At 40.7% G+C, this 60948-nt stretch overlaps 9 protein-coding genes across 13 annotated transcripts; 4 read left to right on the forward strand and 5 right to left on the reverse strand.

Moving 5' to 3' along the window:
* Nucleotides 1-5655: 5655 nt before the first annotated feature.
* On the reverse strand, nucleotides 5656-11761 carry LOC142944771 (immunoglobulin lambda-1 light chain-like). 4 transcript variants are annotated; one of them, XM_076085884.1, is made up of 4 exons: nucleotides 11707-11761; nucleotides 9669-9995; nucleotides 6996-7025; nucleotides 5656-6184 (listed from the first exon to the last, which is right to left on the reverse strand). In XM_076085884.1, exons 1-4 carry the CDS (start codon nucleotides 11744-11746, stop codon nucleotides 5856-5858), a joined length of 726 nt encoding a protein of 241 aa, XP_075941999.1. In that variant the 5' UTR covers nucleotides 11747-11761; the 3' UTR covers nucleotides 5656-5855. The 4 variants fall into 4 exon arrangements, with proteins under 4 accessions (XP_075941999.1, XP_075941997.1, XP_075941998.1 ...); XM_076085882.1 differs by lacking the exon at nucleotides 9669-9995 and adding an exon at nucleotides 11288-11614; XM_076085883.1 differs by lacking the exon at nucleotides 11707-11761 and adding an exon at nucleotides 10087-10141.
* Nucleotides 11762-12686: 925 nt separating this feature from the next.
* Nucleotides 12687-14847, reverse strand: LOC142944772 (immunoglobulin lambda-1 light chain-like). The gene is made up of 4 exons (XM_076085885.1): nucleotides 14787-14847; nucleotides 14377-14701; nucleotides 14028-14062; nucleotides 12687-13215 (listed from the first exon to the last, which is right to left on the reverse strand). Exons 1-4 carry the CDS (start codon nucleotides 14824-14826, stop codon nucleotides 12887-12889), a joined length of 729 nt encoding a protein of 242 aa, XP_075942000.1. The 5' UTR covers nucleotides 14827-14847; the 3' UTR covers nucleotides 12687-12886.
* A 3168-nt stretch (nucleotides 14848-18015) lies between these two features.
* On the reverse strand, nucleotides 18016-20182 carry LOC142944774 (immunoglobulin lambda-1 light chain-like). The gene is made up of 4 exons (XM_076085886.1): nucleotides 20119-20182; nucleotides 19709-20033; nucleotides 19360-19394; nucleotides 18016-18544 (listed from the first exon to the last, which is right to left on the reverse strand). The coding sequence occupies exons 1-4, from the start codon at nucleotides 20156-20158 to the stop codon at nucleotides 18216-18218; spliced, it is 729 nt and encodes a 242-aa protein (XP_075942001.1). The 5' UTR covers nucleotides 20159-20182; the 3' UTR covers nucleotides 18016-18215.
* Nucleotides 20183-29264: 9082 nt separating this feature from the next.
* On the forward strand, nucleotides 29265-30478 carry tspan10 (tetraspanin 10). The gene is made up of 3 exons (XM_076085887.1): nucleotides 29265-29354; nucleotides 29494-30086; nucleotides 30172-30478. Exons 1-3 carry the CDS (start codon nucleotides 29265-29267, stop codon nucleotides 30476-30478), a joined length of 990 nt encoding a protein of 329 aa, XP_075942002.1.
* Nucleotides 30479-31163: 685 nt separating this feature from the next.
* LOC142937383 (retinal rod rhodopsin-sensitive cGMP 3',5'-cyclic phosphodiesterase subunit gamma-like) lies at nucleotides 31164-31627 on the reverse strand. The gene is made up of 3 exons (XM_076080274.1): nucleotides 31500-31627; nucleotides 31375-31409; nucleotides 31164-31278 (listed from the first exon to the last, which is right to left on the reverse strand). Exons 1-3 carry the CDS (start codon nucleotides 31625-31627, stop codon nucleotides 31202-31204), a joined length of 240 nt encoding a protein of 79 aa, XP_075936389.1. The 3' UTR covers nucleotides 31164-31201.
* Nucleotides 31628-33522: 1895 nt separating this feature from the next.
* On the forward strand, nucleotides 33523-36982 carry ccdc137 (coiled-coil domain containing 137). Its single transcript, XM_076085888.1, has 6 exons — nucleotides 33523-33688; nucleotides 34200-34345; nucleotides 34434-34659; nucleotides 34843-34925; nucleotides 36267-36346; nucleotides 36448-36982. Exons 1-6 carry the CDS (start codon nucleotides 33639-33641, stop codon nucleotides 36637-36639), a joined length of 777 nt encoding a protein of 258 aa, XP_075942003.1. The 5' UTR covers nucleotides 33523-33638; the 3' UTR covers nucleotides 36640-36982.
* Nucleotides 36983-39338: 2356 nt separating this feature from the next.
* Nucleotides 39339-41094, reverse strand: LOC142945285 (G-protein coupled receptor family C group 5 member C-like). The gene is made up of 3 exons (XM_076086702.1): nucleotides 40056-41094; nucleotides 39529-39632; nucleotides 39339-39437 (listed from the first exon to the last, which is right to left on the reverse strand). Exons 1-3 carry the CDS (start codon nucleotides 41092-41094, stop codon nucleotides 39339-39341), a joined length of 1242 nt encoding a protein of 413 aa, XP_075942817.1.
* A 4585-nt stretch (nucleotides 41095-45679) lies between these two features.
* btbd17b (BTB (POZ) domain containing 17b) lies at nucleotides 45680-48899 on the forward strand. Its single transcript, XM_076080288.1, has 3 exons — nucleotides 45680-45767; nucleotides 47183-47468; nucleotides 47825-48899. The coding sequence occupies exons 1-3, from the start codon at nucleotides 45680-45682 to the stop codon at nucleotides 48897-48899; spliced, it is 1449 nt and encodes a 482-aa protein (XP_075936403.1).
* An 829-nt stretch (nucleotides 48900-49728) lies between these two features.
* Nucleotides 49729-60031, forward strand: LOC142944777 (dual specificity mitogen-activated protein kinase kinase 6-like). Of its 2 annotated transcripts, none has more exons than XM_076085891.1 (12): nucleotides 49729-50056; nucleotides 53744-53813; nucleotides 54136-54184; nucleotides 54269-54382; nucleotides 54617-54736; nucleotides 54821-54937; nucleotides 55073-55124; nucleotides 55240-55367; nucleotides 55886-55963; nucleotides 56738-56877; nucleotides 57141-57186; nucleotides 57429-60031. In XM_076085891.1, exons 1-12 carry the CDS (start codon nucleotides 50038-50040, stop codon nucleotides 57504-57506), a joined length of 1011 nt encoding a protein of 336 aa, XP_075942006.1. In that variant the 5' UTR covers nucleotides 49729-50037; the 3' UTR covers nucleotides 57507-60031. The 2 variants fall into 2 exon arrangements, with proteins under 2 accessions (XP_075942006.1, XP_075942005.1); XM_076085890.1 differs by lacking the exon at nucleotides 49729-50056 and adding an exon at nucleotides 52171-53027.
* The last annotated feature ends 917 nt before the right edge of the window (nucleotides 60032-60948 follow it).

The following is a 60948-nucleotide window of genomic DNA, read 5'->3' on the forward strand; positions in this document are numbered from 1 at the left end:
TGTCTTAAAGAGTTCAGTGATAGTTTTTGTCTGCTCTCCAAGTAGCTCTTTAATCTGACTTCAGGTGCAATAGACTGGATTACTGCTTCAACAATCTCACCTTCATCGTAGCCTTTTTGTAGTCCATGTTCAATCTGTCTTTCAAGGCTGGTGAAATTCAGCTTGTCTTTTTGGCCCACTTCACCAATTTGACCAATAATCCTGAAATCCTTCCTGTACATGGGATGCAGATTCACGTTGTTTCTGGTTTGTTCTGAGTCTCTTACTGAGCCTGTTAAGCTGCTTGACCTCTGTGGTGACAAAGCTGGTTGCGGTGTAGTACCATCTGCCGTCGACAGGGGGCGCCCCATAACTGCCTCTGGCTGCCCACTCGTCTCCTCCACACGTGCAGATACATTCTGTCCACCAGCATCGTCAGTCTCTTTTCTCAAGTTGTCAATAAAATCGTTCGTGGCTAAAAGCACTGAAAATCCTGTATCTTCCAACCCAGTAACATCTTCACTCTCCAGGTAACCCAGGATCAGCCTTCTCAGTAACCTACATGACGATTTTATCTCCTCACTGGGCTGAAGTCCTAGCTCCTGACTTACTGCACTGAGATCAGTTACTGATAAAGTTACAAGTTTCTCCTCAATATCAGCCAGTAGCGATTCCCATTCACTCTCCATATTTGTTCAGTCTTTGAATTACTCACAGCTTGAAGAAAGCAAGAGTGCTTTTTTTTTATTTTCCTTCCACGTGTGTCTTTTCTGCTGCATCGGTGAGCTGGTAGCTGCTGCTAGCCGTCATAACAAGCTAGCTCGGCTACACTCGTTGTCCACAGAAACACACCTTTTTCCGTCAGAAAACTTGCTTAGACCGGGCGGAAACACCAAAATTATGTTGCACCCTTAAAATGAACCGTCCAACAACACGTCCATCTTCGTTTTGCAACTTTTATTTACAAACCCCACGGTTAAGCACAAGCACATCTTTTCCTTCAGCCTGCATACATCACGTTCTCTCTAAACTCTCTTAAAGCGACAGCGCTTTCTTCTAAAGGGTCAGTACACCAACTTTCTTCCCTTTACAGTTAGCAAGCATACCGTTCAGTAGTTAATAACATTACCTACTGAAGTAATACAAATATGAATGAACTTAAACACATATTTAAAGCAAATGATTTTACATAGACACCCTGACAAATGACATATTTCAGTGCGCTACACATACATGGAGGAGTGTTATCAGACATGTTTTCTCTTTAAAACTAATCATACAAAGAAAGCTGTGGTTCAATATTTGAGCTCAAAATATGTGTTTTCATTATATTATACACAATAAACAGTGTGTAATGTTTTTCTTCAGATATCTGATCTATTTTAGTGTACTGTATGTCAAACCATGTTGGGTAATTTCCACTGACAAATGTGCTGCAACTAAAATCACAACCGTCACAATATTTAAATAATATATCACGTTTTTTGGAGAGTTTGAGCTGTAACACCTTGTTAAGTTCCCTAAATTATGTTCTCCTTGTTTTCAAATTCATGTTATTTTTGGGTTTCTTGTTTTATTTTGAATCTACCTTAGCGTAATCAAGTTCACTTTATTTGTAAAACATTCACAAAATGACTCTTTTAACTGTTTTGTTTGCATCTTGTTCTGTAATCATACAAGTATTTACGTTGTTTATTTTTACATTAATTGTGACAGCTTGAAGTTCACAAAAGTGCAAACAGTGAAAATATCTAAGTCCATATATAATAAGTATAGTTGCCTCCATGATAAACAGCCCTGTTTACTATTATTTTGGTCTCTGTACACCAAGAGAAGATATCAGTAGCAACCGTTAGATTGAGATTTAATTGACTGATATCAAATTTAGAAGTTTTCCAAAATTGGGTGGCGTCCTAAATTTAATCTAAAATGAAATGATCTGATTTATATTAATGATGTCTTATCATGGAAGCTGAGTACTACCATTCTTTTGATACTAATCTATGGGTTTATGATTAATAATTTAGTTTTTAATAATTGTTAAATATTTTAAAATGAATTAAATATATATAAAATCTTCTACAAGCAATCACGCTACAGTACAAAGATATACATGGGCACCAGAGGATTTCTCTCCAGAAGGATAAATACATTTAGATCAGCAAATAACAAACTATTAGAAACTTCCTACAATTTGAAACAAGTGTGATGAGCAGAGAGACACATTCATATTTACTGTAAACAATTATTATTTTTTTAATGTCATCATCATGACTTGACTTTACGTGTGTGAACATTCTGCATGTATAATAGAAAACTAGTAAGTTTGAAGATATATGTTTAAACATATGAGGGGAAGTTACTGAAAGCATTGACTGATGGCTTCACTCTCAGTCAAGATGTGTCAGAGTCTCAAAAAGCAGAAGTATTGAGTGAAGAGGTTTTTGTCACAGTGTAAATCACTGTGATACGTACTGTTTAACAGAGCTGTCCCATGTTTGACAGTAATAGACTGCTGAGTCTCCCTCCTCCATGTTGTTTATGATCAAACGATAATCTGATGTTGACTGATGAGTAGATGTAAACTTTGGAGAGGAAAACCCAGAGCCATAGGTTGGAGAGCCGTGATAATTTTTTAAAACAAACTGAGGAACTCCTCCAGGAATCTGTTTGTACCAGCGAGCACTACTGCCAGTAACAGTCCCCAGGTTACAGTCCATGGTGGCTGTCTCTCCTCTCCTCACCGTCACAACAAGCTTCTGTGTCACCACCGTCACACCACTCACACCTGAAACAACAAGATGACATGGAGTCAAGAGAAACACACAAACCGATGAATCCAACATGAGCTCAAAGCAGCAGTAAGTCAGCCTCCTCACATGTGAGAGCAGTGATGAGAGTGCAGAGGATCCCCAGCATGGTGTCAGTGTGTGGTGTAGGCTAAACGTCCCTTACTGTCCAGCTGAGAGGTGAGCAGGGTTGGAGTGTGAGGAGAAGAGACTCTGAAGCTTATAAAGACACTGAGGAGAGGAGAAGTGGAGGAGGAGGAGCTTAAACCATGAACACAGTTATCAAATATAAAACAGGTGTGTGGTTTAATGTCTTATCACCAGATCATTTTGTACCAATAATATGATGTTTCTTGATATTTTGTTCATGACCAAATATCTTCATATTATCTTTGGGACTCTGCAGATTTCCCTTCTAGACATGGAGGAATGTTATAGGACGTGTTGTCTCTTTAAAATTAATTTAAAAAAAACATGTGGTTGCTTCAAATATGGTGGTTTCATTATGTTACACAATAAACAGTGTGTAATGTTTTTCATTTGATACCTTTTATTTCATATTCATTTTAATTTACTGTATGTCAAACCATGTTGGGTAACACATCTGCAGCAACTGAAATCATAAATCACAACTTTCACAACATTTAAATAATATATCACATTTTTGTAGAGTTTGAGCTGTAACACCTTGTTAAGTTCCATAAGATATGTTCTCTTTGTTTTCACATTCATGTCATTTTTGGGGTTTCTAGTTTTATTAGCTGAGAAGTGAAAAGAGTTGTATTGAAGAGGAGACACTGAAGCATATAAAGACACTGAGCAGAGGAGACGTGGAGGAGGAGGAGCTAAGCACAACACTGTTTTCGTTCATTTGTAAATGATTATTAATTAATTTACCGGTATGTGTTTTTGCATCATATCCAAAAATCTGTTTGTTTCACTTTTTTGTTTTGTTGTTATTCCAGTTGTCTTTGGAGGCCTGCTGTTGTCCTTTACATCAGTATTAATAACCCTGGCGGTGCAAAAAATTTGTTTTATTCTTTTTTGTTTCATTTGCAAGTCATAATATAAACATGATAAAGCTTTCTTGCATCTTTCATCTGCTAGATGAACAGTGGACCTCTTTAGGAAGTGAACATTGTGCAGTTGGATTACTGTTTGGTGCAAACCTAAATGCAAAGATATACATTTGCACCAGATGATTTCTCTCCTGAAGGATCATTTATTTAGATCAGCAAATGAGAAGGTATTGCAAACTTTATATAGTTTGAATCGAGTGTGATGAGTAGCAATAAGACACATAAATATTCACTTAAATATTGATTTTGTATTCAACGATGTAAGATCACAACTATAGTCTTTACTTGTGTGAACATTCTGCATGTATAATCGAAAACTAGTAAGTTTGAAGATATATGTTTAAACATATGAGGGGAAGTTACTGAAAGCATTGACTGATGGCTTCACTCTCAGTCAAGATGTGTCAGAGTCTCAAAAAGCAGAAGTATTGAGTGAAGAGGTTTTTGTCACAGTGTAAATCACTGTGATACGTGCTGACTAACAGAGCTGTCCCATGTGTGACAGTAATAGACTGCTGAGTCTCCCTCCTCAATGTTGTTAATGATCAAACGATAATCTGATGTTGACTGATGAGTAGATGTAAACTTTGGAGAGGAGAAACCGGAGCCATAGGTTGGAGAGCTGTAGCCGTGATAAAAATATAAAACAAACTGAGGAACTCCTCCAGGAATCTGTTTGTACCAGCGAGCTTGACTGTTAGTAACAGTCCCCAGGTTACAGTCCATGGTGGCTGTCTCTCCTCTCCTCACCGTCACAACAGGCTTCTGTGTCACCACCGTCACACCACTCACACCTGAAACAACAAGATGACATGGAGTCAAGAGAAACACACAGACTGATGAATCCAACATGAGCTCAAAGCAGCAGTAAGTCAGCCTCCTCACATGTGAGAGCAGTGATGAGAGTGCAGAGGGTCCCCAGCATGGTGTCAGTGTGTGATGAGAATGGCCTTGTGACTTGGAAAGTGAGCTTACTGCTGACAGAGTAGAGGGTTTGGAGGATGAGGAGAGGAGGTGCTGGAGGAGCAATTTATTACAACGCTGAGACTGAGAGTGACTGACAGGAGGAGGAGCTTTGATTAAATCTGCATGCTTTCTCACAGGTGTTGGTCCTTTATCTTCTGTGGCAGGAAATGTCTTTAATTCATCCATTAGTCAGTAGATGAAAACTTAAGTTAACAAAACACAATAATGTCATGATGTCAAAAAGCCTCCAGTAAGAATTCTATTTTCATTTTCAATTTCTAATGAATGGGATTCATTGATGAAAGTTTTTGTCATTTGAATCATTTTTTATCTCTGCACGCATCAGCATAATTCACAATAAGAGGTCAACTGTCTGTTGTTGACTAAATGTTACTTGCTAAATAACATTATTGTGTTTCAGTCAGAGACAGTTTCCCTCTTATTTTACAGAGAGCTGACACTTGACCTCTTCATTTACATGGAGCTATAAATAAGAAGAGGAGGCCTGCAGGTGCATCCTGGGAAGGAAGGGGGAGTACAGAGGTGATGCTTCACTGATAGAGGATGAAATCTCAGTTTCAGATCAGATTTTTATCTAATATTCTCACATCTTAAATGTTTTAATCTGTAAATCTCTCTGTTCTACTTTCATTGCAAATAAAGTACAAATAACGATGTAGCTTTCAGAATTAACATAAACATATTCAGCTAAGAATTAAACAGAAATAAGTCTGTTATGTGTGCTGGACTAAATGTAATTATCAGTGAACATTGTGAGAAAAAATATATTGAAGGAAACAACATTTAAATGATCTTCTCATGAGTAAAAATACATTCAACACTTTTTGTTCTTAAAGTTTTCTTTATTTTTTATTGATTGATTCTTGAAATATGCAGCGTTGCAAAGCTGATACAACACCTCCACCTAACTGTCACAACATGTATTACAAGCATGCAGACACATGTTCTAACATGTAAAGCTTGTGATGAACAAACAGCACAAAGAGTAAAGAAGCAGATGTTAAACGCTCATTCTGCTCCTCTACTGTTGTTCAGAGGGACAGTCGGACTTCTTGATGTGTTTCTCTGAAGTCTGGGAGCCCAAAGACACTTTACATGTGTAAACCTGATCCATGTTCCAGTCTGACGTCTGGACGGACAGATAGCTGCTGATGTGGAAAGTCTGGTCGGGTTGTTTAACAGCGGTGCTGGTAGAGATCCCACTGCTCACTGGACTCCCTCCAGACATCCAGGTCACATCTGCAAAAGGCACAGACTGACTGGACAGACAGGCCAGAGAGGCTTTGTTGGACCGGAGCTCAGCACTGGACGGAGGGAAGACAGTCAGGACGGGAGGAGTGAGGCTGGAGCCTGAAACACAAGGAGGACTTTAATTAATGAACGAGAATCAAATCATCAATACAAAGCATGTCATCACAGATTCATTTATTAGTTGTGTTGAACATATAGCAAACCTGCTGAAGAACTAAAATATTTTAAATTTGCAAAAAAACATTTAGTAATCATCACCTAAATATAAGCAGTGTTCCTTGTTAAAACATTTACAATTTATTACAAACTTTGAAATATTCTGTATGATTTTTAGGCTGGAAACTGTCATAAAGTCCCTTTCTCTGTCATATTTAAATTCTAATAAATCAATGTGACAAATTCATCTTTAATAGTCCCTTTGGTTTTGTGAAGTCTGTAACACCAAAGGACACTAATTTAATTTAAAATAGTCACAATGATATTCAGGTAAACTTACAATGAATCCTAAACTTTAGAAGATTAGTAAATCAACATTACAAGAACAGCTTGGTGTTGATGTCACACTGTAAAATAATCTTCAATAAATTATTTCACATAATGATCTACAATGTTAAAATAAATAAGAATATTTTAAATGTTGTGCGACTGTAAAAAAGATCCTCAGTCATCAATGAATGTTTGAGTATTTGTCAAATATGTTTAAAATATTATGATCGTTTGCAGATCTTTCCTTTGCCTTCAAACTCAAAGCCTGGTGTCAAAGCAGGTGTTAAAAAGTCTCAATTTAAATCACCCAACAACATGTTGAACATTTTAAATAATTACCAAAATACACATTGATTATTTCCTCTTAATATTGATCAGAAACAGATAATAGATCCAGTTTTATGATCAGATAAAAAGTACTTACTTGTCACAATCAGCTTGGTTCCTTGTCCGAATACCACAATGATTCAGTTTGTACACATGGCTGTACAAAAACCTCCTGACTCTCTAATGAGGGGAGTGGAACTGAAACATGCTGTTGAGACCAACTTTCACTGTCAACATCTCATTCACTTCATCAGTCTGATCTTATTCCTAAACACTGCTGCACTTGTTTCAAACACTCTCGTCTCTTTAGAGGAATTCATTTCATGTCCTTCAATGTTTTGTTCCAGTTTTGCTGATTTCAGTGGTTTTATTTTGCTCAGAAATGAAGAAATCTGTAGTGAGTGTCTGATGGAGGTTTTTGTCACAGTGTGAACCACTGTGGTACAGCTGCATCAGCAGAGTCATCATATGTCCCACAGTAATACTGAGCAGAGTCTCCTGCCTCTGCCTGCTTTATGATGAACTGGTATTCTATGCTTGATGAGGATTTAGAGTTGAACCGGTCTGAGGAGAATCCTGATCCAAAGTCGAGCGAACTGCCAGAATGGTAAAATCTGAGAACATACTGAGGAGCTTCACCAGGAACCTGTTTATACCAACTGACATAATTTCCATCATATCTCTGAATGTTGCAGTTGAGAACAACCTCTTGTCCTGTAGAAACTGTGCGGACAGCAGGCGTCTGAGTCAGCACTATCACTGCATCAACATCTGTCAACACACAGAGAGAAGAAATAAGGTGAAAGGTTTCTGTGTGAAAATGTGTGCTGTAAAATGAATGAGAAGAATATCTTACATGTGAGAGCAGTGATGAGAGTGCAGAGGATCCCCAGCATGGTGTCAGTGTGTGGTGTAAACGTTCCTTACTGTCCAGCTGAGAGGTGAGCAGGGTTGGAGTGTGAGGAGAAGAGACTCTGAAGCTTATAAAGACACTGAGGAGAGGAGAAGTGGAGGAGGAGGAGCCTAAACCATGAACACAGTTATCAAATATGAAACAGGTGTGTGGTTTAATGTCTTATCACCAGATCATTTTGTACCAATGATCTGATGTTTCATTAATTATTTTTTTCATGACCAAATATCTTCGTATTATCTTTGGATGTCTGCAGATCTCTCTTGCATACATGGAGGAGTGTTATCAGACATGTTTTCTCTTTAAAACTAATCATACAAAGAAAGCCGTGGTTCGATATTTGAGCTCAAAATATGGTGTTTTCATTATATTATACACAATAAACAGTGTGTAATGTTTTTCTTCAGATATCTGATCTATTTTAGTGTACTGTATGTCAAACCATGTTAGGTAATTTCCACTGACACATCTGCTGCAACTAAAATAAAAAAATCACAACCTTCGGAATATTTAAATAATATATCACGTTTCTTGGAGAGTTTGAGCTGTAACACCTTGTTAAGTTCCCTAAATTATGTTCTCCTTGTTTTCAAATTCATGTTATTTTTGGGTTTCTTGTTTTATTTTTAATCTACCTTAGCGTAATCAAGTTCACTTTATTTGTAAAACATTCACAAATTGACTCTTTTAACTGTTGTGTTTGCATCTTGTTCTGTAATCATACAAGTATTTACATTGTGTATTTTTACATTAATTGTGACAGCTTGAAGTTCACAAAATCGTGAACAGTGAAAATATCTAAGTCCATATATAATATGTGTAGTTGCCTCCATGATAAACAACCCTATTTACTATTCTTTTAGTTTGCTGCCATATAAACTGGATGATGATTGTTCTGCTGCAACTTTTATCTCAACCAGAACACAGGCTGAGACAAAGCAGCAGGTGGACAGAAGACGGGAGGATTGACTGATACTGACGGATGTCTGTGTTCTTCATTCTTTATAAACTTCACTCAGAAATGTTATTTATTTTATTGACATTTTACATTTGTTTCCAGTGAGATATTAATGACTTTGTATAGTTTATTTGCTGTCGTAAACACGACTGTTTCTGCTCTAGAAACAATATTCAGCTATAACTTAATTATGAATAACTTCTAATTCTTTTCTCAATTTATTTGTGTGTATGAAATAATAGGTCTCTCTACACTAAGAGAAGAAATCAGTACCAACTGTGAGATTGAGATTTAATTGACTAATGTAGAATTTTGAAGTTTTCCAAAATTAGGTGGCGTCCTAAATTTAATCTAAATTTAAATGATCTGATTTATATTAATGATGTCTTATCATGGAAGCTGAGTACGATCATTTTTTTGTACTAATCTATGGGTTTATGATTCATAATTGAGTTTTTAATAATAATGGTGACATATTTTGATATTAATTAAATATATATTAAATCTTCTACAAGCAATCACGCTACAGTACAAAGATATACATGGGCACCAGAGGATTTCTCTCCAGAAGGATAAATACATTTAGATCAGCAAATAAGAAACTATTAGAAACTTCCTACAATTTGAAACAAGTGTGATGAGCAGAGAGACACATTCATATTTACTGTAAACAATTATTATTTTCCAACAATGTAAAAGATCATGACTTGACTTTACTTGTGTGAACATTCTGCATGTATAATAGAAAACTAGTAAGTTTGAAGATATATGTTTAAACATATGAGGGGAAGTTACTGAAAGCATTGACTGATGGCTTCACTCTCAGTCAAGATGTGTCAGAGTCTCAAAAAGCAGAAGTATTGAGTGAAGAGGTTTTTGTCACAGTGTAAATCACTGTGATACGTACTGTTTAACAGAGTTGTCCCATATGTGACAGTAATAGACTGCTGAGTCTCCCTCCTCCATGTTGTTTATGATCAAACGATAATCTGTTGTTGACTGATGAGTAGATGTGAACTTTGGAGAGGAAAACCCAGAGCCATAGGTTGGAGAGCTGTGGCTGCTATGAAAATATAAAACAAACTGAGGAACTCCTCCAGGAATCTGTTTGTACCAGTAAACACTACTGTCAGTAACAGTCCCCAGGTTACAGTCCATGGTGGCTGTCTCTCCTCTCCGCACCGTCACAACAGGCTTCTGTGTCACCACCGTCACACCACTCACACCTGAAACAACAAGATGACATGAAGTCAAGAGAAACACACAGACTGATGAAAACAACATGAGCTCAAAGCAGCAGTAAGTCAGCCTCCTCACATGTGAGAGCAGTGATGAGAGTGCAGAGGATCCCCAGCATGGTGTCAGTGTGTGGTGTAGGCTAAACGTCCCTTACTGTCCAGCTGAGAGGTGAGCAGGGTTGGAGTGTGAGGAGAAGAGACTCTGAAGCTTATAAAGACACTGAGGAGAGGAGAAGTGGAGGAGGAGGAGCTTAAACCATGAACACAGTTATCAAATATAAAACAGGTGTGTGGTTTAATGTCTTATCACCAGATTATTTTGTACCAATAATATGATGTTTCTTGATATTTTGTTCATGACCAAATATCTTCATATTATCTTTGGGACTCTGCAGTTTTCCCTTCTATACATGGAGGAGTGTTATATGACATGTTTTCTCTTTAAAACTAATTTTAAAAATCATGAGGTTGCTCCAAATATGGTGGTTTCATTATGTTACACAATAAACAGTGTGTAATGTTTTTCATTAGATATCTTTTATTTCATATTTATTTTAATAAACTGTATGTCAAACCATGTTGAGTAACTTCCACCAACACATCTGCAGCAACTAAAATCATAAATCATAACTTTCACAACATTGAAATAATAAATCACATTTTTGGAGAGTTTTATCTGGAACACCTCGTCAAGTTCCTTAAAGTCATGTTCTCTTTGTTTTCACATTTGTTTCATTTTTTGGGTTTCCAGTTTTATTTTTTCCGTCACCTTTCTCTCTCGTTTCAGATAACTTCACTTCCTGCCCTTGTGTGTTTCCCGCCAGCGTGATTACCTTTCCCTGTCCTGATCAGCTCACCTGTTCCCAATTACCCCTCCTCCTCCCTAGAGTATTTAGTCTGTGTGCTCCCTTTTGTCTGTGCCAGTTTGTCTTAGTATCTCTGTGTCTAATGTTCCAGTAATTTCTCCCTGTGGTCTTGGTTAGCTGGTTCTTGACTCTATACAGACATCCTATCTACCAAACCTCTGCTGGTAAAAACTGAATTTTTTAACTGTCCTGGTCTTGAGTTGTGCTTTTGAGTCCTTGCCTCAGGTGTGGCTTTGGCCTTAACATGAGCAACAAAAACTATAAGATATTACAAATTAAAAAGTGTACATCTGCATGGGAAAATGTCAGAGGCATCGTTCCCCATGATAGCTTTACTCACAGCAATTTATACCAGTCTCTTAAAAAGCAGAAGTATTGAGTGAAGAGGTTTTTGTCACAGTGTAAATCACTGTGATACGTCCTGTTTAACAGAGTCGTCCCATGTGTGACAGTAATAGACTGCTGAGTCTCCCTCCTCCATGTTGTTTATGATCAAACGATAATCTGATGTTGACTGATGAGTAGATGTAAACTTTGGAGAGGAAAACCCAGAGCCATAGGTTGGAGAGCTGTCGCCGTGATAAAAAAATAAAACAAACTGAGGAACTCCTCCAGGAATCTGTTTGTACCAGCGAGCACCACTGTCAGTAACAGTCCCCAGGTTACAGTCCATGGTGGCTGTCTCTCCTCTCCTCACCGCCACAACAGGCTTCTGTGTCACCACCGTCACACCACTCACACCTGGAAACAACAAGATGACATGAAGTCAAGAGAAACACACAGACTGATGAATCCAACATGAGCTCAAAGCAGCAGTAAGTCAGCCTCCTCACATGTGAGAGCAGTGATGAGAGTGCAGAGGGTCCCCAGCATGGTGTCAGTGTGTGATGAGAATGGCCTTGTGACTTGGAAAGTGAGCTTACTGCTGACAGAGTAGAGGGTTTGGAGGATGAGGAGAGGAGGTGCTGGAGGAGCAATTTATTACAACGCTGAGACTGAGAGTGACTGACAGGAGGAGGAGCTTTGATTAAATCTGCATGTTTTCTCACAGGTGTTGGTCCTTTATCTTCTGTGGCAGGAAATGTCTTTAATTCATCCATTAATGTCAGTAGATGAAAAATTAAGTTAACAAAACACAATAATGTCATGATGTCATAAAACCTGCAGTATGAATGTAATTTTATTTCCAATTTCTAATGGATGGGATTCATTGATGAAGGTTTTTATCATTGTGAATCATTTAGCTTAAGTTTTTATAAATAAATAATATAGATATTTACTGCAGTATATAATCGTTGGCTCTGCACGCATCAGCATAATTCCCATTAAGAGGTAAACTGTCTGTTGTTGACTAAATGTTACTTGCTAAATAACACAAGTTTGTTTCCAGTCAGAGACAGTTTCCCTCTTATTTTACAGAGAGCTGACACTTGACCTCTTCATTTACATGGAGCTATTAATGAGAAGAGGAGGCCTGCAGGTGCATCCTGGGAAGGAAGGGGGAGTACAGAGGTGATGCTTCACTGATAGAGGATGAAAACTCAGTTTCAGATCAGATTTTTATCTAATATTCTCACATCTTAAATGTTTTAATCTGTAAATCTCTCTGTTCTGCTTTCATTGCAAATAAAGCACAAATAACGATGTAGCTTTCAGAATTAACATAAACATATTCAACTAAGAATTAAACAGAAATAAGTCTGTTATGTGTGCTGGACTAAATGTAATTATCAGTGAACATTGTGAGAGAAAATATATATTGAAGGAAACAACATTTAAATGATCTTCTCATGAGTAAAAACACATTCAACACTTTTTGTTCTTAAAGTTTTCTTTATTTTTTATTGATTGATTCTTGAAATATGCAGCGTTGCAAAGCTGATACAACACCTCCACCTAACTGTCACAACATGTATTACAAGCATGCAGACACATGTTCTAACATGTAAAGCTTGTGATGAACAAACAGCACAAAGAGTAAAGAAGCAGATGTTAAACGCTCATTCTGCTCCTCTACTGTTGTTCAGAGGGACAGTCGGACTTCTTGATGTGTTTCTCTGAAGTCTGGGAGCCCAAAGACACTTTACATGTGTAAACCTTATCCATGTTCCAGTCTGACGTCTGGACGGACAGATAGCTGCTGATGTGGAAAGTCTGGTCGGGTTGTTTAACAGCGGTGCTGGTAGAGATCCCACTGCTCACTGGACTCCCTCCAGACATCCAGGTCACATCTGCAAAAGGCACAGACTGACTGGACAGACAGGCCAGAGAGGCTTTGTTGGACCGGAGCTCAGCACTGGACGGAGGGAAGACAGTCAGGACGGGAGGAGTGAGGCTGGAGCCTGAAACACAAGGAGGACTTTAATTAATGAACGAGAATAGAATCATTAACACAAAGCATGACATCACAGATTAATTTATTAGTTGTGTTGAACATATAGCAAACCTGCTGAAGAACTCAAATATTTTAAATTTGCAAAAAACATTTAGTAATCATCACCTAAATATAAGTGTGTTCCTTGTTCAAACATTTACAATTTATTACAAACTTTGAAATATTCTGTATGATTTTTAGGCTGGAAACTGTCATAAAGTCCCTTTCTCTGTCATATTTAAATTCTAATAAATCAATGTGACAAATTCATCTTTAATTGTAGTCCCTTTGGTTTTGTGAAGTCTGTAACACCAAAGGACATTCATTTAATTTAAAATAGTCACAATGATATTCAGGTAAACTTACAATGAATCCTAAACGTTAGAAGATTAGTAAATCAACATTACAAGAACAGCTTGGTGTTGATGTCACACTGTAAAATAATCTTCAATAAATTATTTCACATAATGATCTACAATGTTAAAATAAATAAGAATATTTTAAATGTTGTGCGACTGCAAAAAAGATCCTCAGTCATCAATGAACGTTTGAGTATTTGTCAAATATGTTTAAAATATTATGATAGTTTGCAGATCTTTCCTTTGCCTTCAAACTCAAAGCCTGGTGTCAAAGCAGGTGTTAAAAAGTCTCAATTTAAATCACCAAACAACATGTTGAACATTTTAAATAATTACCAAAATACACATTGATTATTTCCTCTTAATATTGATCAGAAACAGATAATAGATCCAGTTTTATGATCAGATAAAAAGTACTTACTTGTCACAATCAGCTTGGTTCCTTGTCCGAATACCACAGTGATTCAGTTTGTACACATGGCTGTACAAAAACCTCCTGACTCTCTAATGAGGGGAGTGGAACTGAAACATGCTGTTGAGACCAACTTTCACTGTCAACATCTCATTCACTTCATCAGTCTGATCTTATTCCTAAACACTGCTGCACTTGTTTCAAACGCTCTCGTCTCTTTAGAGGAATTCATTTCACGTCCTTCAATGTTTTGTTCCAGTTTTGCTGATTTCAGTGGTTTTATTTCGCTCAGAAATGAAGAAATCTGTAGTGAGTGTCTGATGGAGGTTTTTGTCACAGTGTGAACCACTGTGGTACAGCTGCAGAAGCAGAGCTATCCCATGTCTGACAGTAATACTGAGCAGAGTCTCCTGCCTCTGCCTGCTTTATGATGAACTGGTATTCTATGCTTGATGAGGATTTAGAGTTGAACCGGTCTGAGGAGAATCCTGATCCAAAGGTTGGTGAACTGTGAGAATGGTAAAATCTCACAACATACTGAGGAGCTTCACCAGGAACCTGTTTATACCAACTGACATAATGTCCATCATCTCTCTGAATGTTGCAGTTGAGAACAACCTCTTGTCCTGTAGAAACTGTGTGGACAGCAGGCGTCTGAGTCAGCACTATCACTGCATCAACATCTGTCAACACACAGAGAGAAGAAATAAGGTGAAAGGTTTCTGTGTGAAAATGTGTGGTGTAAAATGAATGAGAAGAATATCTTACATGTGAGAGCAGTGATGAGAGTGCAGAGGATCCCCAGCATGGTGTCAGTGTGTGGTGTAAACGTCCCTTACTGTCCAGCTGAGAGGTGAGCAGGGTTGGAGTGTGAGGAGAAGAGACTCTGAAGCTTATAAAGACACTGAGGAGAGGAGAAGTGGAGGAGGAGGAGCCTAAACCATGAACACAGTTATCAAATATGAAACAGGTGTGTGGTTTAATGTCTTATCACCAGATCATTTTGTACCAATAATCTGATGTTTCATTAATTATTTTTTTCATGACCAAATATCTTCGTATTATCTTTGGATGTCTGCAGATCTCTCTTGCATACATGGAGGAGTGTTATATGACATGTTTTCTCTTTAAAACTAATCATACAAAGAAAGCCGTGGTTCAATATTTGAGTTCAAAATATATGTTTTCATTATATTATACACAATAAACAGTGTTTAATGTTTTTCTTCAGATATCTTATTTTCACTATATTGAAATAATAAATCACGTTTTTGGAGAGTTTGAGCTGTAACACCTTGTCAAGTTCCTTAAGTTATGTTCTCCTTGTTTTCACATTCATGTTATTTTTGGGTTTCCTGTTTTATTTTTCATTTTTAATCTACCTTAGCGTAATCAAATTCACTTTATTTGTAAAACATTCACAAATTGATTCTTTTAACTGTTTTGTTTGCATCTTGTTCTGTAATCATACAAGTATTTACATTGTTTATTTTTACATTAATTGTGACAGCTTGAAGTTCACAAAAGTGCAAACAGTGAAAATATCTAAGTCCATATATAATAAGTATAGTTGCCTCCATGATAAACAACCCTGTTTACTATTCTTTTAGTTTGCTGCCATATAAACTGGATGATGATTGTTCTGCTGCAACTTTTATCTCAACCAGAACACAGACTGAGACAAAGCAGCAGGTGGACAGAAGACGGGAGGATTGACTGATACTGACGGATGTCTGTGTTCTTTATTCTTTATAAACTTCACTCAGAAATGTTATTTATTTTATTGACATTTTACATTTGTTTCCAGTGAGATATTAATGACTTTGTATAGTTTATTTGCTGTCGTAAACACGACTGTTTCTGCTCTAGAAACAATATTCAGCTATAACTTAATTATGAATAACTTCTAATTCTGTTCTGAATTTATTTGTGTGTGTATGAAATAATAGGTCTCTCTACACTAAGAGAAGAAATCAGTAGCAACTGTGAGATTGAGATTTAATTGATTTATATAGAATTTTGAAGTTTTCCAAAACTAGGTGGCGTCCTAAATGTAATCTAAATTTAAATGATCTGATTTATATTAATGATGTCTTATCATGGAAGCTGAGTACGATCATTTTTTTGTACTAATCTATGGGTTTATGATTCATATTTGAGTTTTTAATTATAATGGTGACATATTTTGATATTAATTAAATATATATTAAATCTTCTACAAGCAATCACGCTACAGTACAAAGATATACATGGGCACCAGAGGATTTCTCTCCAGAAGGATAAATACATTTAGATCAGCAAATAAGAAACTATTAGAAACTTCCTACAATTTGAAACAAGTGTGATGAGCAGAGAGACACATTCATATTTACTGTAAACAATTATTGTTTTTTTAATGTCATCATCATGACTTGACTTTACTTGTGTGAACATTCTGCATGTATAATAGAAAACTAGTAAGTTTGAAGATATATGTTTAAACATATGAGGGGAAGTTACTGAAAGCATTGACTGATGGCTTCACTCTCAGTCAAGATGTGTCAGAGTCTCAAAAAGCAGAAGTATTGAGTGAAGAGGTTTTTGTCACAGTGTAAATCACTGTGATACGTGCTGTTTAACAGAGTTGTCCCATGTATTACAATAATAGACTGCTGAGTCTCCCTCCTCCATGTTGTTTATGATCAAACGATAATCTGATGTTGACTGATGAGTAGATGTGAACTTTGGAGAGGAAAACCCAGAGCCATAGGTTGGAGAGCTGGAGCTGTGATGAAAATATAAAACAAACTGAGGAACTCCTCCAGGAATCTGTTTGTACCAGCGAGCACTATAGCCAGTAACAGTCCCCAGGTTACAGTCCATGGTGGCTGTCTCTCCTCTCCTCACCGTCACAACAGGCTTCTGTGTCACCACCGTCACACCACTCACACCTGAAACAACAAGATGACATGGAGTCAAGAGAAACACACAGACTGATGAATCCAACATGAGCTCAAAGCAGCAGTAAGTCAGCCTCCTCACATGTGAGAGCAGTGATGAGAGTGCAGAGGGTCCCCAGCATGGTGTCAGTGTGTGATGAGAATGGCCTTGTGACTTGGAAAGTGAGCTTACTGCTGACAGAGTAGAGGGTTTGGAGGATGAGGAGAGGAGGTGCTGGAGGAGCAATTTATTACAACGCTGAGACTGAGAGTGACTGACAGGAGGAGGAGCTTTGATTAAATCTGCATGATTTCTCACAGGTGTTGGTCCTTTATCTTCTGTGGAGGAAATGTCTTTAATTCATCCATTAATGTCAGTAGATGAAAACTTAAGTTAACAAAACACAATAATGTCATGATGTCATAAAACCTGCAGTATGAATGTAATTTTATTTTCAATTTCTAATGAATGAGATTCATTGATGAAGGTTTTTATCATTGTGAATCATTTAGCTTAAGTTTTTATAAATAAATAATATAGATATTTACTGCAGTATATAATCTTTGGCTCTGCACGCATCAGCATAATTCACAATAAGAGGTCAACTGTCTGTTGTTGACTAAATGTTACTTGCTAAATAACACAAGTTTGTTTCCAGTCAGAGACAGTTCCCTCTTATTTTACAGAGAGCTGACACTTGACCTCTTCATTTACATGGAGCTATAAATGAGAAGAGGAGGCCTGCAGCTGCATCCTGGGAAGGAAGGGGGAGTACAGAGGTGATGCTTCACTGATAGAGGATGAAAACTCAGTTTCAGATCAGATTTTTATCTAATATTCTCACATCTTAAATGTTTTAATCTGTAAATTTCTCTGTTCTACTTTTATCGCAAATAAAGCACAAATAACGAAGTAGCTTTCAGAATTAACATAAACATATTCAATTAAGAATTAAACAGAAATAAGTCTGTTGTGTGTGCTGGACTAAATGTAATTATCAGTGAACATTGTGAGAGAAAATATATTGAAGGAAACAACATTTAAATGATCTTCTCATGAGTAAAAATACATTCAACACTTTTTGTTCTTAAAGTTTTCTTTATTTTTTATTGATTGATTCTTGAAATATGCAGCGTTGCAAAGCTGATACAACACCTCCACCTAACTGTCACAACATGTATTACAAGCATGCAGACACATGTTCTAACATGTAAAGCTTGTGATGAACAAACAGCACAAAGAGTAAAGAAGCAGATGTTAAACGCTCATTCTGCTCCTCTACTGTTGTTCAGAGGGACAGTCGGACTTCTTGATGTGTTTCTCTGAAGTCTGGGAGCCCAAAGACACTTTACATGTGTAAACCTTATCCATGTTCCAGTCTGACGTCTGGACGGACAGATAGCTGCTGATGTGGAAAGTCTGGTCGGGTTGTTTAACAGCGGTGCTGGTAGAGATCCCACTGCTCACTGGACTCCCTCCAGACATCCAGGTCACATCTGCAAAAGGCACAGACTGACTGGACAGACAGGCCAGAGAGGCTTTGTTGGACCGGAGCTCAGCACTGGACGGAGGGAAGACAGTCAGGACGGGAGGAGTGAGGCTGGAGCCTGAAACACAAGGAGGACTTTAATTAATGAACGAGAATCAAATCATCAATACAAAGCATGACATCACAGATTCATTTATTAGTTGTGTTGAACATATAGCAAACCTGCTGAAGAACTAAAATATTTTAAATTTGCAAAAAAACATTTAGTAATCATCACCTAAATATAAGCAGTGTTCCTTGTTAAAACATTTACAATTTATTACAAACTTTGAAATATTCTGTATGATTTTTTTAGGCTGGAAACTGTCATAAAGTCCCTTTCTCTGTCATATTTAAATTCTAATAAATCAATGTGACAAATTCATCTTTAATAGTAGTCCCTTTGGTTTTGTGAAGTCTGTAACACCAAAGGACACTAATTTAATTTAAAATAGTCACAATGATATTCAGGTAAACTTACAATGAATCCTAAACTTTAGAAGATTAGTAAATCAACATTACAAGAACAGCTTGGTGTTGATGTCACACTGTAAAATAATCTTCAATAAATTATTTCACATAATGATCTACAATGTTAAAATAAATAAGAATATTTTAAATGTTGTGTGACTGTTAAAAGATCCTCAGTCATCAATGAACGTTTGAGTATTTGTCAAATATGTTTAAAATATTATGATAGTTTGCAGATCTTTCCTTTGCCTTCAAACTCAAAGCCTGGTGTCAAAGCAGGTGTTAAAAAGTCTCAATTTAAATCACTAAACAACATGTTGAACATTTTAAATAATTACCAAAATACACATTGATTATTTCCTCTTAATATTGATCAGAAACAGATAATAGATCCAGTTTTATGATCAGATAAAAAGTACTTACTTGTCACAGTCAGCTTGGTTCCTTGTCCGAATACCACAGTGATTCAGTTTGTACACATGGCTGTACAAAAACCTCCTGACTCTCTAATGAGGGGAGTGGAACTGAAACATGCTGTTGAGACCAACTTTCACTGTCAACATCTCATTCACTTCATCAGTCTGATCTTATTCCTAAACACTGCTGCACTTGTTTCAAACACTCTCGTCTCTTTAGAGGAATTCATTTCATGTCCTTCAATGTTTTGTTCCAGTTTTGCTGATTTCAGTGTTTTTATTTCGCTCAGAAATGTAAAAATATGTAGTGAGTGTCTGATGGAGGTTTTTGTCACAGTGTGAACCACTGTGGTACAGCTGCAGAAGCAGAGTCATCCCATGTCTGACAGTAATACTGAGCAGAGTCTCCTGCCTCTGCCTGCTTTATGATGAACTGGTATTCTATGCTTGATGAGGATTTAGAGTTGAACCGGTCTGAGGAGAATCCTGATCCAAAGTCGAGCGAACTGCCAGAATGGCGAAATCCGAGAACATACTGAGGAGCTTCACCAGGAACCTGTTTATACCAATTGACATAATTGTTATCAGATCTCTGAATGTTGCAGTTGAGAACAACCTCTTGTCCTGTAGAAACTGTGTGGACAGCAGGCGTCTGAGTCAGCACTATCACTGCATCAACATCTGTCAACACACAGAGAGAAGATATAAGGTGAAAGGTTTCTGTGTGAAAATGTGTGCTGTAAAATGAATGAGAAGAATATCTTACATGTGAGAGCAGTGATGAGAGTGCAGAGGATCCCCAGCATGGTGTCAGTGTGTGGTGTAAACGTTCCTTACTGTCCAGCTGAGAGGTGAGCAGGGTTGGAGTGTGAGGAGAAGAGACTCTGAAGCTTATAAAGACACTGAGGAGAGGAGAAGTGGAGGAGGAGGAGCCTAAACCATGAACACAGTTATCAAATATGAAACAGGTGTGTGGTTTAATGTCTTATCATCAGATCATTTTGTACCAATGATCTGTTTCATAAATTGTTTTTTTCATGACCAAATATCTTCGTATTATCTTTGGATGTCTGCAGATCTCTCTTGCATACATGGAGGAGTGTTATCAGACATGTTTTCTCTTTAAAACTAATCATACAAAGAAAGCCGTGGTTCAATATTTGAGCTCAAAATATGTGTTTTCATTATATTATACACAATAAACAGTGTTTAATGATTTTCTTCAGATATCTTATTTTCACTATATTGAAATAATAAATCACTTTTTTGTAGAGTTTGAGTTGTAACACCTTGTCAAGTTCCCTAAGTTATGTTCTCCTTGTTTTCACATTCATGTTATTTTTGAGTTTCCTGTTTTATTTTTAATCTACCTTAGCGTAATCAAATTCACTTAATTTGTAAAACATTCACAAATTGATTCTTTTAACTGTTTTGTTTGCATCTTGTTCTGTAATCATACAAGTATTTACATTGTTTATTTTGACATTAATTGTGACAGCTTGAAGTTCACAAAAATGCAAACAGTGAAAATATCTAAGTCCATATATAATAAGTATCGTTGCCTCCATGATAAACAACCCTGTTTACTATTATTTTAGTTTGCTGCCATATAAACTGGATGATGATTGTTCTGCTGCAACTTTTATCTCAACCAGAACACAGACTGAGACAAAGCAGCAGGTGGACAGAAGACGGGAGGATTGACTGATACTGACGGATGTCTGTGTTCTTCATTCTTTATAAACTTCACTCAGAAATGTTATTTATTTTATTGACATTTTACATTTGTTTCCAGTGAGATATTAATGACTTTGTATAGTTTATTTGCTGTTGTAAACACGACTGTTTCTGCTCTAGAAACAATATTCAGCTATAACTTAATTATAAATAACTTCAAATTCTGTTCTGAATTTATTTGTGTGTGTATGAAATAATAGGTCTCTCTACACTAAGAGAAGAAATCAGTACCAACTGTGAGATTGAGATTTAATTGATTTATATAGAATTTTGAAATTTTCCAAAACTAGGTGGCGTCCTAAATGTAATCTAAATTTAAATGATCTGATTTATATTAATGATGTCTTATCATGGAAGCTGAGTACGATCATTTTTTTGTACTAATCTATGGGTTTATGATTCATAATTGAGTTTTTAATAATAATGGTGACATATTTTGATATTAATTAAATATATATTAAATCTTCTACAAGCAATCACGCTACAGTACAAAGATATACATGGGCACCAGAGGATTTCTCTCCAGAAGGATAAATACATTTAGATCAGCAACTAAGAAACTATTAGAAACTTCCTACAATTTGAAACAAGTGTGATGAGCAGAGAGACACATTCATATTTACTGTAAACAGTTATTGTTTTTTTAATGTCATCATCATGACTTGACTTTACTTGTGTGAACATTCTGCATGTATAATCGAAAACTAGTAAGTTTGAAGATATATGTTTAAACATATGAGGGGAAGTTACTGAAAGCATTGACTGATGGCTTCACTCTCAGTCAAGATGTGTCAGAGTCTCAAAAAGCAGAAGTGTTGAGTGAAGAGGTTTTTGTCACAGTGTAAATCACTGTGATACGAGCTGATTAACAGAGCTGTCCCATGTATTACAGTAATAGACTGCTGAGTCTCCCTCCTCCATGTTGTTTATGATCAAACGATAATCTGATGTTGACTGATGAGTAGATGTAAACTTTGGAGAGGAAAACCCAGAGCCATAGGTTGGAGAGCTGTAGCTGTGATGAAAATATAAAACAAACTGAGGAACTCCTCCAGGAATCTGTTTGTACCAGTAAGCAACATGGCTAGTAACAGTCCCCAGGTTACAGTCCATGGTGGCTGTCTCTCCTCTCCTCACCGTCACAACAGGCTTCTGTGTCACCACCGTCACACCACTCACACCTGAAACAACAAGATGACATGAAGTCAAGAGAAACACACAGACTGATGAATCCAACATGAGCTCAAAGCAGCAGTAAGTCAGCCTCCTCACATGTGAGAGCAGTGATGAGAGTGCAGAGGGTCCCCAGCATGGTGTCAGTGTGTGATGAGAATGGCCTTGTGACTTGGAAAGTGAGCTTACTGCTGACAGAGTAGAGGGTTTGGAGGATGAGGAGAGGAGGTGCTGGAGGAGCAATTTATTACAACGCTGAGACTGAGAGTGACTGACAGGAGGAGGAGCTTTGATTAAATCTGCATGCTTTCTCACAGGTGTTGGTCCTTTATCTTCTGTGGCAGGAAATGTCTTTAATTCATCCATTAATGTCAGTAGATGAAAACTTAAGTTAACAAAACAAACACAATAATGTCATGATGTCATAAAACCTGCAGTATGATTGTAATTTTATTTTCAATTTCTAATGAATGGGATTCATTGATGAAGGTTTTTATCATTGTGAATCATTTAGCTTATAAGTTTTTATAAATAAAGAATATAGATATTTACTGCAGTATATAATCTTTGGCTCTGCACGCATCAGCATAATTCACAATAAGAGGTAAACTGTCTGTGATTGACAAAATGTTACTTGCTAAAAAACACAAGTATGTTTCCAGTCAGAGACAGTTTCCCTCTTATTTTACAGAGAGCTGACACTTGACCTCTTCATTTACATGGAGCTATTAATAAGAAGAGGAGGCCTGCAGGTGCATCCTGGGAAGGAAGGGGGAGTACAGAGGTGATGCTTCACTGATAGAGGATGAAAACTCAGTTTCATTATTATTAATGAATTATTCTAACATCCTGACTATTGCAAGCGAGTCAATCCACATTTTAAAAAAATTACTAATAACAAACATGTCACAAATATTCTCATGTATTTGTTACTTTGTCACTCTGTATTATAGGTTACCTCCTAAAATAAAACTGTCAGTGCTCATTGTATTCATAGAAATTGTAGAAATTATGAGAACTTGGAGTCCAGTGTTGATACAATATTTTCAAAACTGCTTATTTCATTTTTTTTAGTTGTGGTGAAGATGAACAAGGAAATGATGAAGGGGTGAATTGTTTTTGCTCTCCAAAATCCATAATGATGTAACAGGCTTTCTTTCAATCTTGCTTATTCTACGGTCCATTTTTAAATTGTATTATACTTTTACTATTTTTACTATAACAGGCTAATCAGGATACAGATATCGCTACTTTCATGAAGTAACTTGATATAGATGCATTGTAAGAGAATACAAAATTAAATTTGTTTTTTAAAAACTCTCCTATTTTATATCTTCCATTGAAACTGGAGGCCACTGGCAGCAGGCGGTTCGACCCCGGCTCCCTCCGTCCACATGTCACGGTGTCTTTCAATCTCCGAACAAGATATCCACAGTGGTTGGGCCAGCGTCTTGAAGCTCCGCCACCATCGGAGTGAGTGTGTGAATGAGTAGCAAAGAGAAAAGCGCTTTGTCCTACCATGGTTGAAAAATGCTAAATGTAGTCCATGTATCAAATGTAGATAAGCTCAAAACGAATCTGTTTTTAATAATCATTTGGGTAAATGACTCAAATACAAACAATGCTTATACAATGTTAATTATTGTGTGTATATACATGAAATCACAATTCAGCCATTGTGATCCCTAATGTCCAGCTATCTGTACACAGAGAGCAGCAGGATGACAGGGGAGATATGTTGATTTTAGCTGCCACCTTGTGGTTAAAAGTGACTTTTTACAAAGAGCCAAAGAAGATTTAAAACTCGTCTTTTTACACCATGCACGAGCATGCGACCTCTTCTGCCATCACACTCCTCAATAAAAGCATACAAACGAATCATCTGAAAACATAACCATATTAACTCTCGGTTGATACTTCAGCACTGATCGGTCTAAGGTCACTGTGGCCCTCTCCTCCTGGCTCTGATCAGTGGTCGCCCCTTGATAGTCCCCCTGACAGGAGCCCTCATCTGAGCTCGCAGTGGAGACCTCAGACCAATGCTGGGGGGAAGCCTCTGTACGGGCCGCTGAGGCAGAGCAAACTTGCCGTACTTGAGGTCGTCCACAAAACCCTCCACGCTGTCTAACTTTGAGTTGAGCTTCCCCAGCTCGTCTTTCAGAGTGTTAAACTGCGTGTAGAGGTCTCCCAGGGCATCTGACAGAGGCCGGATCCTGAACACATGCAGAGACATTTGGGAAAGTTCAAATGAGTCAATTATTTCATTATTTGAATGACCAGTCAAAGAGCTTTGTGTCGCGCAGTGTTGTGTTCCATAAGCTCACATAGAAACGTTTGTACTCAAAACATAACCAAGAGGAGAACTCCAATTGGCAACATGAACATGAAAGTCATGACATTCTGTTAAGCAGAAACAGCCCCATCATCTGCAGGAAACATCAGGAAAGCAGACAGAAATAACGGAAGTCCCGAAAATATGTTTGGCACGAATTTAAGAGACGACACCTGCAGGCAGCCTGCAAAGCCCCTGAAATGGTTACTGAGGAATGTTCAGTAACTAGCTGTTGTTATTGCGGTTCAGAGACTAATCTCCAAAGGAAAGGGTTTACTAACATCTGCCAGAAACACTGGCTGTGTTTTTCCCGGTTTCTGTTGGCACAGTTTCCGTAGTGAGGTCATTAAAAGCTGGCCTTGTGTGGACCAGAGCATTGGTGGATCAAGTTACCGGCTCTGACAGGTCCGTGGTCATGTGCAGAGCAAAGTTACATAATTCCTAATTTAGTCCGTTTGCATGGAACAAGAAAATGCTCGCTGACGTCACTGGCTGTTGTTATTCTCGCTCTTACTCAACATTTGGACCCCTTTTTTTTTTCTTCTCGTCCTTGCTTCTGCGTCTACAATCACTGCAATTTCCATTCAGAATCCAGTGTGACCCACCTGTTGTATTCTGGTAGGACAGAAGCGTGGTCATTGATCAGCAGGTCTTTCACTTGGGTTAGAATGGCATATTTCCAGTTGTCCAGCACCTGGGTCAGGTTGGAACAAGTCTTTCCGTTGGTGTGTTCTGCTGAAGACAGACATTTATAGTAAAGTATTCCCCCTGAACTCCAAACAAAATCTTCATTCATGTGCTTCTAAAAAACGAAACCTTTTGCTAATCATTTACAGATTGTGGAACATCGACGGCGACGACACATCGTCCCTGACCTTTAGGACCCCAACGTGAGCTTCCCTGGTTCCATTTCTGAGCTACGCATGTTAAGACCATGCATAGCAGGACCACAATCCCGTTCATCATCATCTTCCTCACCTAACAGAAACAGAAAGAGGAAATAGGTGCTGCTGAGAAGCAAGTGGAAAGCAGTGGTGGAAAGGAACTAAATACATTTGCTCAAGTACTTAAGTAAAATGTAATAATTCACAAATCAGAAATATGTATTTGACACTTATTACTAGTCACTTTTTTACATAAAAAAACACATTTTAGGTACATTATAGTATACAAAGCATTTAAAATTGGTTCCAAAGAGAATGATGCAGGACTTTTACTTGTGATGGAGTATTTTTAGATTGTGGTATTTGTAATTTGAGTACTTCTTCCACCGCATGCAAGAGATGCTAGGAAAACTTGAGAATGTATTAAGTAAGCACGCATGCTGAAGACACTTCTACTGAAAGAAAACACCTGGTGACCAAGTTAGAATTTCACTTATATTTAGCTGAACTGCAAACGATTAATTAATCTTTTGTTTCGCATAAAGCTTCTGGATGTATTTCACTCAATTCTACCTTCACTTAGATTCACTGTTCTGTGGGTTTTACTATACCTCTCTGTGAAGTGGTGCCGCGGGTCTTTCCAGGTCACAGCAGCAGAACCCGCTCTGTGGTACGATCCTTCAGCAGTGACGCACTGAGAAAACACGACCTGGTCAGCACTCTCTTATAACTGCCTCTCTCATCTCCCGGAGCCATTCCCCCACCTGCTCCCACCCACTTCAGTGATGCAGTTAAGACGCACTCTGTTCTTTTAACATGCATGCACACACACACACACACACACACACACACACACACACACACACACACACACATAGCTGCTGCTGCTGCTTCTGCTGCACACACAACATTTTACTAAAGTCAAAGCTCCCCAAACACATGCACACACACACACATGTGCTTTCCAATTCAGTCTCCGGTGAGTCTTGCAGACTTGTGCATCTTCTACATTGATAGATAACCCTGATGGGAGGTCCTGATAATCCTCCTTCTATCCCCCAGATGTCTTGTTGCTGCTGTGAGTGGTGTACGGCAACGCGGGCTCTCATCCAGAGGAGGTGTTTGATGTAGCAGTATGGCTCCAGCACAGCATTCTTACTGCCTACTGTAATACAATCTGCTCAACATCTGGGCTACAACAGACCCAGCCAGCAATGGTCCCTTTGATTATCAGGGATTGATCAAAATCCGAAGACACACATACACACTTGATGAAGCTGAAAATAAGTGTTTGGTGTTAATCATTTTTAATAAATGAATAAGACATAAACAACTTTTGAGAAAGATTCCCTCACCACTCAACACCCCTGTCTCAGTGGGATTTACTCCATTAGCTCACCAATTTGACACTAATCCACCCCTGATGAGGGTGAAAATGATTAATGTGGAAATAATCTGACTGCTGATGGAAGACAGATCAATGAATCTAGACAGCTTTGGGTAGGAAAATGCAGCTGGACTCCAATAAGCAGAAAGATATCCATCACCAAAGCACATTTTCCTTCTTTTTTTAAATACCGGGCAGCTCTGATATATGAAATACCTTTTGTCACAAAAAAATTCCAGCTCAGAGCTATTCCAATTGAAAGGCTGTTAATGCTGCATGCATCCTGCTGCTGATGTCTGCAGACAGTATTGATATATGGCATGAGGCGAAAAGGAATCTGAACGGACAATGGTCCCTGCCATCTGCACCAACTTTAAACCCACGAGGCAACTTACTGTACCGTATGCTGTTAGTAGGATGAATTCCATCTGTATACCATACATCTTCAGTGCTGAATATACAGAAGGAGTTGGATTCAATTCAAAGAGTGGGAACTAAATGCTCTTTAAATCAACACCCCCCCCCCCCCCCCCCCGAAAGAAACAAGGAAACAGCGGGATTTAAAAGATTTGTTACTAAAACAATATGACACTCAGCTGATAATCTATACTGTCAGCAAGCAGTCACAAGTAAGTCAGTTGGTTTGTAAATATGGACCACAGATGTGCACACACACACACATATATATATATATATATATATATATATATATATATATACCTGAAGTAAGTACTTTCCTCTGGCTGTGAGACTCCTTAACTCATCCTCCACCCTCCATATATAATATAGCTTTTTGTTTTCTTTCCTATGAACCAAATTGGGACTACAATCTAAATTTCGTTGTGCAGCTCTGTCGTACAATGACAAATTAAAAAAACCTTGTAACCTTGTAAGATTATGCATTCAAAACCCAATCGGTAAGAAAAAGTACCACAAGTAAATGTACTTCAGCAGAAAGGGCCCCTGTCATTGTATTACCGTTTTATTATTGCTGATCATTTTTGCAGCAGATAATGTTGTAGCTCGTCTAAGAAAAGCGTATTTGTACTGTTTTAATGTGTTACATGTTGGGTAGATTATCTGTAACAATGCATAATAATGTTGAATGTAAATCCTTAATCTTCACATTAAACAGTAAAGCTACAGACAAATATAGTGGAGTAGAATATCTACCTTTAAAATATATAAGCTATAACTATAAGCTTAAAGTAGCATAAAATGGATATGAATAAAAGTACAAATACCTCAAGTAAATGTAGTTGCCTTTCACCTGTGTATCTTTGTAGAACAGTGAGTGTATATGCACCTGCACACACATTCATCTGCAATATCAGGAATGCACAACTCTTGAAAGCTACTATCCAGACTCTCCACAGAACGTTATCTGGATTGCTGTTGATCCACATTAATATGGAAACAGATTTACAGAAGCACTATTGTCCCGTCTTATCATCCACACATCTGGACTCCTCCACCAGTCAGCGCCGGGCTCCGTCTGCAGACCGACTTCCTTCCAGCTCAGTGCAGCTCAGCCAGAGGAAAGAATGACAGCAGCTGACCCGCAGAGCCAGAGAGTAGCCAGGCCCATCTCTCTCTCTCTCTCTCTCTCTCTCTCTCTCTCTCTCTCTCTCTCGCTCTCTCTCTGCTTTTTAACTTGCTGTCACATTTGTTTTCATCAGAAGGCGGTTAAACGGAAAAATATATCAGCTCTTATATTGAAAGACGCCAAACAGAAGGTGCACCTTGAGGATTCTCTGAGTCACATGACTGTCAGTGTTTATCAAAGGAGAGAGACAGATTTTGAATTCTTCAGTTCAGGTGTCGTTCAATATTTTGAACTCTCTATGTGTATTCGTGTGTGGTTAGTTAGTGTGTTTTACTAAAGAATAAGTGTTATACCATATTTCTGCTGTATTATATCACTTAAATAAACTGAATATTGTCTATCAATATGCCCATTATTAAATTACAAGTTATTCTTTGTTGTGGTTCATTTCATTATTTGTTTTCAGTTCCAGCCAAAGAGGCAAACCCAACATTTTCTCTTCAGCTTTCCGCTTTATTTTCCAATTACACCTCGACATCTTAGTGGTTTACGTGAGTAAGCTTCCAATCAGAAGTTACTTGTTCTGGTCAGAGTGTGTGTGTGTGTGTGTGTGTGTGTGTGAGTATTTTACACACGCTTTGATAACCATTTAATCCCCTCACTGTGACTGTCACATGATGAAGAAATCCTTCAGCCAGAGGCTGAACGCTGCATGGGTTTCTCCACCTCAGCTCACATGCTCCTCTGTTCACACTGCAGTCAATGCCCCCCCCCCCCCCCCCCCCCCCTCCCTGCTCCCCTTAAGCTTCAGTCATTCCGACCAGCTAAAGGCACAGGGAGAATCGTCTCCGACATGAGGAGGAATTTCATGATAAAAAGGATTCTTTTTCCGTGGTCGAGGAGGGACACCACGCAGGATGAGTCCAGTCCGCTCATACCAAAGGTAAGGGGTGATTTTATGAACTTCTGCTTTGTTATTGTTACGTTTCTTTCTGATTATTGAGAATCTGTGTGTTTAAGTGCTTGAGGTGGCATTAGTCCTCAAAACTATGGTATTTAGTTGCATTCCTGTGTGTCCAAAGGCAAGCTCAGCTAAAGAGGACGACGAGGAGCTTGGCAATGTCACCACTGAAATTCACCAAGCAGGGCCAAACGGTGGACAGGTCAACAGCCCTGTATTTGCAGGCATCCAACCCCACTACAGATATTCTTTCATGGACTATTTCCTAAAATACTTCCTCATCATATCCAATCTGGGGTTCACAGTTCTGGGCCTGGTGGTTCTTGTTCTGGGGATGTGGGGCCTCATCAGCAAGCAGTCGTTTGCTCAGGAGAAGATCGGCAGCATCGGCACTGACCCGATGCTGATATTTCTGACTCTGGGCTTCGTGCTGACCATGCTCTGCCTGTCAGGCTGTGTGGGCGCCTTAAGAGAGAACTGCACTTTACTGAAGCTGTTCTCTTTTGTGGTGCTGGCCCTCATCACAGCCCAGGTGCTGACCGCCATCGTGGCCTACAGTCTACAAGATCAGGTTGGAGGCTACCTGCGGTCAGGGATGTTAGCTGCCATGGTGCGCTACCAGGACGATCTGGACCTGAGGTTCATAACGGACGAGATTCAGTCCAATCTGCAGTGCTGTGGGGCAGATAACTACCGTGACTGGGAGCTCAACATGTAAGTAGCAGGCGACTAACTTGGATGTATTTATATTTCATCATGAATGCCTTGAAAGTTATTGGATATAATTTCCTTTCCTCAGATATTACAACTGCTCAGCTCCAGGGGTGCTGGCCTGTGGCGTCCCCGCGACATGCTGTGTGGACCCTCTGGAGAACGGAACAGTGTGGAACTCTCAGTGTGGTTTGGGAGCCCAGCTGCTGGATGAGTTTAGTGCTCAGAGTGTGATCTTCCTGGGCGGCTGTCTGGGAGGAATCTCTCGCTGGATCGAGCAGCACGAGGGCCTGATCGGGACAGTCGGAGTAGTCGTACTGGGGGTCCAGATTCTGACTCTGTTTATCAGCACACGACTGTTAGAGAGCATCCAGTGGCATAAAGTTTACACATAACATGGGATGGTGAATATATCCATCATCTTCTGCTTATTCAGATCTGTGAAAGTGTGCAAAGTGCTTTATTTAGCTGGTGAAAATTCATGTTTTGATTAATTAAGAAAAAGAATCTATCAAAAGTATCGAAATTTGTGATCTTTACATTTAGGGATTTGGACAGAGCTAGGCTAGCTATTGGCCTCTGTTTTGTTGTGCTAAGCTAACTGTCTTCCTATTTACCACATAAACATGAGAGTGGTATCATTCTTCTCATCTAACTCTGTATTACAAAATGTCAAACTATTCCTATAAGTTCCAGCAAATTGCACAGGATATTAAATGCTAAATTCATGGGAACAGAAAGAGACTCAATGGACCCTGAATTACTTTACTGTTCAAATGATATTGTGGTTCAGATATGCTACTTGTTCTTAAAGGGACAAATAAAGCATCATCATGGGAGTGATATTTCAAACAGAGTGGCAAGACTTAATAACACGCTAAGTTTGGCAAAGAGGGGAAAAAAGAAAAAAAGAGGAAATCTTTTTAAAAACCCAACCTTTATTCTGAGTTTGACTAAACATGATGCCGAACAATTGCACAGAAACTCCGTCTTCAAAGTGAGTTACCGCGCTTCTTGTTACAGCTCCCACTGCAACCTCAGGCAGTGACACGAGGACACATCCAGCATCAGACATTCCAACGGCAGCTTGAGAGTCTCAAATTCCTCAGCCAAGAGACTCAGATGATACCATACTGAGCCAGTTCATGTAGCTCTAGATGGCTGTAGGCTTCCCACGGGTAGATTACAGTGATGTCTAAAGAAGCAAGAACAAATAGAGAGTAAGATATGGGAACAGTGGCGATGTTGTTTGGGTGCAGTGGCCTACAGGAACTGTGATACTCCTGCTTACCAGTGCCAAGCCCTTCCAGGATCTCTCCTCCAAAGCTGAGGTGAGAGAAAAGAAATCAGTTTTATTGTGGAGAAACTTATAAAAGACAAACGTTCTGGATGACGCTCATGAATATGTAGGCCTACCAAATGACGCCCCTCTTCGGAGGCTTGCTCTTGCACTGGCCACTGTTCCTCTGTTTGAATTTGGGTGGGCCAGATGCAGTGCCGGTGACTCTGAGGGGAGCTTCAGGTTTGGCCACATCCAAATTCATACTTTTGTTGTTTAAGCTGTCATTAAAAGTGAAGTAAAAGCAGGTCAATTTAAATATTTCTTTGTTAATCGTGCCAAATTTAAAGACATTGCATTCAAGACAAATATCCGCTTCCACCGTTCTGCAATTTGCTTTTACTCGAGACAAACGGATTCGAAATGAATTGTCCTGCTGTGATTACAAACACATCTTCATAGCTTCCTATTTGAAGAAATATAGACAATAAAGGCTCCTGTAATCCCACACTCAGGCTACCGATGAACCCTCCACAATGCCTTGAAACTAGACAGCAGCTTCATAATCAGATTACTATGAGGACATGCTGGATTTGCTTGTGGTCCTAACCAGACACTAGCTCATTAAGTATTCCGATTGTCTGCCCCTGAAAGGAAACTTTACAAAACTGCAATGTTATTAACAGGAAATAAAATTATCTTATGTGATGTTTTAGATATTGCTGGGAATTGTGGGAAAAATTGAGTTTATACATTTATAAAGCAAAATAACTAAATACAATATGAGGCAAATTGTTATACATAGTAAACAAAGCTAATATTACATATGATCATTTGAGAATGGGCCAAGAAAGCACTTGTGCATCGAAATCCTTCAGCAGCTCAAAATCATTGTCTAAATAATGTACTTTATATTCACGTCTTGTGTCTGTGTGTCTGTTGGTAGTGTCTTAGAGATGCAGGGCTGTTGTTGCATGATGAGTTGTTTTTAGTGAAGCCCTCTTGTACTCCTCAGACTCTGAGAAGATTATGATGCTACCAACCAATAAACTGCCGGGCCGTCATCACTTGTGCACACACACACACACAGGTCTTTCATGTTGTATACCGAACGGTTCATTTATTAGGGGATTGGCTGACAGGCATTTTAGGGGATGTCCCTGCTGCTGAGGCTGACCTGGACAGACACATGACAGTGGGAGGCAAATGCAGATGTTTTTAGGATAATAATGGGGATGTGTCCATCAGGAGCAATTTGCAAATATACTGTCCACCTGCATTATTATGCACCTGAGAACATATAGCACGAATGGCAAAAGCATTCTCTAAGATTGAGTTGCATTATGTCTCACTGGTAATCCCCCTCCCCCACACACACACCTCCCACACATAAACACACCTAGTCCATTCATCTGATGGCTTACAACAGCTTCTCTCTGTAATCTACTCCATTCATACACATGCACGTGGGACACGTGCAGGGACACACACTCTCACTTCACACTGTCTCTCTCATAGGCTCACCAACTCACCCTGATAATCTGCACATAATCAGATTATGGCCATTAAAGGTGAGTTTTTGATGAGATCAGTTCAATTTTCTGGTTAATCCTCTTCTGAAAACCATATAGGCTCATAAGCGCTTATGCCTACAGAATCATGAATACTGGATGCCACATGGCTGATACATGATCAGGAGGATGCTGAACGAGCTACAACTAACTATGGTGCCAACAGCTGATTGGTTGTTTTTGATCAATTGTAAAATAATTTAATCTATGTATAATTATGAAAATAATATTTAAAAATGGCTATCACAGTTCCTGAAACAAGCGACGTCTCGAAAGTAACTAAGTACATGTAATCAAGTGCTGCAAATGTGGGTGCCTTACACTTTACTTTAGTATTTCCATTGTATGTTACTTTTACTTCACAAAATTGAAAACCTCTAGGTCTCTGTAGTATTGTGTTAACAAACTGGAGTAACTCTGCCATCTAGTGGTGACAGATAGAAGTACAGCAACTATTCTAACCATTTGAAATGACGGCTCCAGCAAAGATCGTCTATTTACGTGAACTCGAGGAAACGCCTCGCGAGGAGCAGAGGAAACGACCCCGGTACCCGGAAAAAGACGCAGAGTGAGACCTCTGTACTTCCGCTCTCCCACTGGTTGCTTTGAGGTTAAGGTTTGTAGGTTAAAGGTTACACACGCTGCTCCGCATGTGTTATTGTTTTTAAAGATCATTTGTAATCCATTGAAATAAAGGGCAGTGACATGGGAAAGAATAAGAAGAACAAACCTAACGAGTCCGGTCAACGTCCAAGGTAACGCTAGGAAGCTAATGTGTAACAGAAACGCTGCTAGCTAGCTCCACCAGCTAACGTTAGCTGTTATTAGCTAACGTCATTAGCTTCATATTTTAAAACGAGATTCAACTTGTCAACATAATCCTCGTAGTCAACGCTAATGAGGACACGTACCTATACTATATATGGCTTTCAAAGGCAGCCTTTAATGACTGTTGAATACTCTCTGAACTGTGTTGTATTTATACTTCGTACAGTGAAACTTGGTGCATCCATTGCACACTTTTCCACATTTCTGCGTAAAACTGCCACCTCTAAAAACTGCTCAGCCTTCCACTTTGAATTCTGATATACTTTACATATTTTTTTTTAAAGTATTTTCTGTTTTTATTGTATTTTTTCTTCTATTCTATGTCTTTGATTCTTGGTTTTTGCAATACTTACTTTTATTTTTAATTTCTCTTACTATGCTCATTTTGCAAATTCCTTGTATGTGAAAACTTTATTAAACCTGATTGTGTGTTAACAGTGACAAGAAGCTCAAACAGAGAGATGGTAAACCCAAGAAAGCCAAACCGGATCACATGGAGCACATCCCCTTTAAGCTGCGTGAGATAATGAAAAGCAAGGAGATAATGAAAACGGGATCCTTAAAAACCAAAAAGCTAAAAGAAGGTGAGCAGAACAGCTTATTTAACATTACACTGTGTGATCCATACACTCATTTATAATTAGCGAGGAACTTGTTTCCGTCTCTCTCTAGCCATCTCCCCTAAAGGTAAACCAGAGGATTCGGAGACTGGTGACATACCCGTCCCACATTTCAAGAGGGGAAAGGCGGAAAGTGTAAAAGCATATCTGCGGCGCATGGACAATGAGACCAAACACGTCTTCTTCCTCACCAAGAACCAAGTAGACAGAAAGCCTGAGCTGGATGATGACAAACAAGAGGGAACTGCAGACAAGGGCAAGTCTGAGAAAAAGAAGGAGTGAGTACACCTTAACTTGTAATCAGCAAAGTCAGCTGATGACATGTATGTGTGCTAGTATGGGCCGACGGAGTCAGTTATACGCTATCCTGCTGCTCATGTTTCTAATTGTGTGCGTAGGCGATTTGTTTGGTTTCATTCCTGGCTGATACATGTATCGTTTTTATTTGATCTTTGCTACAGGTATGATCAACTCAGATTAGTGAAGCTACACCAGAAAAAGTTGAACAGACAACTGGCCCAGATGGAGAAAGATATGTTCATAGGTAAGGAACGTGAGGGAGCAGCTCTGTCCTCCTATAATTCAGTACAAGCATGCACCGGACAAAGTTGAGGTGCATTTAAGATCATCAGGAGGTAGGAGTGTTTCCTAAAAATCGAACGGACCATTTGGCTTTATGCTCTTAAAGTTTATAGCCTTTCCCGCAGGGGCAGAAGGATATATTCTTGAAGGGATAGTTCCTTATAGGTAATAGGTACTTATCCATACTTACAGTAGGCACGGGGGCAGCAGCAAAACGTCTTTTAGTCACCTAAAACAACGGCAGACCCCCCCCCAAAAAAAAAAATCAATATTATTTTCAGCATGCGCTATATTTGTAATGTTTCCACAGGTTTAACTTGCTGGTCTACTGCTGCCTCCATGGCTTGTTTATGTTACTGTGTGGCTTTGGTGAATTCAAACTAACCAAAGTCCCACAATAACACATACAAACTAACTGATCGAGGCAACAGCAGACCAGGAAGCATGTCTTTGCTGCCGTGCTGGTACTCCTGACTGTTTATCCAAACAGGGGGAGCTTGCTGACCACCGTCTAATACACTGACCATGGATAAGTACCTCATACAAAACACCCAAACTATCCCCTTAAGCCAATTAGAAGCCAGTTATCTTGGTTCTTAACAGCAGCATTTTGAACGTGCTGTAGCTATTTATTCTAGTCCTTTGGGGAAAGTCAAACAAGACGCCACTCTGCTGAAGAGGAAGGCATAAACATCTTGTATGGACAGCTAATGATTTTTGTTAATGTTTAGTGTACGTCCCTGAAATCAAGATGAGACGTAACTAGCTAATTATTTCCGTGGAAAGTTTATTTAAAGCTGTAGTATATTTTTTTTTGTATAAAAGATGGATGACTTCATGTATGTGAGGGGGTTGTTGATAGTGAGCAAATATCACCCGACACTGCAGTTATGCTCGGCTCTACTGAGCTTATTGTTTCAGTTTTCCAGCCCACTAATCTTCAAAACCCACTGCATGCTTCCTACACACTGCACAGCACCAAACAGCAGAGCTAAAATTAGCAGCTAGCTGGAGCATTTAGTAGCTACGGTGCCAGATATTTACCGTAGAACTTGGTGTAGACCAGAGCAGAGCTACGAGGAGAGTGAATTATTGGTCTTAGATTCCTCAGGTGTGTCTGTTGGATTTGTAGATATGCGTCTAAAATATCCAAAACATCCATTAATGCTTTAATCAATTCAAACTTTTTTTCCATATATACATTATATGCTGTATGAGAGAAATGGATACTCTTGTCAAAGCAAAATAAGATGTGGAACTCATTTGTATACTGATATGATTGACTGATGCGTTTGTTTTGTAGATGATGTTCCCTTTGGTGAAGTTTCAATGGCCCCGCCGTGTTTGAGTGCCAAACCCAGGAAAGCTCCGGTCAAGCCCAAGGTAACCTGCTAAGTCATCAAATGTCACGACGGTGCTCTTCACGCTTGAATAAGAGGTGTAAACGGCGTTGTTGTTTTTTTTTTCTCCTCTACCATCTCCAGAAGGAGCTGCTTCTCAACTCTCTCCTTGGCCACACGGTGGTCTCCACAACCAAGCCCTCCATGGCCAGACGGAGAATCATGGAGGAGGAGAGGGTGCGAGTAGTGGAGGCGTACCGTCTTCTTAAGAAACAGAAACAGAAAGAGTACGAGTCCAGGACAGCCAATCTGGAAAAACTCAAGAACCCCAAGTGATGTTTCATGTCAAGGAGATAGAAGTCCCCCCCGACTTCAGGCAGCACTGAAGCTCAGACACTGACACGGATCGAGAGATAACCGTCGACAGACTCTTTGTGTTGTGTAACTTTGGAACTGCCCAGAGCTTATCACAGCGCAGCTGTCGGGGGGGGGGGGAAGCAGACATTCGCGTCCACTGCTCCCAGTACGAGGTCAGCCGGGATCAGCATTCACCTGCAACGCTCAGTGTTGCACGTTTAGCTCAAAATAGAAAAGGACGTTTAAATTGTTAATGCCTGTTTGTATGTTTTTATAAGAAGATAAACTGATCAGCCCTAAATAAATACATCCAGACACGTAACTTTGTTGAATTCTCACCCCTGTATTTGTGTCAGATGTTCAGTTGTATTCGCACTGTTTTTTTGTATTTACATCTTTAGGTAGCCACAATGACATCATTTGTCAATGACTTCATAAAGGCCACGTCAAGGCAAAGATGAACCGTTAACTGTTTGCTGTGGTCCCACTAGATGGCAGTCCGCCTGCAGAAAGCTGGTTTCACGTTGTTTGTATGGAGAGCTGACAGATTATGCAAAACTTTAAAGTGAAAAATGTATTTTGAATGGCAAATCATGCCTAATTATAAATATGAACGCATGGCAGTAGACTTATAATACTTCCAAACCTTTTCTCCCTTTGTACCCACCCTGAGAGCCTGAATCCTGGGATGAATAAATCCCAGCTGCCTTTTTAAATGCGGAGCACCTATTGGAGCCTGGCACAGCTAGTTACGTTTGTAATCCGTGAAAAGGTTTACCCTCATGAACAAGGCCTTTGTTTGAACATTGTTCTCTGGGACAAACTGTGCAAATTCAGATTATGTTTGTTGAACAACTTCATCTTTTCAAAGCAGCGTCGATCTGAAAGCAAACGTTACACTGATATTTAGTTTTTGTTGCAATATTGATGTACGGAATAACAACACCAGATGGTTTTACCAATAATTACTGAATCCCTGTTGTCGGGTAGACGGGTTCACAGTCATTTCTGTTTGATCAGCTTTTTTTTTTTTTTGGTCTGTTTGTCCACTGAGGGTTGTCACAGTGACATGGAAATGCATTAAGTGGGGACAGCTGCTTGTGATTGGTGGTGCTGAGCTCAACCACCATTGGTCATTTACCCCGGTGCCCATGTGCACAAGACAGCTATCCGCATTATCAAGGGATTTACGGTTGCTTCCTGTCAGAGAAAGCTGCTGTTTGTTTTAGTTTTTTTTAATTTCAGCTCAAGTCACTGATCAGGAATTAACATTTAATACACTTTAAATAAAGACATTGTCAAGGTTTAATGTATGCGTTTATTTACCAGTGGCCCCTTAGTGAGATGCATCGGTAAAAGACGGGTAAGATGTCGTTGGAAATGCAAAGAAAACATTCCATGGAATGTTTGAATGCTGTTTTGTTTACATTTGGATACATTTTCCCTGCTGTATGTTCACCGTGAGGTTGTTTGACAAGACAGCAGCTCTTTGCATTGTTATATCTACAAGCAGGTGCACCCATAAGGCTTTGCAGAGTAAAATTTAGACATTTGTGTTCTGTTGCGTATACCGCTAATTGGCCTGATTTCCAGTTTGTGAGCAATTTAATTTCCGAGCAAGTACTCGTGGCTGCTGACGGCAGAGGATGGTGGGAGTAATTGGGGGGGGGGGGGGAGAGCCTACTCAGCCTGCTGCTAGGCAGCCACAGCTCACTCTCAAGCTCCTAAAGTACACGTGTGTGTGTGTGTGTGTGCGCATAATGGTTCCTCTTATTACTCGTAAGTCAAAGCAGTTGTCCATGCTAATGTGTCCCTCTAACAATAATGTTGGGATGGTGCTCGCAGTGTGCTTATGTGCAGCTTCCTATGTAACCAGCATGTGTGCAGGGAAGGCTCCTGGCAGCCTGTCACTACTCCTGCTGTCAGACAATGCAGTTTTTATGAGATTGTCCATCAAATCGTATATTGTAATGCCCCAAACTCAAAATGTAGGAGCATCCACTCACTATTACACTCAGATTTTATTCAGTGCCTAGAATAGTTTTATTTATTGTCCAGCAGTGTACACACAGCCACTACAGTGTGATAACCATCACCTACACCAGGTGACGCAGTTAAATCTTATCAAGCAAACTATGTAAATAACGTATGTGAAGGTAGTGTGTACCTTGTGATACTTCCTCTTACATTGTGCCTCGTCTGCCTATACTCGACAATTGTTACCTGTCACAATCCAAAGACCCAACAGCCAAATGGTATTTATGTAACCTTTTATAGGTTTAATAAGTTAAGAATGTACACTTTTATATAAAATTGTAATTTTATAAATTCAAGGCACTAAACAAATCATAGGAAGTCTGAATCAACATGATGTCACAAGTTAACAAGTAAGTATTGTTTACAACAGATTAGCGACTTACAGTCAGTCGATTTGTGACAAGAGAAAGCATTATATTGGTGAGAACACAACAACTTTCAGTGTTTGTGAATTAAAACGTGTATCAGCTCAATTATAGACCTTTGCTTTAAATTCAGTGCACCTAGGAGCAAAGGATGCTACATTGCATTTGTTACAAGGAATTGCGAGGGGAGAACAAACCCCTGGTGGAGGTGTCAAAGCTGCAACGACAGACGGCGCTAAGAGCCCCTTGACTCACGCTGCCTGCTTGTGACGGCCCTTAAGGCAGCGAGGACTCGGCTAAACGAGGCAGGGAGCTGCCACTTCCTCGATTCCAAAAGGGGTCTCGAGCTCGAGGCATTATGGCGTCTTGGTCCATCTGTAGAAACGCACACAGAGAGAAGGGATTGTTTCAGCAGACGCAACAGAAGAGGATGTTCTGTGGCGTAAAATATTTTGAACTCGCTCACCTTGGTCAGACCCTTGGCGATCAGGGCTAATTCTGTGGGCTGGTACACACAACTTCGTAGCTGACCATCATAAGCACCATATGGAGACACTGGCTTTGTGGGTACTGGTAAAAGAAAGAAGGCGGAGGAGGATTGAAAAATAAGAGTTTGTTGCGATGGTCATCCAGTCCATTACTTCCACATTAAAACACTAAAGTCTCCGTAGCAACACACATTTGCTCAAACGGACCCATTAAGTGATTCAATATTTGCTACATCTGTGAGGATAAATCAGATGCCTCGCACAAGTTGGATTTTGTCAAACTTTAAAAGCACCCTTTTGTATATTCTGTACGACTGTTTGCACAAAAGGTGAATGCCCAAAGCATATGTGCGCTAATTGGTCATTTAATTGGAGTGCTGTCCTGCTGACTCATTTAGATTTTTGATTCTGATGATTCAGCACCTATCTATACATAATGTAGTTGAGCGCAATGAGGCACTGTCATTGTAAGGTTAATGTTAAACCGCCATGTGTCATGCTGTACCTGTTGGAGGCTCGTCCATAGTGAAGGCTGTATTCTCCATGTAGATGTTCTGGTGGAGTGGCTCCGGCTCCTTAAGGATGTCGTCATAAACCAGGCTCCTGGCGGGGTAAACGTGATCTCCATCGATAGGCAGCTCCTGGTCAGGGTCCTCCTGGGTCAGTAAGCAGATTTCTGGGATGGTGTAGAGGATGAGGAACACCCAGGCATTTGACACCACGGCGATAGCCAGAGTGGGATCGTCCCAGCTGGGATTCCCGACCACTCTGTTCCCATGGATGTACAAGACGATCCAAGCTACCCAGATAGCCAAGGTGAAGAGCCCCGAGACCAGGATGAAGGCTCCATCTCGCCGCCACTGCTTGTGCTTGTGGGTCAGTGAGGGCACAGCCATCAGCACCACAGCTAGCAGCAGAACCATCACATAGATCAGCGCCATCACAAAGTCCCGGTTAGCGATGCTGCAGGACAGGTCAGAGATAATGACACCTCTGAGTGGGCTCCTGGCCACAGTGATGATGAGCCACTCGGTGTTGATGATCACCTCGACCATCCACAGACCCAGGGCCCCCAGGCATAACATCCAGCTCCTGGGCCCCCGGTCCCTCCGCTCCAGCAGGGCGAGCCACAACCCGTGCATCACCAGGCAGGCTAGACAGCCCGAGAACAGTACTCCAAAGAGGAACCTCCGTGCAACACAGCTGGTTGAGTACCGACCCACAATGAAGGCAAAGGTGAGTCCAAAGAGTCCCAGCGTGAACACCAGAATGCCGGCCTGCAGGGCCACCATACCCTTCCTCTTCTTGTGCGTCACAAACGGTAAGCTGGCCATGAGGATGACCAACAGAACAAAGGAAGTCACCACACCAGCAGCAGCAACGGCCTCCACCACGACCCCCCACACTGCAGTCAGGTCACACAGGTTGTAATATATGGAGCTGATACCGGAACCACATCCCTTTGGAACAATGGTGGGTTCCATGGCTTCACAGCAGATTCTAAAATAAAGTGCTGTCACAAGAAAATGCAGATTATTAAACATGCATGGAAAGACAACCAAAAGATGCTTCCGTGTTATCACTCTGTCACAGTAAACAAACTGTTTCATCTATGTACAAAGCCAGTTGTGGAGTTTTACTGTGTTGTACTAAAATTGCTGTCCATTGAAATAAATTCAATCGAGTGTCTAGAGAATCCAAAACTTAGAGCCATTTGTCTCCCCTGTCTTTAATTACGACCTGGAACCTTGACGTTGGATAATAAAAGCTGTCTGGCCATCTAATTTACAGAGGCATAATTTTAACATTAACATACAGGACACATAATGAGTATTATTACACAAACAGCATCCCACAGTTTAATTTAAAGGAAAAATTGTGTTCAACTTTAATTACAATAATTATTCCACTGTCAATGTAATAATATTTTCCTCATGTAGCATCCAAAAATATACACTTACATGTATCAGTTTAGCCTAAAACTGATCAAAGGACATTGTCAATGCTATCTCCAAATTTGGTGATTTTGAAGTTTTGAGGCAAACTGAGATACTAAGTGCTCCTGTATATGTATTGAGAAAATCAAATTGGATTATGTTTCATGAAGCTAAAACCTTTTTATTAAATCATGAAAAGTTGACATTTTGGCGAATATTCATCTTGTAATATATATATATATTTTTTAAGCTAAAAGCATTGTGATAATGTTCTAACCTCATACGGCAACATAAAGTAATATTACAAGCCTCGACTTCTTACCTGGACTGATGACGGAGAGCAGTTCCGCTCCAACAGGTGACTCAGGTAGATTTACTCCGGTAAGGATAATCCAACTTGTCTGAAATATTTCTCGAGTGTTAACAGGCTCCACGTGGATGTTCTGAGCGTTCAAATGTTCCCTTAGTTGATGCACAGGTTGTTGTTGTTGTTGTTTTTCTTCGGGGCGGAATCACGGACAGTCCTCCATCATGCCCGCTCCTCCTCAGCTGTTACTGAACCATGTTAACAAACTCACCGGCAGTCGCATCCAGAGTAGGCTGGTTAATTATCCTTCGAGTTATTTTTTATTCTTCCGTGAATGTCCAACGACTCGATCAGCTCTGACCACTCTGTCTCTTCACCCAGCCTCTCGTGCAGCTTTGCATATTCTGTGAGATTATAGCTCCCGGCCTATTTATTTGTTCCATGCGGCTTAGATCCAAACAAAGGGACCACTCTCCTCTCAAGTCAGACATTGACATTTGTATACGTACTGTGGAACATATCATCCAGGTGACTGTGACCTGTTGATTTGAAAAAAAACCTCCAGGGATCACGTCTGTCCGGATCGCACTGATCACTATAAGCTGTTAATTATTATAACCGCTTTTATTGGCTGTTTTAAAAAATACAGTAGGCGACAGCTGTTTCAAACGCTTTTCAAATTACTCTGCAAATTAAATGAGAGTGTGAATAATTCAAATACACTGTAACACAGTACAATACCGTTTTTAAAAACATGCTAGTTTACTGTATTGAAAGCTGCAGCCTAAGACAGCATTGGGCTGTTTAAATACAGTTGCACGGTTTCAGTGCATTTCTGAAAATAAACTGTGGGCCATAAATGTCTGTGAACATAAAATACATCATTTTTTCCCATATGTTGTAATTTATGAAAAGACCAAAAACAATCACTGTAGGCAGACTACTTGTTTACTACAGCGCCAAGCAAACTATTTAAGCAGCATTTGTAAAGGAACGATTCTGTCCCAAGCTTTTTGAGTTGATCAATGTAACTGTGATCAAATAAGCGGTTTCCACTGTACTCTCAGTTTCATAGAGGGAAAAGGCCAACATACAGTTGTTCAATTTAAGAATAATTCAACTCTAATGTATGCCATTTAGAGCACATTCAATAATGAAATGAATACGTTATGCATAAACAACATGCATCTTGAGAAATCTAATCACACTTGAGTCTACTTTCTCTTTTTAAGGATAAGTACTTCAGGGCAGTCATCATGAGCCTCCAGTTTGCAGAGCCACCTGGTGGAAAATATTGTTACAGGAGAGATGGACTCCTGTGTTACATAATCAAATGAGACTACAGAACAAAACATATGCTGTTATTGATCTCTTGTAGGCCATGCCACTTAACAACCATTTGACAAATAGAAACATTGACCGATGTCATTGATTTAAAGCTTTTAAATTGTCTCCAGCCAGAAAAATGTAGAAATTTGCTGAAATACTGTGAAAGATATGACATATATGACAGTCCATTTGCTTGTTTGCCTCGATTTGGTAAATATTTTAAAATCACAAAACTTCTGTTGTCATCTCTCTTCCTCATTTAGTTATGAAACTTGCGGTTAGGAAAAGACCTGTGTCACAAAAAATAGCCCGAATAACACATTATCAATATTGAATTAGCTGCCTAGGAAGCTCAGACATGCTTGGAAATATCCGTGTGAGAGCTCACAACAGAAAGCAGTTTATTACACACATTTACATGTGTTTTATTCATTTGTTTGTTCTTTTTATTCATTAGGCACTTGATGCGTCCAACATGTATTGTATATCAAAAGTCCTTTGTGTCATCTTTGGGGACCTAGTTGTGTAGTGCATCCCCTCCGGGTTCAGCACAAGAGTAAGGTCATCCGGGACACCTTGGTGAAGCTCACTCTGGCATACAGCCTGTACTAAACGTACTGTTTATACTGCATGATGGGAGCCCCCTGTGGTGCATCGATCCCTCAATGGATCCCGTCCCGAGGGGTGCTCTCACAGTTTGTCAATCCAACCCCTCTGCTGTGTGGTCCTGTTTGCAAATTCTTAAATAGGAGCTGATCTCAAAGGAGAGAGCAATGTCACCTTAATGAAGGGCATGCCCTTTTCAGAGGCACACATAAAGAGGGCTTTGGGTTTTTTTCTGATTTCATTACGTGGCTCAACGGCAGTTGCCTGAATTGTGTATACAGCTATACTCTGAGCTGTGAACCAATCTAAACTCGATATATAAGTATATGTTTATAGAATACAGTGTTGACCAATAATTTCACGCGCAAGTCTCAGTATTTGCATCGATATAGATTTATAGCATTCATATCAAGCTCGTGAATCTCATTTGTGTGCATCTTCATCAACCTCCAGAAAGTAAAAGAAATAAAAGATGCCACCCTATACAGTGGGATCCAGTGCCTTGTCGTAGACTAGTCCATTTTGTGGCAGCAGGCTTCATTAAGGCACCTCAGCAGCACCGCTCTCCTCCGAGAACCTGTCAGGTTATTCACAGCAGGGACTCAGGTCGGGGTCTCGTAGGACGTCTCTTCTCCTGCATTTGTACTGCAGCCTGGCAGCCCTCGAGGCAACACCACAACCCAGTTCGCTCTGAAATGATGTCTCTCCCTGTCCGTCTCCCTGTTGTGGGCATTGTTAGATTTGGAGCTATTTTGAACACATCTGTCACATTGCAGAATGTTAGCATGAATATTGTGATTGAACTAATGGCCTAGTCAGATGCAATGATTTTAAATATATATATTTTAGATCCATACCGATCTCAAGCCCCTGTATTGACCGACCCATCTCTGACAGATCAATGCTGACTGAGGGATTCATAAATGGCACTGTAAACATCTCTTTGAGCCATGACCTGAGGCGATATCTATTGTTGCCATTTCACATTGAAGCATATTTCTTCATGATGTACGGCTCTCTCGTGTCGTGCGGCTGTCGGGCTCACTTTGAGGCGTTATAGCATTGCGTATATTGATTATAGCTGCGAGGATAGTAAGTGCCCAACAAGCGGCAGACCATTAACTCTGTATCAGACACATTCACTAAACCCTTTGCCCTCTGTGAGGTTTGTGATGCAACGTCTGCACCTTAATTGTGTACTTTACCAGTAATGTGACTACATAAAATCCTGATTGGCAGTAGAATGTGATCAACAGAGCTTGTCTTTAATTGACGAGCAGACCCAGCACCAATCAAATCATCCTTCCATTAGTGAGATTAACATGCCACCAGAGGAATAATTACTCTCAGATGAAAAACTCCTTACAAAATGGATTATGAAATTTGTCGCACTTATTAGAACCTCAATTACTTTTGGCAGATAGTGTCAGTGGCAACCTCCTGTAATTAATTGACTCATTACATGACGCTGATTGTACTTAACTTAGATATCGTAAACAACGTTTTGCAGTCCAGAGATTCTGGGTGCCATTAAAACAGGAAACTATGTTACTATTGATTGTTAATAGCACATCACTTTTAACCTATAAAAAACAACAACATTAAGCTGAGTCTGCGGTTGGCCCCGTGCCAATGATCAATGCCATGTAACTTCCAAAAGGGAGGAATTCAAAATCAAAGCTGTCGCTATAGCAACGCCCCTGCCACGATTCCACCAATCAATGGAGTCCGTGGGGTTGCGAGATGCGCCAGGGAAAGGCCAGCGTCCTACATAAAGAGTGCGGGACAGGGAGCCGGGCAGGCACACACGGGGCAACAACACCTTTCTGCAAGCGCACGACCAAGGCAGAGCAGCAAGAGGAAGAAGTCCGGAGAAGAGTGGCACAGAGTTAGGAAGAGAGGGGGGGGGAAAGGACAAAAGGAAGAGAGGCAAGGAATCACTGAGAAGATATGGTTCGCTCATGTGGACAAGGGATCCCTGCCTGGGTCTATGTGGGCACCCTGCTCCTCTTAATCCACTCTGTCACAGTTAGAGGAGGTAAGATTTCAAAAAGGAATCAGCACTTTCAACTGATTGCTTTCAAAGAGTCATATCACCTTTTGAATCTTTTTATTTTCTGTGTTTTTTTTAATATCCTACATTGTGAGAGAAGCTGTGTTGTTCTATTTCAGTGCAGCTTCCCCCATACTGTCAGTGGGTAGTAGGGCACAGCATGAATGCGTGGCTCGTGCTCGGCCTCGGGGCAGGGGATGGGTATTTAATCTATTCTACTTATCCTGTCCTCATCTATCTGTCTGCTGGGTGCAGGGAAAGACAGGCAAGTCCATTTGCTGCCTGGCACTGTGCCGGCTCAGTAATACAGTACACAGTACAAGCGCAGAAGGAAAGCTTTTCTTGCTCCTTAAAGAAGATCCGACTTTGACTGATTTTGACCAAAGCTATTGAAGGCCACATTCCTGGGCTGTCAGATTGGATTCCGTTTGAAATTCCTCGTGAGCACAGACTCATCTAATACTATATGAAGGGAATGTGTATAAAATGTTTTATTTAATGTTTTCAGCTGTTCTCAGCTTGAGTGGAAGATACAGCACAATGAAACATTCTTGTTCGTAACTTTTTTTGTCTATGTTTTTTTTTCTTCAGAATTTATTGAAAAAAAAAATACGTACTGTTTCCACAGTTGTGAATAATTTGGCGATTTTTCAATTGGCTTCGGTGTGCCAGAACCATTTGTCAAAACACACCCTCACACCATGCTCAGCTGTTCTCAGGGTGCTGGCTGGCTAATTGGAAAAAGGTTACTTTGAAGTGGGGGCGCTTGATTGTGGTACAGATATGAGGACTGAGACATTCCAGGGAGCCAATGTGCTCCCCCTGTGTCTCATTAAACCCCCAGTAATAGGCGAACAAGGCTGCCGATGGCTGCGGCAGAATGGAAACAGCAGCTTGTCACGCTGAGTCTTTCATGTGTGATTCTCCAGTATGTGACTCTTGGTACTTGCACACAAGAAGGCCCATAGAAGCAGCCATCTGCAAATGGTGCTGCAAACTCAGGATTCTTCTCTGGGCGCCTTGTGTGGAGGTTTTCTGAGTCAGCCACCTGGCTTGTTAATTGAGACCAGAAGAATAGAATAATGTGCAAGTGTGCTTTGTTGTCCTGACACATATGAGTTGCGGTTTAGTCGATGAGTTAGGGAGTGCTTTTCCAGTTCTTGCTGTGTCAAATCTGATGTAAGAACGAAGCGCATCTTCAAATGAAATCTTGGAAAGCAGAGTCAGACTGATGCAAATTGCGGTGATGAAAATATGAAAGAATTTCATGTAATAATAATGTATAAAAACTATTTCTGAAAAAAAAAGAAGCTGAAACCGTAGCTGACACATTTCAATTTTGATGTATTCTTTTTTTATCTGTGTTACTAGTTCATCATCTTGCACTTTCTTCCCCACAGCTGCCCTGAAGCAGGAGGTGGCATTGGACAATGGGGCCACTGTGCTGAATCACTCCATGAGTTTGGTGCAGCGTATAGAGGCCCTGCTGGCCCTGGGGAACAGCAGTGATGTCACTCTCCGTGTGCAGACCATCAGCACGGACGAGGTGAAGGTGATCCAGGCCCACAGCCTGGTCCTCACGCTGCAGAGTGACGTGTTTGAGGAACTGCTGCTCAGTCGCAACGGCAGCGTTGTGGTTTTGAGGGAGACGCCCGACTGCGCAGCCGTCATGGACAAGTTTGTCAGGTGAGGGTGACTCCGGTTGTTATCGTTTGTTCAGAGTTAATCAGGTTCAATCAAATGGAACCACTCAAGAAGCTGTGGAGCAACTTGTAGATGCTTTTTGTATTTTCCACAAGTATAAAGTTCTGCACCATTTTGCCTCTCCCTTTAGAGAAGTGAGATGCTCCATCTTGTGAAATATTCTAAAATTACACTTGCTGTTTGTGGCTCACAGTTGAAAATCGAACAGTGTGGGTTTATTCAGTGACTCAGATGTGAGGTGAGGAAAGAGTAGTGTGCCTTATTGAGAGATATGTTGTATGTATATTTCTTTTAAATGTCTTTAGATGACTATTCAAGCCGTGTTTTTTTTCTTGCAGGTATCTGTACTGCGGTGACATCTCAGTACGGCTAGATCAGGCCATTTCTCTGCATAAGCTGGCCAGCAAGTATCATGTGTGGGGTTTGCAACAAGGTCTGACCCAGTATATGACCCAACATCTGTCTAGTGATTCACCCACCGGCCATGTGATTGGCTGGTACAACTATGCGTTACAAATTGGGGACATGGGCCTGCGGGACAGCTGCCTGCAGTACCTGTCCTGGAACCTGTCTTCTGTGGTGCAGAGCGAAGAATGGGGCTCCATCAGTGAGGTCCTGCTCCTCTCCTTGCTCAAGCGCTCTGACCTTATTCTGCAGGGTGAGCTGGAGCTCTTCGAGGCCCTGGAGGCCTGGATTAGCCAGAACCAGCCCGCCAGTTCGACGGTCGAAAGCGCCCTAAGGGCTGTTCGATACGGCATGATTCCCCCTCAGCACCTCTTCCGTCTTCAGAAGCAATCCCCCCTCCTGCAGAAGCATTACGAGTCTATCCGTGATCTACTCTACCTAGCTTTCCAATTTCACTCAGCCTCACCTATACAGCTGGCCAAGTACTTTGATGTCAACTGCAGTATTTTCACTCCCCGTAACTATCTGTCCACCTCCTGGGGTTCCCCTTGGGTCATCAATAACCCCACCCGTGATGACCGTAGTTTCAGCTTCCAGACCCAGCTCGGGCCCAGCGGCCATGACTCCAGTAAGAGGGTGACCTGGAATGCCCTTTTCTCCCCTCGCTGGCTCCCCCTCAGCGCCAGGTCAACCTATACCGAGCTGGGTGCCATGCAGCCTACACGCACAGATGGAGGTCGACCCCGCATCATTGTAACACCAGCCACCTCTAGTCCAGACTTTGCCGGTGTGAGTTTCCAGAAGACGGTGATCGTGATGGCAAGACAGCAAGGAAAAGTGGTGGTTCGCCACGTCTACAACTTCCACCAAAGCACAGAGGAGGCCGGGGATTTCCTGGTGGATGCCGACCTGCAGCGCCGTGCATCAGAGTACCTGATTGACAGCTCCCTTTATCTGCACATTGTAATAAAACCTCTCTACCACACTCTCATTGTTGCCAGGAAGTAAAAGGCAGGAATTTGGTGTGGCCTCATCATCAGCTATACACCCTCCACGCACACAATCACATGCATATTCCAAAGTTAACTCGTCTCATAGCACATGTTTATGCATCCAGTCTGTGACATCTCTATTTAGCAAGGAGCTGGTTGCAACAATGAAAGACTCGCAATTTAATGGCTCAGCAGTGATTATCACAATGATGATGGTTGGTTTTCGAGTATTTCATGCATACTAAGAAAAAAAGAAGAAAAAAACAACTTTATTGTACTGTATTTGTTCAGGTATTCTGTAGTCCAGCAGTTTGTTCCTTGAATGTATTGTGATGGTTGTTGTTGTTTGCATAGGTACTATAGGGGTTTGTTGTTGTGATTTTTATGCATTTCACTATCCAGCAGTCAAATATAGATTTTTAGTTCATGACACCTATATCCTGTGACATACACGATATACTTGTTTGTTGTTTACATACCAAAAATGCGTAAATTGAAGTGCAATCCCATTGTCATTGTTCCTTTGTATGCTGTCGCTGAATTGCAAGACAGTGAGTCCTTTAGTATTTTTTTTTATTATTTATCGTTGTACATGCGTTTTATATAGCTTTAAAATAAACTACCCAAGTGTGTGATTTTCATCCTTATACAAAAAAAAGATTAATAAAAGACAAAAACATTTAAAAAAAAATGTGTCTGTGTTGGTCTATTTTGGATTTACAAAAATAAACTTTATAGAACCAGCATTAATATGATCTTACTTTAGAAAGAAAAGTGCTCCCACTTAGAACTACACATCCCACGGTGCTTAGCACGAGGCCGGAAATACGTCATTACGTCGTTGAAACCTTCAGCTGTCAGACTTTGGCCACCCTAAAAGTGCAGGTTTTGTTAGCAAACTAACTCGAACTGTACAACCCGCGCCGACTTTCTTTAAAGTTGTGCATTCATCTGCTTTTCGATCTTTGAACGCGCGAGCTGGTGATTGAAGCGCAAAGATTGCACGAAGACGAACCGTTTAGTTTTAATCGCTGCTAGTTTTTTGCACAAGCCAGCGATCCTGAGCGGGTGTAAGGCTAGATGCAGGGAGGGAGGGAGTAAAAAAAGGCAAAAGTCTTTGTGCTTCCCTTCCCCCTCATCAAAGCAAAGGGGAAATGTCTCTGTCCAAAGGAGGTAAGTGGCTTTTTTTTTTTCAAAATCTTTTTTTAAAAACAACCGTGCATATATTTTAAATATCGAGGCGCAGTTTGCGTGGAAGTAATTTAGCTAGCGGTGTTTGAAAAATGTAACCTTGCCAGGTGGAAAAGCTGCATGTATGAGAGGAGGAAAAAAAATAGAAGCTAGCCAGCATGTCTTTCGTGCTTTCTATCATTATGCGAAGTCTCTAGACACACTGAAGGTATTCATCATAGACTCAATGATAGCGTGCGACATTATATTTGTTGTTATTCATATTTTAGCTAAATGCTACAGTCGCGTCCCCGTTCAGGCTCCCGTGTTGTGGTTATGCTAACGCATAATTTTCACGACAATTAAGGAGTTTTGCCAAGCTGTAATTATCACGCAACTTTTCCCCTCAGCTCGGAATCACTGGGACTAGTTTCTCTCTTCGGGTGAAGTGAAGCACATTGGGACCACAGGTGTTTTCCAGCCTCCTGACTCGCGACTGATTGTGCTTCCGTCCATTTGGTTTGGCCGATGTGTACGCTCTAAAATATGTAGCTCTGCAGTTTTTTATTTTTTTTTATTTCCCGGTTGTGGAAAGTACTTTTTATTTTATTTTTTTTTAAAACAGGCGGTGATGCAAAGGAACCATGGCGCTATCACACCCTTGTGCTTCCGCCAGCCAGCGAGTCTGTGCGGTGTAATCACTGGTAGCGTTACACGGTTGAATAATATGCAGAACTTGGAAAAATCAAGGTCCTTCCTCTGCGACACACGCACGCACACACAGCATGATGATGATGATGATGATGATGATGTCAATTTACATTTCAAGTTCACCGCTTGTGCTGTTACACAATCATACTAGCGTTACCATGGTCGGGAGTACACACTGTTTTGAGAGGGCTGGCAGTAGATTGGCTGGGTGCTGCCCAGGCACACAGCCTTCGGCCTACCATGGCATGTTTTGACTTGCAGCACCAATACCTAGTGCAGCCTCTCTTTTGTTGACAGTTCACTGGCTGCAAGCAGATCCTCTATAGCTGCTACACAGGTTCTGTGCTGTAAATTATTATTGTGTGCAGGCCTGATGTGTCTTTCTTTTTGTGAAATTGAAAAAAAAATTGGCCCTTTTTTTTTTTTTTTAAACAAGGAGTTGTGCCTTCAGTGGGTCTGAGTGCATTGCAGGGCTGCTCACTGTATTGCTGAGGCATGTTGGGAGATTGGGTTCTCCCGAACGCCACTGATAGGGTTGTGTGGAAGATTATATGTGCATGAGTCATCCTTTTTCTGTACATGGACCCACTCTGAGAGCCGGAGCTTCCTGATGGTGACTCGCTGCGCAGCTATTGACACTTTGATCTCATGCACAATCCAGACATTCTTGTTCGCATGACGTACTGCGCTCTGGATAGTTTCCTCTGGCCATCTTTTTGGTTTCCAGAAATTACTGCATTTCCTTTTTTCTTTTTTTTTTTTTCTTTTTTTTTTTTTTTAAAAGAGCACCAACTGGCTGCTACTGTCTGCAACAGCTGATACTGATCACTCTTACTGAATGAGCTAAAATATTGATTTGACGAAGACACAATGCTCAAAATTTACAAATGCTAAAGCTTAATAAATCTCTTCCTATGGGAAGAAAAATGTGTTTTTTTATAAAATGCAGAATGTAACTTGTGCTATGTTTAGTTATAAAACAAGGTTTCCGTGCACTTATTGATGTTGAATTCATGATATAGAATGAATACAAGCAAGCACAGGGAATGGTATCTCTGTGTGTTTCTGCTGTGCTGCGTTTAATATACTTTGAGTGCAGCAGAAGCCGATGTAATTGCACTATTGTGTGTTGAGTTCGAGGACCAGGCAGATCTTGCAGCAGAAAGCTGGATAGTGAGCCGCAAGCGGGCCAAGTGAAGTGACATCATTTCTCCCAAAGGGTCCTGACAGTTGTTGAGTTTTAAAGCGGATGTGTCCAGTCTGACTGGCTGTGAGTCATATCCCACAAAACACTCCCAGCTACAGGGTCACTGCGCACACACACACACACACACACACACACACACACACTGCTACCTGAGAGGAGCTAGTATTTCAACTCCATTAATGTGTCAAAGTGAATATGTCGAGCAATAACTCGGAGCTAGAAACTGTAAAACCTGCATGTGTGCAGTATGATTTTAGTATTTTTTTTAGGTGTCTCGAACAGCTTTGCTTGTCAGACGTTCTTGCGCTGCCACGCGCGTGTGCTCCACTAATTTTGGTCGTTGGAACAAAAGAGCTGTCTTATTAGTCAGGTCACTGGAAGGCTTTGGGTGCTCGTACTTTATCCCACGCAGAGGAAACACAAAATCTATTTTTGACACCGAGCATGTGTGAGTAAATCACACTTCAATCTCGCCCGACCACATGAGACGACGCTGGTCTGTCCAGACACTGTGGGGCTATTTTAGGGCGGCAGCACAAAATGTACCTGTCTGACGTTTCCATAGAATCTAAAATATTTGTGAAACTTCACTTCCCTTCCAGCTTAATCTAGCAAGGAGGGGTTTACCCAGTCGTACTTCCTCCACACTGGAGTATTGTGAGTCACTCGATGGCAAACACAACCTCTCAGTAATAATGAGAGCTGTTGCATTTGTTCCAAAATGAAGGCGCTTGTGCATTAAACCAGTTTCTGTGAACCGGTGTAGAATAATTGCTCAGCCGGGCCCTTGGAACAGGAAGTAAGCAGCCAGGTCTAAACAGTTTCTCATCCTATTCCAGTGGGTTAAGCTGTGGCTGAGTCCTAGCACGCACGCACACACACAGATAAAGGTCAACAAAAGTTTTCTGTTTTCCCCCCTCGACCTTGCAACAAGAGCGGACATGCTGAACACGAGTGTCGGCGTTGAGTTGGTGTTCCTTGCCTCTCGTAGGCCCGGTAGCGGTGACATTCTGGCAGCGACTCGTGGCTCCTTGTGGGACGTCCCAGAGGCTGCTGGTAAACTGTGTTTATGAATGGACTGCTGTCACTGATTTAACACAGACTGGTCCCAGAGCTGCACGCTTTACAGCACCGTACTCCAGATATGAACAACATGTGAGCGAAACTTGAGATTAGGAAATGAGAGACAAAATGGGGGGAACAAATGCATTAATAGTTGAGTTGATGACAGCTATCACAAAATAAAAAAATTCCCTGCACCCCTCCCTTCCATTTGAGTCATCATACCAATGTCGATTAGTCATTTGGTCCACCTTCTCCCTGTTGCAGGGCCTCCGCTCTGAGCACACCTAATCTCCAGATAGATAACCGATCATTTGTTGCCGTTTGTATCAAAGGCAACTGGAAATTGATTGTAACCTCGAAACCCCTTCCTACCAGAGTGGATGAAAGTCCCCTTTCATCAGACCGATGTGGATATTTAAAAACAAGCAAAGTCCATTTAGTTCGCACTCAACGGCCTGATTTAGGACTCGGGGGGGGGGGGGGGGGGGGGGGGTCTCTGTTGTGGCAAACCTCGCTCTAGTCTCCGAGTAATGTGGAAAACGGGCTCGTAAGAGTCTGTAGCTGTGACGTCTATTTGCCTTAGTCTTTCTACAAACCACTTATAATCACACTGGCTTGTGGTTGCTGCTAAATACAGCTTTATTGATCCCGGTATGGCTACGATGGAGCTGAGGTGGTAATTGTTTTTCTGATTTCCTGTCTCCAAGGGAAGAAGAAGAACCCTGGGCTGAAGCTGGCCAAAGAAGTCTTTGCACAGCCCCCACCAGCAGCAGCAGCGTAAGGCTCTCTTTATTTGTTTTTATTTTTTACAGTGGGGTAGTGACGGCAGCAATACCATCCTGAGAGGGTCTCAAAATCAGACCTAGCATGCTAAAATGGCCGGGACAATAAATCAATCCTTTAGATCATTGCAGCTATATCGTAAGAAAGACATACAGAAATGTAGCACTGACTTTGATCAATGTTTGTTTCAAATTAATCTTTCATATTGCACTGATAAACATGTGCATTTTCTCTTGCAGTGTGAGTATTTCATAGCTGAGCATTGTGACATTCCCACTGTTGCTTGTGCTTAATGTTGCTCTCTCTCCCCCTGCAGGCCCCCTCGAGATCTTGACTCGAAAGCTTGCGTCACGATTGGAGATCAGGTGAAGATGGCTCCGTAATTCCTCTGACACACGCTGCTCTGTTTCCTGAACACACACATTTAATGCGTCTTCCTCACCTTCCAGAACTTTGTGGTGAAGGCCGATGACTTGGAGCAGATTGAGGAGCTGGGCAGGGGAGCGTACGGGGTCGTGGACAAGATGAAACATGTGCCCAGTGGTGTTATCATGGCTGTCAAGGTGGGCTTCTACTCGGGTTACCTGTTCTGCAAATAGCACCGTGACTCATAGATGCATTCAACATGTGAGCTCAACTTATGGACATTTGGACGAGATCTATCGGATATATGACATGTTGTATTGAGGTGGCGGGCGGGGGGGGGGTGGTTTAGGACACTGGACTCTATTTGATTTAAGCTACATCTGCCCCGCTGCTGACACCGCCGGCCCAATCTGTGATGTTTGTGTCCCCAGAGGATTCGTGCCACCGTGAACACTCTTGAGCAGAAGAGGCTTCTGATGGACTTGGACATTTCCATGAGGACCGTGGACTGCTTCTTCACTGTGACCTTCTACGGGGCCCTCTTCAGAGAGGTGAGTAAACTATGACTAGTGTGAACTCCTGCGTATGTTACGTTGAGTGTAGAGTGATCATCTTGTTGTTGTTTTTTTTTCCAGGGGGATGTTTGGATCTGTATGGAGCTGATGGACACGTCTCTGGATAAGTTCTATAAGAAGGTTACTGAGAAAGGCAAAAACATCCCCGAGGACATCTTGGGCAAGATCGCAGTAGCAGTACGTCCCGTCTCATATTTTACATTCTTATTATTATACATGTACATTTAAAGGAGCAGTACAACACACAAGTCCAAATGTTCCGAGAGCAAGTCGATAAATGGGAAATTCTGCAGTTCTATTCTCTCTCCACAGATTGTCAAGGCATTAGAGCATCTGCACAGTAACCTGTCAGTGATACACAGAGGTAATCAGATCATCATCATCGTCATGTTCACAGTTCAGTTTCCTGTTGTTTGTCATTGTTGTCTTGCCGTGTTCTCTCTCTCTCTCATCATTTTGCCAACGATGTCTCTCTCCAGATGTGAAGCCCTCCAATGTTCTGATCAACACTCAGGGCCAAGTGAAAATGTGCGACTTTGGCATCAGTGGCCACCTGGTGGACTCTGTGGCTAAAACAATGGATGCCGGCTGCAAGCCCTACATGGCGGTAAGTGGGGACTGGGAAAGAGACTCCTGTTGCCGGCTAGTTGAGATTTAGGATTCTCTAGAAAGTGACTGAGATTAAATCCACAGTCCAGGAGGATATTAAAGAGGTACTGCACACTTGAGCTGTAAACTAAATGCCTTTATTTTGATAAAATACATCTATCTCATGACATTTATATTTAAAAAAAATGTTGACGCCAAACATCTTGCCTGTATGAAGGAATGTAGGTTCACAAAACCAGCGCGTTATTTTAAATCCTCTCAAAAAACACATTTTAGCCGACAGATTGTTCTTCAAATCCCCAATTATATTTGACATGTTTTTTTAATTCTTGAGGGAGTTTAATTCATATAAAAATAGCTTTTATCAGCTTGTATTTATTATCATCATTACTTCTTTTGTCGATTCATTGATAGAAAATGCATTTTAAGAAGTTGATAAGGCTTTCCTACAAACTACAGTGTAATGATTTTCAGATAGTGTCGGTACTTACTATGTTGCTATAATTTCTATTCCAGCCCGAGCGGATCAACCCTGACCTCAACCAGAAAGGCTACAGTGTCAAGTCAGACATATGGAGTCTTGGTATCACAATGGTGAGTATGGCTAAATGTCCATTAATGCCATTTGTGATACATTTCAGGCAAATTAATCCATGTTTTTTTTTCTGCTCACGTTATCTAACTCTCACTGTTCTTTTAATTTGTTTAAATGTGGATAAAATCATGGTTGAAGCTCTCAAGATCTTTTTACATCACACTTAATATGACCGCTCGGTTCAATGCAGTTAACACACGGGACTCCAACTGGCCACCTTCCAGTCGCAACCTTCTCCAACCGCTCCACTCCCCCAAAATACAATCGTGCACACAGCTCAGGACATCATAACAACAATATGTTAAGAACCACCTGGACCCAAAATGTTGGTTCAAATAAATAGTGAGTGAGGTTTTCCAACAGTAGTGCGCAGGATTTTCCTCATTCATTCATTCACAGGAGTATATTTCATATAAATATATTATTTACTCTCGGTTCAGGCTGTGGTAAAGAGTTTGGGTGTTTTTAAATAATAATACAACTCCATGTTAGTCCAAACATTTTGTCACCCCGATAAATACAAGATGATAATCGATACATTTCCTGAAAGAGGTTCCGTTACATGTCACTCATATTTCCACACTAATGCTGAGTCATGCTCACCGTTGACTGTTTTGACACCTGTGCCACGTTGATGCCAGATCAGTACAAGTCCATGCTGTTCTCAGTTGGTGTTGAACCTTTTTGATTCATTTCTGATTGTCCAAATGGTTTGTGTTGCAGGTGAAAGTGAGTCTTTTATCAGCATGTTGAATCGCTTCTCTGTCTCCTAGATCGAGCTGGCCATTTTGAAGTTCCCCTACGACTCGTGGGGAACCCCGTTCCAGCAGCTCAAACAGGTGGTGGACGAGCCGTCTCCACAGCTGCCCGCCGATCGTTTCTCCCCAGAGTTTGTAGACTTCATCTCCCAGTGGTGAGTCTCACACACACACACACACACACACACACACACACACCTCAATGCAATGCTCCTCGTTCACCTTGCTATTAAAAAAAACATACATACAATTTAAAAAGTGTCACTGAGGCCCAGCAGGGGTCAGTGTTTGCTCTGTGTTTACTGAACACGGTGGCGTCGGTACAGTACTGGAGCTGATGTCTATTTTTAGATGTGTTTTGTATGAAGTTGTCATATAATTTTGGGATTTCCTGCTTTTGTCTCTTTTGTTCTTACAGTTTAAGAAAGAAGCCGAATGAGAGACCTGGTTATACAGAATTAATGGTTAGTAGTTTTACAATACTTTTCCTCTTCCCCCCCCCCAAAACAACACAAATATTATTACGCGTTGTGCTACTTTGTCTACTTTGCCACAAAGATCAGCTCTGGTTCTTGCTTTTGTCCACTAGAGGCCAGACTCACCCAGTTAACCCATTGACACTCTGCCTTGTGTATTGACATCATCATTAGAGCGTTCAGTTGTTTAAGGACATATTCTGAAGTGTTTTGTCCTTGTTTTCCTGCAGCAACATCCGTTTCTCACCGTGCATGACCCCAAAGACACAGACGTGGCCACTTTTGTGAAGGTAATCCTGGATGACTGATGGGGGGGGGACCCCCTGCGGGCCCCCCGGCCCATCAGGTTAGGCGGGACCTCTCGGCAAACAAACCAATGGCCTACCCTTTTTCTTCTTTTTTTTTTTTTTTTTTTTTTTTAACTCACTGGAATGACGGACTCTCAAGCACCCACACACACAATAGGGGGGGGGGGTGACCCCAAAGACTTACAGCAGCATTGGAGTGGGAGAGCGGCGGTAATATGAACTCGTACGGTCAAAAACCAACTGGAGAGGTTTAGTTGGCTCCTCCAAGCTTCCTGTGTGTGCGATTATTCAACATGACAAATATGAACTGAACCAGATTTGTTGTTTTTCGTCTTGTTCTTCTTTTTTTCGCCCCGCAGCCCCTCTTTATCTCCCCCCCTCTCTCTCTCTCTCTCTCTCTTCAGAACGGACAGAGCCAGCCATCGTTTCTATGTGACGCATATTGTATGAATACTTTGAATATCATCTACAAAACCAACAGTTAATGTGTACCTTGTTGTGTATTGAAATCTATATTTGCATATGTGTTTGTATGTTTTCTCATTATACAGAGTTTTTGATACTGTATATCGTCGACATGTGTGAATTTTACCGGACTGGGGCCTTATTTGTCAGATCACATCAGGGGGGGGGACAGTTCCACCTGGTTCTGCTCTGAGGTGGCCGGTCAGTGCCGGGCCCAGGAGGCTCCAGAGCGAAGACAAATAACTTAAGAAATGTCAAAGGTCACATTCTGTACGTGATGAGAAGTCCTAACGCAGGAATGTAAAGCGTCTCATATCACCCGATCCGATTGTGGTCCCAGCTGAGGGCCTTCATGCAGCGACCCCTCCGTACTCCTCGTCGTCTTCTCTCTCGGGTATTAACGCGTTGGCCTCAGTGCTGCCATTGTTACTACCTGGAGGTATTCAGAGGTTGCCTAATCAAGCTCACAGCTTTATCTCTTCCTGTGTGCCATTTTAGTCGTTCTCATGAATTACTGCATTAGTTGTGTTTTTCTCTTTTCTTTTGGACTCGTTCAGTCCTGCATTTTGATTTGATTTTAGCAGCATTTATACTCATCCCTTTGCCTGCAGTTCTCAATTCTGTAGTCGGCATAGTCTTTTCATATGAGGCGCTTGTGTTTTTTTTTGTTTTTTTTTCTAGATTCCTTATTATGCATTACACAGACAGTATGTTAAGGAAATAATTTATATGTTGAAGATGTAAATACTATCTTTTTTTTTTTTTTTTTTTTTCTCTCTATGTAACAGTGCACTGTCATAACTTGGCAGGGCACATGGGTGGTAGAGTGGTTGGTAGTTTAATGCAGCGTGACACACTCTTGTACTCACAGGGCCAGCTGACTACCGTACACCTATTTTGGACTGATGTGCTGTCAAGCTCCACCGCTCAGGTTTCTGTGCTCTCCTTCACGCGGAGACGGCCCCATTTTGTTTTTTCCTCCAGCTCGCACTCTCCTCGAGTGCCGGACCGAGAGCCTTTTCTCAGTGCATGGTGGGCAGCCATTATCTCCTCTTGTCTGAGCATACTATGCAGAGCCCCTTCGCCTCGGACACGCGGCAAGAGGCCCTTGCCGTGTGGCAGTTTCGCCACGCCAAGTGTTCAGAGACTCTGATGGCGATGATGACTGCCGTGCCTCTGTTCATGGCTAGCACTCATCGCGCCTCTGGTTTACACTGTAGTGCAACCTTTATCGAAAGTCAGTGAGTTAGGAGTATCTTTGATTGTGAATAATAAGGGAAAGCTAGCAACACCACAGAGAAGCTGCTATTTCTATTTTATTTCTTTTGTCAGCCTTCTTTGGATGGCCATTCCCTTTGGTGTGTAAACGTGAGGTTTTTACGCTGATCACAGTGAGAATGAGAACACTTGCTCTACCTCTTACTCCTTCACTCTATTTGACACCTTTTCATTGGGTGGGACCGACAAACTTGAACTGTGGAAAGACAAAAAAAAAAATAAAGGCTTTATTGTTCAGTATGTCTGTTTTAAAGCTTTCCTTTCATGACTGATGCCAGTTTAGAAGTTGTTGTTCATGTGTCTGATGCAGAGATTACAACACTGTCCACGTTTAAAGGGTAAGGCAATATTCATATGTTTGTTATTGCCATGAAAAGACCAAAACAATGAAATGTATTATATGAAAAATGTCTACTGTTCACCTCGAAAATGTTGCCACAGTGATAACTATCCAGAATTGTAAAAGCCTTGAAACTCATGAAGCTGCTTCTTTAACTGGGCGTCTTGGATTGTATCTCACTGGGAGCAACATGCCCCCAACTTAATCAGCAGCTGAAAATAGTCCAAGTACACAGTGGACTCCTGTTTGAGGTAATGATGTTGCTGTTTTAGGTGTACTTTCCCTTTTTTTTTTTTTTCAGACCCATAACGGGTTCAGATTCTGGTTGGGCAAAGCTTTATACAGGTATAGCCTGTGTTAGGTACCACAGAACGTATTTTAAGTCATTTGATCTTGTAATTTGGTTGCTTCAAGCTAAAAATAAAGCTGATATCTAAAATGTTTTCTCTTAAATGTGATGGGGACGTTTTGCAGCGGAAAGCCTGCCTCGTCTTTTTTTTTTTTAAAATGGGTCTCTTTTGTCCGTGCATCTTGCCGTGTATGGTCGACCCACTTAGTTCCTAACCGTTCCACTTTAGCCTCTCGTTCCTTTCAATCAAGACGAGCTCTGCTGCAGCTGACTGATCCAGCTGATAGAAGGAAGCCAAGTCTTTGGGTTTCTATCTGCAGCGCGCTCTAATTCTCTCACTTTTCTCCCTCGTACACATGTCAGCAAGACCATGTTTTTCATCCTCTCACATGTGATACTGTAAAGAAGGTGCAAATCCACTTATTACAATCCGCTCTTTATGCCGCAGTCTGCTTGTCTCGGCAATATTACAGTTTTCCATTTGTGTAAACATCCTTATGTAAGTACACAGAAGTGAACACGCACTTCTTGTCAAAGCTGTGGATCTTCCAGATGTGTGATGAATAGAAGAATCTCATTTTGATGGCTCTTTCTGAGTGCTTTTTTTCAACGGAAGTTCACAAAAGCGTACTCCGAGCGGACTATACTCTGCTCTGAGTGTGTCTGTCAAAGACGGATGACTTCATGCCAGGATGAGAAAATTCAATGCCACATGTAGACTGCAGGCAGTGGGCCTGCAGTGTCGTGAAGAAGAGTGGTTTGCCAGCCAAACTGAAAGAAACTCTTTTTTTAGGAAAGAAGGTCTTTGATGATAATAATGATTGCATAATGCCGCTCAAAAGATCGGCGACATCCAGTTGAATTACTGTCCCGGCTCGATTCAATGTGGACTGTGATGCAGAAGTGAATCACAACCTCTCTGCAAATGGGCATTTTAGACCCAGCAGCGTAGCTGTGAAAGTGAATGGTTGGGTAATTATGGCTTGTTTTGTACAAATTAACAAATGGAT

The sequence above is a fragment of the Anarhichas minor genome, unplaced genomic scaffold (genome assembly GCF_050575085.1).
Source record: "Anarhichas minor isolate MPS153535 unplaced genomic scaffold, ASM5057508v1 ptg000007l, whole genome shotgun sequence".
In the NCBI taxonomy this organism is placed as follows: Eukaryota; Metazoa; Chordata; class Actinopteri; order Perciformes; family Anarhichadidae; genus Anarhichas; species Anarhichas minor.

Bases quoted from the DNA above. Each gene is read 5' to 3' on its own strand.
- LOC142944771 (XM_076085881.1), bottom strand. From the start codon at position 7,794: ATGCTGGGGATCCTCTGCACTCTCATCACTGCTCTCACAT. The intron at 7,027-7,340 runs CCACAGTGGTTC...ATCATTGTGGTA, and splicing joins ACTCTGCTGATGCAGCTGTA to TTCGGACAAGGAACCAAGCT. The intron at 6,185-6,995 runs GTAAGTACTTTT...CTTGTGTTTCAG, and splicing joins AACCAAGCTGATTGTGACAA to GCTCCAGCCTCACTCCTCCC.
- LOC142944772 (XM_076085885.1), bottom strand. From the start codon at position 14,826: ATGCTGGGGATCCTCTGCACTCTCATCACTGCTCTCACAT. The intron at 14,702-14,786 runs GTAAGATATTCT...GTGTGTTGACAG, and splicing joins TCTCATCACTGCTCTCACAT to ATGTTGATGCAGTGATAGTG. The intron at 13,216-14,027 runs GTAAGTACTTTT...CTTGTGTTTCAG, and splicing joins AACCAAGCTGATTGTGACAA to GCTCCAGCCTCACTCCTCCC.
- LOC142944774 (XM_076085886.1), bottom strand. From the start codon at position 20,158: ATGCTGGGGATCCTCTGCACTCTCATCACTGCTCTCACAT. The intron at 19,395-19,708 runs TGTACCACAGTG...CTGAATCACTGT, and splicing joins GATGACTCTGCTTCTGCAGC to GGTATTCGGACAAGGAACCA. The intron at 18,545-19,359 runs GTAAGTACTTTT...CTTGTGTTTCAG, and splicing joins AACCAAGCTGACTGTGACAA to GCTCCAGCCTCACTCCTCCC.
- tspan10 (XM_076085887.1), top strand. From the start codon at position 29,265: ATGAGGAGGAATTTCATGATAAAAAGGATTCTTTTTCCGTGGTCGAGG. The intron at 29,355-29,493 runs GTAAGGGGTGAT...GTGTGTCCAAAG, and splicing joins CCAGTCCGCTCATACCAAAG to GCAAGCTCAGCTAAAGAGGA. The intron at 30,087-30,171 runs GTAAGTAGCAGG...TCCTTTCCTCAG, and splicing joins CGTGACTGGGAGCTCAACAT to ATATTACAACTGCTCAGCTC.
- LOC142937383 (XM_076080274.1), bottom strand. From the start codon at position 31,627: ATGAATTTGGATGTGGCCAAACCTGAAGCTCCCCTCAGAGTCACCGGC. The intron at 31,410-31,499 runs GTAGGCCTACAT...CTCTCACCTCAG, and splicing joins CCGAAGAGGGGCGTCATTTG to CTTTGGAGGAGAGATCCTGG. The intron at 31,279-31,374 runs GTAAGCAGGAGT...TTGCTTCTTTAG, and splicing joins CCTGGAAGGGCTTGGCACTG to ACATCACTGTAATCTACCCG.
- ccdc137 (XM_076085888.1), top strand. From the start codon at position 33,639: ATGGGAAAGAATAAGAAGAACAAACCTAACGAGTCCGGTCAACGTCCA. The intron at 34,660-34,842 runs GTGAGTACACCT...TCTTTGCTACAG, and splicing joins AAGTCTGAGAAAAAGAAGGA to GTATGATCAACTCAGATTAG. The intron at 34,926-36,266 runs GTAAGGAACGTG...TTTGTTTTGTAG, and splicing joins GGAGAAAGATATGTTCATAG to ATGATGTTCCCTTTGGTGAA.
- LOC142945285 (XM_076086702.1), bottom strand. From the start codon at position 41,094: ATGTTTAATAATCTGCATTTTCTTGTGACAGCACTTTATTTTAGAATC. The intron at 39,633-40,055 runs GTACAGCATGAC...TTCTTTTACCAG, and splicing joins TATGGACGAGCCTCCAACAG to TACCCACAAAGCCAGTGTCT. The intron at 39,438-39,528 runs GTGAGCGAGTTC...GCGTTTCTACAG, and splicing joins TCGCCAAGGGTCTGACCAAG to ATGGACCAAGACGCCATAAT.
- btbd17b (XM_076080288.1), top strand. From the start codon at position 45,680: ATGGTTCGCTCATGTGGACAAGGGATCCCTGCCTGGGTCTATGTGGGC. The intron at 45,768-47,182 runs GTAAGATTTCAA...TCTTCCCCACAG, and splicing joins CTCTGTCACAGTTAGAGGAG to CTGCCCTGAAGCAGGAGGTG. The intron at 47,469-47,824 runs GTGAGGGTGACT...TTTTTCTTGCAG, and splicing joins GTCATGGACAAGTTTGTCAG to GTATCTGTACTGCGGTGACA.
- LOC142944777 (XM_076085890.1), top strand. From the start codon at position 52,913: ATGCTGAACACGAGTGTCGGCGTTGAGTTGGTGTTCCTTGCCTCTCGT. The intron at 53,814-54,135 runs GTAAGGCTCTCT...CTCCCCCTGCAG, and splicing joins CCCCCACCAGCAGCAGCAGC to GCCCCCTCGAGATCTTGACT. The intron at 56,878-57,140 runs GTGAGTCTCACA...TTGTTCTTACAG, and splicing joins GTAGACTTCATCTCCCAGTG to TTTAAGAAAGAAGCCGAATG.